This window comes from Triticum aestivum, chromosome 5B (genome assembly GCF_018294505.1).
Source record: "Triticum aestivum cultivar Chinese Spring chromosome 5B, IWGSC CS RefSeq v2.1, whole genome shotgun sequence".
Lineage (NCBI taxonomy): Eukaryota > Viridiplantae > Streptophyta > Magnoliopsida > Poales > Poaceae > Triticum > Triticum aestivum.
Window position 1 is genome coordinate 296657134 of NC_057807.1, and position 72089 is coordinate 296729222.

At 45.8% G+C, this 72089-nt stretch overlaps 2 protein-coding genes and 1 non-coding gene across 5 annotated transcripts; 2 read left to right on the forward strand and 1 right to left on the reverse strand.

The window, feature by feature from the left end:
• The first annotated feature begins 26314 nt into the window (after nt 1-26314).
• Nucleotides 26315-36338, forward strand: LOC123111488 (kinesin-like protein KIN-4A). Of its 2 annotated transcripts, none has more exons than XM_044532291.1 (25): nt 26315-27168; nt 28326-28472; nt 28824-28973; nt 29087-29346; nt 29564-29751; nt 29834-29958; nt 30134-30170; nt 30473-30564; nt 30690-30803; nt 30906-31016; nt 31238-31331; nt 31447-31559; nt 31934-32029; nt 32135-32242; nt 32320-32436; nt 32548-32628; nt 32997-33068; nt 33297-33390; nt 33493-33524; nt 33606-33703; nt 33809-33889; nt 34121-34342; nt 34765-34921; nt 35369-35521; nt 35610-36338. In XM_044532291.1, the coding sequence occupies exons 1-25, from the start codon at nt 27046-27048 to the stop codon at nt 35838-35840; spliced, it is 3096 nt and encodes a 1031-aa protein (XP_044388226.1). In that variant the 5' UTR covers nt 26315-27045; the 3' UTR covers nt 35841-36338. The 2 variants fall into 2 exon arrangements, with proteins under 2 accessions (XP_044388226.1, XP_044388225.1); XM_044532290.1 differs by having other exon boundaries at nt 26316-27168; nt 31444-31559.
• A 528-nt stretch (nt 36339-36866) lies between these two features.
• On the forward strand, nt 36867-36939 carry TRNAE-CUC (transfer RNA glutamic acid (anticodon CUC)). The gene has a single exon. It is a non-coding gene; the product is annotated as a tRNA-Glu (tRNA).
• A 2921-nt stretch (nt 36940-39860) lies between these two features.
• Nucleotides 39861-43244, reverse strand: LOC123111489 (uncharacterized). 2 transcript variants are annotated; one of them, XM_044532293.1, is made up of 4 exons: nt 43041-43244; nt 42674-42790; nt 40730-41055; nt 39861-39999 (listed from the first exon to the last, which is right to left on the reverse strand). In XM_044532293.1, exons 1-3 carry the CDS (start codon nt 43185-43187, stop codon nt 40765-40767), a joined length of 555 nt encoding a protein of 184 aa, XP_044388228.1. In that variant the 5' UTR covers nt 43188-43244; the 3' UTR covers nt 39861-39999; nt 40730-40764. The 2 variants fall into 2 exon arrangements, with proteins under 2 accessions (XP_044388228.1, XP_044388227.1); XM_044532292.1 differs by having other exon boundaries at nt 39861-40003.
• Nucleotides 43245-72089: the final 28845 nt, after the last annotated feature.

Consider the following 72089-nt stretch of genomic DNA (forward strand, 5'->3'; position numbering starts at 1 on the left):
GGATCAAGAGCAAAAAACATACAAGACTGAAGTTATGCCCAGGTTGAGGGACTAAAAGGGGAAATTCCCAAATCAATCTCTACTCCTAATGGAGCAGTTGGTGAATAGTCTCCATGGTTTATTTTTGCTAGTTTTTTTCGTCTCTCCTCCCATCACCCCCTCCTATCCTGGTCCATCGGTTTATTTTTCTCTCCACTCTTTATTACAACCAGGACTTTCCTAACGTATAACAAATCATGGATCTAACTTCCTTAAATTATTCATATCAATCGATTTCTTTTATTGGTTCAATTTGTCTTAGGAAACAAATAACGCATTTTTAAGAAACAAATAATAGATTTGAATCTAACTTTTCCTAACTTACCTAAATCAATCAATTTCTCTCATTAGTGAAATTTGTTTTAGAAAACAAATAACAGACACGTCATAAACTTTCCTCCCAATAAATAGTTTCTTATCATTTGCAAACTTTCCTAATCAGACACGTCACAAATGGGCAGGTACTGATATCATGTTACCAAAGAATAAAACCCCATTTGCATAGATATCAGTTCAAAATCCTAACTTTCCTAAACTTTTACCTTTCCTTGATAACATCCAATATTTCCTATGTTTTCTATCTATTGAAGGAAATCACCCCTCCATCGATATTAGCATTTTTTTGGAATGAGATCTCCGGGTTATGATTTTTTTCGATTCTTTCCAATTGTGACCTCTCCTTCCGCTCCGGCTCCTTCTCGCATAATCACCTCCACCACAGCCATCTGACGCCACCCTAGACCTCTTGCCTCTTCACATCTTCTCCGCCACCTCCTCCTCGTACTCCATTGACAATCCCTCTGCCATGTTTGTCCACGATGGTGTCGATGGCATGGCGCAACAGCGTACCAATGGTAGAGCAGCGCATAGCAGCAGGAAGAAGCACGCAGCAGGCGAGACGAGCGGCCGACGGTGGAGGGCAGAGATACGGCCGGCGTGGCTAAGGGGGCGGCCGGCAGAAGATGGTCGCGACAATAGGCGGCGCGAGGCAGGGCGCGACAGCAGGGCGAGCGCAGGGATAGGCGGCAGCAGACGGGGCGAGCGCAGCCAACGAGAGTGTGACGCGCGGCCAGGGTGTGTGTCGCGCGGGGCACAGTGGTGCGGTGGCTGTGGCGAGCGTGATGGCAACGGCGGGTGCGACGGACGCGGTGTGGCACGTGCGTGGGCATGGAGAGCCAGAGAGGAAGTGGCCCCGCGGGCGCAGAAGAAGAGCTGAAGGCTCGGGCATGGACGCGCATAGGAGCGGGCATGTGCCACGGGATCAATCCGAGGAGCTCAGTGGCTACCCCTGCAATGGCCATGGCAGACGGTGGTTCTCGGCCATGGCGAAATACCTAACGAGAGCAAACGAGAGGGGAAACTGGGGAAAGGCAAGAGGAGATCACGGCGGTGTCAATGGCACCCTAGGGGAAGACAGGGGAGCTCGGGGCGGCGCGGATCGAACGGCAATGTCGCGGTGGCCGAAGGTTGAGGAAGACGGCAACGACGTCGATCTGGGGGTGCTGGACTTGATCTCGTTGGCGCGGACGAAGTAGCAGAGGCATTCAGAGCTCCTCGACAAGCTCCTAGCCAGCAGGGAGGGCGGTGGCCGTGTGGACGGGGTCGGTCATGGTGACCGTGGCATCTGACCTCGTCCAGATCACCAGGATCGAGCGAGCGAGGAGGAGAAGTGGATCTGGGAGGGGGCATCGAGGAGGAGTGAGGCCATGGGGGCAGGGGAGGCAGGGCGTCACCCTTATCCATTCCCCTTCGATGCCGGCGAGGTGGTCGGGCGGGAGCTTGGCTCTGTAGCGACGGGCTCGTGGAACTGGAGAAGACGACCGTGCGGGGACTGGACCACTGGGTTGGTTCGGTGGTAAGGCCCGGGGTAGGGGGAATCCCCTTTTTCATCGTCCTTTTGGTTTTTAATGTATTCTAATCCGTTTCTCCTTTTTAACACCGTTTTCTATTTATTCTTATATCAACTAAATGGATTTTGTTAATTGTGAAACTATGCACACAATTCGAGCACAATTTTTTTAGGTGGCACAAAAAGTTTGGGGCCAAAAGGAAATACATAAAATTAGGTTTATATTTAATTGGTTATTTTAACTACTGTTGGACCTCTTATTAATTTGACAAGATTTAATTTTTGGGTCAAGTAATGTTGGGCTCAACATGTCAAAGATCATGAAATTTATAGAATATGGTGAACATTTTAGTTTTACTGTTTGACGAAATAATTTATTTGATTTTATTTTAAATTTGAATTGGGCTTTGATTTTTATCAAGTGGCAGTTTGGCTTAGCAAGCCTGATGACATGGCATCATTAGGGGAGGTCACTGTAGCTAACGACTTGAGGTGTTACATAATCTTCCCATTTCTAAAATTTCATTGTTAAATGATTGGGCAATATATCACACTATCCATTAGTTCAGTCAAGCTCACCACAAGTCCACACATTATTGCCAATTGAGTAAGTCTTATTGGCGGGGAGAATAGGCTATGTGTGTGTGTGTTAGAGAGAGAGAGAGAGAGTGAGGAAGAGGGAGGGGGAGAGAGAGTGTGTGTGTGAGGATTTGATAGTAAAAAATGTCGCCAATGTCGTAATATTGAACTCTTAAAATTAATGTGGCCCGTTGCAACGCACGGACATTCTTTTAGTGAAAGTAGTGATTGACGAAATACGACGGTGACCATCGGCACCAACCATCTTTTGATAGTACAAGGAATACGAGAAAGGTTCATCAAAAGATATGGATTTAAAAAGAAAACAATGCGCAAGCGCCGCCGTCATCAGACCGACCACCGAAGGGTAGCATAATACTACGGTAGTAGTTGGGGCGGTAATCCGAAAGTATCTTTCTACACCCGGGCTCAAACGCTCCTGGTGTGAAGAGTAGAATTTAAAAATTAAAAAAAATGAATTATTTGTGTGGCATACTCTATGAAATTTTTGTTGTGCATGCAAAATTTCATCGCGAAATCACATTGGTGGAAGTCGTGGCAAAAGAAAGCAAAATCAGAGCTTCAAAATGCGTTTGAAAGTAACATTTTCACAACATCGGTTTTTTTCTTTTTTGCCGCGTCTTCCACCAATGTGATTTTCTGATGATTTTTTTGCATACACTCCAAACATTTCTTAAAGTTTGCCAAAAAAAAATCGAGTTTACTGTTCACCCATGAACATTTGAGCTCTGGTGTAGAAACTCCACGTCCGGGGGGTAATCCTCCTAATTAAGCAATGCATGTGACAGTTAACATGCAGAGATTTCCTAACTGGCATACACCACGAAGCGCATTGAACCTACGTTGTTGTTTCGGCGATAGGTCGTCTTTCTGCTGTCATTGTCGGTGTTATAAATCGTTGCATATTATCTGTCTCGGCAACGCGCGACCCGAGTCAGTTTCAATAGGGCCACGCTGCTGCATGCTAGGCACGCAGGGCAGTTCAAGTCCACATCGATCGCTCAGGCTGCTCCAGTGTCCTAGTCGGGCTTCGTGTTTGTTTCTGTTGCCCCTCGTTAGCATTCTGCACTTAATCTTACTACCAGAGTGACATATTCGCTTAATCAGTGAAATGAGACAAGCCTTTTGTCTCTGTTTCAGAAAACTTGTTTTAGAAAGGAAATGAAATTAGAGAAATGGACAATGTGGACATGATGTAACGAGGTTGGATTCTGGCAAAGCGTGCGAGTGCATGAGAAAGGAGAGGAAGCTTCGGGGCCAACAAGGGAGAGGGAGGGAGAGGAGCGTGAGGAAAAAGAGAAAGCGAGAGCACCTTGGTTCGCGTCCAGGCTACAACTGTAGCATCGGGCATCCAGGTCGATCTCATATCTTTCTCTCGGATCCAACGCCCACGGAAAAGAGAAAAGGTGAAGGCCCCGATGCGTCCGTCGATGATACAAGAACGCCTTTACTAAGATCGAATCCGATGGATGGGGAGGTGACTTGCGTTCGGAAGTTTACCGCCAGCCAGCCAGCCAGCCAGACGAGGCCGAAGCTTTTAGTTGGCGTGGGGCCTTGCCGGAGGAGCAGGAACGAACGAACCAAGGAACAATCCACCCTCGCATCGCATGTGCGCGTGGGCAGGGCAGGGCATATCTAGCGGTCATGTGCGCGTCGGGCATCTACAAGTCCACCGCCCTTTAAACAAAGGGACGTTGCGTCGCGCGCACTATCCATCTATTCCCTAACTATACGACCGCTTTGCCACACTTGTCAGTGGTCGCTAGCCTGTGTTTTACTCGGTGCGCTGCGTACGTACCCTACCCTCCACATGCGCCCGTTGATTCCTTGCTTGCTTGCCCTCCTTAACTCCTCTCGTTTTTCCGTCTACCGCGTGCATGCATGCATGCGCGCCACCTTGCGATCCACGAATCTTCTTCATCCATCCAGCCAGCCAGCCAACCTAGCTACAAAACGTTGGTCCAGGCCAGGCCAGGCCAGGGGAGCCCAGGATGATGGATCAACGCGCTGGCAGCAAGATGGTCGGTCATTCCCAGCTCGCGCGCAGCTCCCTCGGTTCGCATAGGAACACATCATCATGTTTCTCGCTTTCTTCCAACGATCAGGAAAGGTCTGAATTGCATTTTTACGTTCTTTGCAACTCGTGGCCCTCGACAGCTCGACTTGTTTTGTTTTTCCAGAGAGAGACCTATGGTTTTCTCGGTTCAAAACTTGCTGCATTCCCCTTTCTTTGGGGCTAGTTTTCTTCAAACTGAAACAAGTCGTTCGAAAATAATATTTTTCTTTGAAATTGCTAGAAGGAAGAAAAAGGATTGGTGGAATAGTTCATTGTATTGCTTGAGTCTCGTGAGCATATATATAGGAGTACATACTCATCTTAGAGTACAAGGCAAGACAGGAACAAATCCTAGTCTATCCTATACTTCCTAATATATATTATACTCAACATCCCGCCACACTGTAGCCGAAAGTGGAGAGTGGTGTAGCCGTGGCCGAGGTGGCCGTGTGAAGAACGTGGCGGCGGCGGCTAGGTTAGGAGCACGACAGCGATGCTTGAAGTAGACGAGGAACCCGACAGCGTGACGAAGACCGGTGCGAACGATGGAGTTCCCGCATCGAGAAAGATGGTGAGGCGCATACCACGGAAGGTCGACGTACGGTGATGGCGAAGTGAAACGCGGACCGCGGCGCTACGACCCGAAGGGACGACGCAACAGCGGCGGGCAGGTCGGGGCGATGACGGAAAGACCTCGGGGCGGCGGCGCTATAGCCCGAAGAGGCGGCGCTGCGGTGAAGCGCATGTCGGGGCAACTGTGTGGACGGACTCAAGGGTAAATGAGGTAAAGCAAGGTTGATACGCCTCGAGAGTGCAGAGCTACCGCAGGCCCTTGTGATCGGAGATAAATTTACTAGTGCTGTGAGATCCGGCACGTGTATGGACCATATCACCGATATGAACTTTAGTACATCTATAACATTTTCATGGGGTCTACGTCTTGATCTCATGACCTAATCAAAAAATATTTCTTTTATTTGCGAGAACGTAATTAAAGATGTTGGCATGATTGTACCGCCATGACCAAGATTAAGATATGTGAGCGCTACCAAACTGGTGTTCAAGGTGTGTTGTCACAATTTTGTGCGTTAACGCCGCTAGCTACTAGTACTATGTTTTAAATTCCTTGGACTTGTGAACAACTGAAAATAGATTTACCAACAAGCAATGCCACCCGTAGATACGTTACAATTAATTTGGTCTGCATCATATCATCTTCAAATACTATGACAAACATTCATAGTATCATCTATTGATCATATATAAATATTTTAAGCATACATAATACTTTTGTTGCAGGACTAAAAAGGAATGCCTTATCCGGCTATTATACTAATTATTATTAAATAGTCAACCTTGGTACTCCTAAAACTAGGTAGTACAAGAAAGCAATTACTTTGTTAAAAAGGAAATTAGTTTTTTTATAATCAGATTATAAGAATTAACACATATAAGTGCGACGAGAATCAATCATTGGTTGGATAGTTATGCGGATAGTTGTACTCCTAAACAAGCACTAGTACTTAATGGGTCATTGGAGGCGGTTTTGATATGTAGCCTCTTGTGGTTCTTCATTATGCCTCAAATTATTGTCGCTAATACTCAAAACATTGAAGGTGGTGCCAAATCGCCTGCAATGATTTCCCACTAAGCAGTTTTGAACCGCTTGCAATTTTAGGATGACCAGAAGCAGTTGTTCCTTTGAAACCGCGACCTATACACTAACATCACATATGGTTTCCTGAACATAACCGCATGTATCTCAATTTATATTTTGATGGATTTATTTTAAAAAAATTATTCCAATACAACAACATTCAAAATACACATTCACAAAGACTGCAGAAAGTCATACTACAGCTGGTTCACACAAATCAATGTGGACTTATCAAGAGCAGAACCATACCTGGTTGTGTGGGATGGGCCTTTGAATACTTGCACCAATGCCATCAATCCAAAAACCCAATTGTGGTGCTCAAATTGGATTTTGAAAAAGCTTTTGATCTGATTAACCACAAAACAATTTTGGCAATTCTGAAGGCAAGAGGTTTTGGGGATAGATGGATACATTGGATCAGCATGATTCTATCATTTGGATATTCCTCTGTCTTGCTAAATGGGGTCCCTGGAAAGATTTTTCAATGCAAAAAAGGATTCAGACAAGGAGGTCCCCTATCTTCTCTTTTATTTGTCCTAGCAGCAGACCTACTACAGTCTCTAAATGAGGCTATGAAGCAGGAACTGATCCAGGCACCCATTGGAAGCCAAGCTTGCCCTGATTTCCTAGTTATACAATATGCCGATGATACCATTCTAGTGCTGCCTACATATGCAAAGCAACTATCACAAATCAAGAACCTTATCTTGCACTATAGTGAGTTCACTCGACTAAAAGTCAACTATGAAAAATCCTTCATGGTACCTATTAATGTACCAGCTCACCCACATGCCTAGCCTACTCAGTATTCTGGGATGCAAACAAGGTAATTTCCATTTTACATACCTAGGCCTGCTGAAAGGATCGATACGGTTGACTAGAGGGGGGGTGGGTGAATAGGCAATTAACAATTTTTAAGTTTTTCTTTAACAATTTAAACCTGCGACAAAGTAGGTTGTCTAGATATGCAACTAAGTGGACAACCTATATGATGCAATGACAACTAGCACACAAGCAAGCAATAGATACAACACAAGTAAGCTTGCAAAAGTAAAGGCACAAAATAACCAAGAGTGGAGCCGGTGAAGACGAGGATGTGTTATCGAAGTTCCTTCCTTTTAAAGGGAAGTACGTCTCCGTTAGAGCGGTGTGGAGGCACAATGCTCCCCAAAAAGCCACTAGGGCCACCGTAATCTCCTCACGCCCTCACACAATGCGAGATGCCGTGACTCCACTATTGGTGCCCTTGAAGGCGGCGACCGAACCTTTACAAACAAGGTTGGGGCTATCTCCACAACACTTGGAGGCTCCCAACAACACCACGAAGCTTCACCACAATGGAGTATGGCTTCGAGGTGAGCTCAACCGTCTAGGGTGCTCAAACACCCAAGAGTAACAAGATACGCTAGGGATTAGTGGGGGGAATCAAATTTCTCTTGGTGGAAGTGTAGATCGGGGCCTTCTCAACCAATCCCGAGCAAATCAACAAGTTTGATTGGCTAGGAAGAGAGATCGGGCGAAAATGGAGCTTGGAGCAACAATGGACTTTTGGGGGAAAAGGCAACTCAACTTTGGGGAAGAAGACACATTTATATAGTGGGGGAAACAATCCAACCATTACCCCCCCCCCCCAAACAGCCACGCATAGAGCGGTACTACCGTGCTGACGAGGAATGCAGGGTCCTGGCCCAAGAGCGGTACTACCGCGGAAGTATTGGCGGTACTACCGCTTGGAGCGGTACTACCGCCCCTACTGCCGCTACTAGTACCATAAAACCCGACACAAAAAACAGCGGTCAAGAATCGAGGCGGTAGTAGCCCAGAACCACTGCGGTACTACGGCCGAAGTTCGCAAGCGGTACTACCGCTCGGGGAGCGGTACTACCGCTTGACGTGCTTCGGCGGAAATACTGTTGAGGACCGCGGTACTACCGCTGGGACAGGACAGGCAGGCACAGATAGGAAAGATAGCTCCAATGAAGTGGAAAGAAGCATCGGGTGTGATAAGGATGTGTACGTGTTGATTCCACCCTAGCCTTACCAAAGCGGATCCCCTCTTGATAGTACGGTGACTCCTACGAAACTAGACCACCAGCAGAGAAACGAAGGAGCTACACCGTCTTGAATAAAACACCAAGGGGAAGTAATCGTCTCGTGCCAAAGGATGAATCTCTGAAAGAACTCAACGCACACGATTAGTCCGCAAAAGCATTGTCATCAATCACCAAAACATCTTGGGGATAAATATGCCCTTACAATCTCCCGCTTTTTGGTGGATTGATGACAATACGAGATTTGCACAAACAGGAAAGATATAGGATAGGCGCAAAGCCCCACCGTCCTAAAATGTAGAAGGGCTCCCCCTGGACGTGTGCTGTCTAGATAAGTGCTTTGGACTGCACGGCACAGATACCAGGATCAACGCTCCCCCTACATTTTAGAGACCAACTACCTAAGCAGGATATATGAGAGCAACATAGATAACAGGATAAGCATGCAACTCATAAGCTAGATAGACATAGATAATGATACTCGAAAGATAAGGTAGCATATGTCTCACACCATATGACTGGAACTTAGGTCTCACTGACACAAACCAGACACAAACCAAACAAAGCAAACTGCGAGAAAACACAGAAGACGGAAGACACAACACAAATCCCTAAACTCTCTCCCCCTTTGGCATCGAGACACCAAAAAGGAGAGGGAGTGTTGCTACAGCTCCAGGTGATAGCAAGAGAGGGACTCAAATATCATGTCTCAGCGGGATCGTCTGCGCCACCATCGTCGGTCGGGAAGTGCTCGGCATCAGAATCGGTCCACGGGCAGTGCTGCTGAATCCACTCCTCCTCCTCAGTAAGTTGGTCCTCAGATCCACTGTTAATGGTGGCACCCAACTGATGCATGAGCTCCTTGTGACGACTACGGGCCTTCTTCTCACCCACATGAGTCATGTACTGACCGTGAGCCTCCATGCAGAACAACTTCTTCATCTTAAGCTTGAGCTTCTTTGCCCAAGAGGGCTCTGCCGCAGAAGGCACATAGTCATCATCATCCTCAGCCTCAGCATCAGCCTCCTCCTCGGTCTCCATGGTAGTAGCAGACGAAGGACCTCCAGATTTAGGGACCTGAGAGCCCCAGTTGTCCTTCTTCCTCGGACGCTTGATGTCGTGAGAAACCAACTCTCCGGTCTCTAGCATCACCTTGGGATAGACACGATCCCAGGCCTTCTCAATAAGCAGCATGATGAACGGACCACAAATCAGGCACTTGCACTCGGAGATAGCAGATAAAAGCTCAGACCACATAACATGGGATATATCCAGGGACTCTCCGGTGTTTTGTTCCTTCTCACGCTGGCAGAAAAGAAGCATGTCCACGAGATAAGAATGAACCATATCCAGATTCCCGATGCGAGGGAAAAGAGTCTCACGAAAGACACGGTGAAGAATGTCCAGAAAGGCAGGCAACTCATACGTTTCCTTCTTCGTCTCAGGGTTGATCTTCAAAGTGCAGTAGGGCCATAGAGCTTGCTTGTGAGTGGAGGTAGTGTTGCGGTGTGGGCGAAAGCTGACAGGAGACGCAAGCCCTTGATCTTCCACCCCAATCAATTCCATGAATGCCTTCCACTTGACTGAAAGTAACTTGCCATTGGTCATCCAAGTCAGTGTCCTGTCCTCATCAATCCCAAGATGAACCGTGGCATAGAATTGGGCCACAATATCAGCATCATAATCTTTGTTGAATTGCATGACACCAAGAATGTTCAGTTGAGTGCACATCTGAAGAGCTTCACCAAAGTATTCAGGATCCTTCTCCATATGGTCGGTGTCGATGGAGTGCACGTTAACAAAGAGGTTCTTCTTGGCCTTGAGAACATCAAAGAAGATGGCAAACTGAAACCTGTTCCAGAATGGACGGTTGACCAAAGTGGGATCTTGGTCTGCCTCATAGGGGTTGCGGCGACGTCTTGCCCAGAACTCCTTGGCTTGCATTTCTGGCACAGTTTTGCCAGATTGCTTCGGCTTGACACTAGGCTTCTTCTGGAGTTGGGGTGGAGGAGGAGCACTTGAGGAACCTCCTGCTCAGGAAGCTCATCACCTGGAACCACACACAAGAACACGCAAACAACCAAAAAGAACGAGCATAAGCCACCAAACACAACCAAAAAGGATCACTGATTAGTAAAAGTATGGTGGAACCTAGTAGAGAGCGATAGTACCGCGACCTGTGAGCGGCAGTACCGCTCCAGAGGGAGCGGTAGTATCGCTCGAGACGGGAAACAACAGTTTCCTACTGCCGTGGTCAGATCCGGCACTACCGTCCTACCAAATTCAAAAATACTCCTAGCAAACACCAATCCAAACTGCCTAGATGCCTTCTCCATCCTACTCAAGCCTAGATTTGGCCAAAAATCTAGAGATGCAACTACTATTGCCCCTAAGATGCTAGATTGGAAATCTAGACAAGAAGAGAGAGGGAACGGGGGCAATACCGGCATCCATGGCAAGAGGACAAGGTGGGGATCGTCTCCACCGAAGGAAATGGAGAGGAGCGCCCCGGAGAGGAAGATCTGCCAGAGCCCTCCCGCGGCGCCGGTTGCTGGAGAGACGAATAGAGCATGGGGGCGAGCGAATGGGTATGGGGGAGAAGAAAACTCCCCCTGCCCCCGATATAACCCCCTGCCCCCGCCTTGCAGCGGTGGTACCGCGCTGGTGGGCAGTAGTATCGCTTAGAGCGGTAGTACCGCACACCACTAGTGGTAGTACCGCTCAGCAACCAACAGGCCTCTAGACACACGGCTTAAGCTCAAAAAGGAACGGAAAAACACGGCCAATAAGGAGGAAAGACCAACATGGCCACAAACACACTAACAATGGACCAGAACACACCTCTTCAAGAGAGGGCAGTGGCCGAGGCCACCTATGTTTGAGTCAAGAGGTATGGCGCCGCGAAGATTTTAACCTTGGACCCATGACCAAAACTCGTCCTTGAAGCACTAGTACCATAAAAATATGGTTAAAGTGAAAGACTAGATCAATTTATGCATAATGGGGGGAGGAAGGGTTCATTGAGAGAACAACACCCCCCCTATGTCCATGCCTACATCTAGACTAGACAACAAGTAGAGTGAGGAGGGGTGTGCACGGGCTCAAGTCACATTGCTCGAATCAATGATATTTAGCTCATGCCTTAACTCGCGAAATCTTGCTTCATCCAAGGGCTTTGTGAAAATATCTGCAAGGTTATCATGAGTGTTGACATACTTGAGCTCGATCTCCCCTCGCCTAATGTGATCCCGTATGAAGTGATACCGAATCTCAATATGCTTCGTCTTGAAATGTTGCACCGGGTTGAGCGAAATCTTGATGGCACTTTCATTGTCATACCAAAGAGGCACTTTGTCACAAATGACACCGTATTCCTTTAAAGTTTGCCTCATCCATAAGAGTTGTGCACAACAACTACCGGCCGTCACATATTCCGCTTCGGTGGACGAGAGAGACACACAACTTTGCTTCTTGGAAGACCAACTCACCAAAGAGCAACCAAGAAATTGGCACCCTCCGGAAGTGGACTTCCTACCACCTTGTCTCCCGCCCAATCAGAATCCGTAAATCCTTCAAGCTTGAAGTTTGCTCCTCTTGGGTACCAAAGGCCAAAGTTTGGGGTATGAGCCAAATATCGAAAGATTCGCTTGACCGCCACAAAATGGCTTTCCTTTGGTGCGGCTTGAAACCGTGTACACATACCCACACTCAACATGATATCCGGTCTAGATGCACAAAGGTAAAGCAAGGATCCAATCATAGAGCGATATACCTTTTGATCCACCGCTTTACCATTGGGATCAATGTCAAGTTGGCACTTGGTAGGCATTAGAGTAGAAGCCGGCTTGACATCACTTAGCTTGAATCTCTTAAGCATGTCTTGAGTGTATTTGGCTTGGTTGATGAAGGTACCTTCTCTTCTTTGTTTGATATCAAAACCAAGGAAGAACTTCAACTCTCCCATCGAAGACATCTTGAACTTAGAGGTCATGAGAGCGGCAAATTCTTCATTGAAAGCTTTGTTAGGGGAACCAAAGATAATGTCATCAACATATAGTTGGCACACAAACAACTCCCCTTTGACCTTACTAGTAAAAAGAGTGGGATCGATTTTCCCAACTTCAAATCCACGATCTTGTAGCAACTCGGTAAGGTGGTCATACCACGCACGTGGGGATTGTTTAAGGCCATAGAGTGCCTTATTGAGTTGATACACATGATCCAGGAAGTAAGGATCCTCGAACCGGGGGGGTTGCTTGACATAAACCAACTCATTAATAGGACCATTAAGAAAAGCACTTTTCACATCCGTTTGTTGCAACTTAAAGTTGTGATGGGAAGCATAAGCAACCAACAAACATATGGATTCAAGACGAGCAACGGGAGCAAAGGTTTCACCATAGTCGATACCCTCGACTTGGGAGTAGCCTTGTGCTACCAATCTTGCCTTGTTGCGAATGATGTTCCCATGAGCATCTTGCTTGTTCTTGAAGATCCACTTGGTTCCAATGACGTTGTGGTTTCCCGATGGCCTTGGCACCAATCTCCACACCTTGTTGTACTCGAAGTTGTTGAGTTCTTCATGCATGGCATTGAGCCAATCCGAGTCTTCGAGCACCTCATAGACCTTTTGGGGTTCAACACAAGAGACAAACGCGTGATGTTCACAATAGTTTGCTAATTGTCTACGAGTGCTTACCCCCTTTCTTAGACTTCCAACCACATTTTCCATGAGATGGCCTTTGGTGGTGAGCTTGGAAGCAATCTTCGCGGCACGACGCTCTAATTCCTCCTCGGATGTGGAAGGAGGAGGGTTAACTTGATTATCTTGAACACCGTCTTGAGCTTGTTCTTGATCTTGAGTTTGCTCATGATCTTGAACTTGCTCGAGGGGGAGAACTTGACCTTGGGCATCAATTGGAGGTTCACCAGCATCTTGAGATTGATCTTGCCCTTGGTCTTGTTCACGAGGTTGAGGGCCTACACTTTGTTCTTCAGAAGTGTGGGGGTCTTGAGTAGGTGAAGGCTCCACTTGAGTGGAGCATTGTCCTTCTCCTTCGGCCACAAGGGGTTCCTCAATGGGTAGAATATGACCAATACCCATTCTTCTTATGGTTTGGGGAGGAATTTCATCACCTACATCACAAGTACCACTTTGCTCCACTTGGGAGCCGTTATTTTCGTCAAACTCCACGTTACATGTCTCCTCAATGAGTCCGGTGGACTTGTTGAGAACACGGTAAGCATGAGAGTTTGTAGCATAACCAACAAATATGACCTCATAAGCTCTAGCCTCAAATTTAGACAACCGGACAACTTTCTTGAGAATGAAACACTTACACCCGAATACCCGGAAGTACTTGAGATTGGGCTTGTTTCCGGTGAGTATCTCATAAGGAGTCTTGTTCAAGCCTTTGCGGAGATAGAGCCGATTGGATGCATGACATGCGGTGTTGATGGCTTCGGCCCAAAAGTTGTATGGAGACTTGAACTCGGACATCATGGTCCTTGCCGCATCCATCAACGTCCGGTTCTTCCTCTCTGCAACACCATTTTGTTGAGGGGTATAAGGTGCAGCATATTGATGCTTGATCCCCTCATCACTAAGAAATTCATCCAAGGTGTAGTTCTTGAACTCGGTGCCGTTGTCACTTCTTATTGTCAAGACCTTTGCATTATGTTGACGTTGAGCTTCATTTGAAAAGTCGATGACGGTTTGTTGAGTCTCACTCTTCCTCTTGAAGAAGTATACCCAAGTGTATCTTGAATAATCATCCACAATCACCAAGCAATACTTTCTACCCCAAGACTATCAAAGGATGGAGGTCCAAAGAGGTCCATGTGAAGGAGCTCCAAGGGTCTCTTCGAGTAGATGATAGTCATGGGAGGGTGAGCCGTCTCATGTAGCTTTCCTTCGATACAAGCACTGCAAGCACGATCTTTGGCAAAACTAACATTTGTTAGTCCACGGACATGGTCCCCCTTGAGAAGACTTTGCTAAGATCTCATATTGACGTGGGCTAAACGGCGATGCCAAAGCCATCCCACATCAACTTTAGCCATTAGGCATGTCGCGGTCTTAGTGGGTTGCTTCGAAAAGTTAATCACATAGAGACCGTTCTCGACATGCCCAACAAAGGCTACTTTAAGAGTCTTGCTCCACAAGAGGGCCACTGTATCAATATCAAAGAAGGTGGCAAAGCCCATGAGTGCAAGTTGACAAACGGAAAGTAAATTGAACGCAAGGGACTCAACAAGCATGACTTTCTCGATCATTAGATCATGAGAAATGACAACCTTGCCAAGACCCAATACCTTGGAATGTGAGGCATCACCCCACTCGACATTGGTGGACATAGATGGGATCTTTTGCACGTCCACCACCAAGTCCTTGCTCCCGGTCATATGATTTGTTGCTCCACTATCGAGCAACCATGATCCCCCACTGGAAGCAAACACCTACAAGAGATCAATGCTTGGTTTTAGGTTCCCATTGAGTAATGGGTCCTTTGATGTTAGTAACAAGGGTCTTAGGAACCCAAATAGACCATTCAATGTACTCATAAGAAGAACCAACAAATTTAGCATAAACATGCCCATCACTAGCACGGCACAACACATAAGAGGGGTTAAAGTCGCCGACATTGTTGGGAGAGATGGCCTTGCCCTTTTTGGCTTCACCACTCTTCACATTGTTCTTCTTCTCCTTAGGAGCACCCTCTCCCTCCTTCACAAAAGTTTGCTTAAGCAGGGGATGTCGTTTGGTCTTGTTATTCTTCTTCTTGTTCTTGGACTTGGGTGAGAACCCAACTCCCTGCTTGCCCACAACTTCCTTTTGATTGCTCAAAAGGTCATTTAGGTTCTTCTCACCTTGTATGCATGACACAAGACCTTTCTCGAGTTGATCCTTCAACTTGGCATTCTCCTCCACAATATGCACATGCTCACAACACGGGTTAGTAGCATTTGCATTATCAATTAAGACCAAGTGAGGAAATGTGGCCTTTTCCTTGGTTAGCTTAACTTGGAGTTGAGCATGAGACTCCTTGAGGTTTGCATGAGCACCTTTCAAGACCTTATCGGCCTTGTCAAGTACATCAAACTCCTCCTTGAGTCTAGCATGATCAACCCCAAGTTTAGCCTTCTTAGAAGTTAGTACACGAGACACAACAAGAGCATGATCAAGATCTTTCTTTAATTTGGCATGGTCATCATTGTGTGACTCCTCAAGAGCTAAACGCTGCCCACGCTCTTCCTCAAGAGCGTTAGAGAGATCTGATATCTCATCGACATAGTCACGACTATGACCTTCCATCTTAGAGATGGTTTCTTCATGAGCCTCAATCATGTCATTGGCTTCACCAAGTTGTTCCAAGAGAGCAACGAAGTGCTTCTTGGATTTGCCCTTGAGCTTACTCATGAAGGACTCAAATTCATTTACCTCCTCATTAGACCCCTTACCATCATCAAAGCCAACCGTCTAAGAAGGATTAGGAATAATGGTGGTTTTGATGTTGGGGGTTACCTTGTTGGTGGCTTTAGCCATGAGGCACTTGGCGGTGATGTTCTCGTTGGGTGAATCAAAGAGAGACACCCGGGGAGTTGTGGCAATGGCAACAGATGCCATAGCCATTGCTTCACTATCTTCATCATCATCGTCATCCTCACGGTATTCTTCTTGAACTACCAACCCGCGAGTAGGAGTCTTCTTGGTGAAGTTGTTCTTGTTGGGGAAAGACTTGGCTTTGTCTTTTCGGATGAACTTGCCACCATTGTCTTCCCGCTTCTCGTAAGGACAATCCGCAACGAAATGGCTCACATTGCCACAGTTGAAACAAGTTCTAACTCGTTGCTTGCCCTTGAGGCCACTTGAGTTGTTCTTGTTGAAGTTGGGTCTTGTATTCTTCTTGCTCCAAAATTGTCTTGAGGCAAGAGCCATGTGCTCATGATAATCATATTTCGTGTCTTCGGAGTTGCTCTCCTCATCTTCCTCTTCTTCCTCTTCTTCCACACTAACCTTGGCCTTCAAGGCAAGGTTGCGCTTCTTTGCCCTTTGAGAATGGAGCACCGCATTGTCGGCGTTCTTGTCCAAGATGCTCATTGCAACGAACTCATCCAACACTTCACTTGAGGTCATGGAGTGGAAGTCCGGTCTTTGACGAATGATGGAGGACATGGCCTTGTTGTAGGGCATCATGGCCTTGAGAAACTTGCGCTTGATCCAATTGTCATCCGTGTCCTTGCTCCCATGATCTCGGAGTGCGACCGCGAGTTTGGTCACTCTTCGAAAGAGCTCACGAGGTTCTTCATCTTCTTTCATTGCAAACTCATCGGCTTCATCTTGCACCACTTCATAGTTGGAGCGTTGAATGCTAGCACTTCCTCGGTAGAGAGACACAACACATTGCCATGCGTCTTTAGCCATGGCATGAGGTCGAAGGTGAGGGAGATCTTCGGGAAGGATTGCATCTTGGATGATGAAGAGAGCACTCTCATTGAATTGATTATCCACGGCTTCTCGAGGGGTGAAGTTGCTTGGGTCATGTGGATAGAAACCTTCTTCTATAATTCTCCAAAGATTAGTATTCACATGTTTTAAATGACGCTTGAAACGATAAACCCAAGCATCAAAATCCTCATTTTTCACAATCTTAGGAGGAGGACCGGCATGATTTAAATGAGTAGAGGGAATCGGTCCACCATAAGTAGGAGGTTCCACATGGGCAAAGATGCCGGTGCCATTTCTACCACTAGTAGAAGGACCCTTTTCACTATTAGCTTCCCCCTTGTCGGAGTTGGCATCCGTCACCTTGTTAGTGGGATCACCCACTTTCATCGGCGAGGTGGATAGTTTAAGTCCTTCTAGGAAATCAGTAAACATGCTTTTAACCTCGGTCATCATGGAGGTTTTCAATGTGTCTAAAGCCACATTGAATTCCTCACGTGAGACCGAGGTTCCCCCATCGGCCGTAGACGAGATAGGATTCACACCGGAGTGCTCCTCCGCACCGTCGTTGGTGTCAACCATACTCTTCAAACGGCAAAGTCCTTAATAAAGAGACGAGGCTCTGATACCAATTGAAAGGATCGATACGGTTGACTAGAGGGGGGTGAATAGGCAACTAATAATTTTTAAGTTTTTCTTTAACAATTTAAACCTGCGACAAAGTAGGTTGTCTAGATATGCAACTAAGTGGACAACCTATATGATGCAATGACAACTAGCACACAAGCAAGCAATAGATACAACACAAGTAAGCTTGCAAAAGTAAAGGCACGAAATAACCAAGAGTGGAGCCGGTGAAGACGAGGATGTGTTACCGAAGTTCCTTCCTTTTAAGGGAAGTACGTCTCCGTTAGAGCGGTGTGGAGGCACAATGCTCCCCAAGAAGCCACTAGGGCCACCGTAATCTCCTCACGCCCACACACAATGCGATATGTCGTGATTCCACTATTGGTGCCCTTGAAGGCGGCGACTGAACCTTTACAAACAAGGTTGGGGCTATCTCCACAACACTTGGAGGCTCCCAACAACACCACGAAGCTCCACCACAATGGAGTATGGCTTCGAGGTGACCTCAACCGTCTAGGGTGCTCAAACACCCAAGAGTAAGAAGATCCGCTAGGGATTAGTGGGGGGAATCAAATTTCTCTTGGTGGAAGTGTAGATCGGGGCCTTCTCAACCAATCCCGAGCAAATCAACAAGTTTGATTGGCTAGGGAGAGAGATCGGGCGAAAATGGAGCTTGGAGCAACAATGGAGCTTTTGGGGGAAGAGGTAAGTCAACTTTGGGGAAGAAAACACCTTTATATAGTGGGGGAAACAATCCAACTGTTACCCCCCCCCAAAGAGCCACGCACAGAGCGGTACTACCGCTTGGGCAGGGCGGTACTACCGCTGATAAGCGGTACTACCGCTCCCTTCCAGCGGTACTACCGTGCTGACGAGGAATGCAGGGTCCTGGCCCCAGAGCGGTACTACCGCGGAAGTATTGGTGGTACTACCGCTTGGAGCGGTACTACCGCCCCTACTACCGCTACTAGTACCGTAAAACCGACAAGAAAAACAGTGGTCGAGAATCGAGGCGGTAGTAGCCCGGAACCACTGCGGTACTACGGCTGAAGTTCGCAAGCGGTACTACCGCTCGGGGAGCAGTACTACCGCTTGACGTGCTTCGGCGGTACTACCGCTGAGGACCGCGGTACTACCGCTGGGACAGGATAGGCAGGCACAGATAGGAAAGATAGCTCCAATGAAGCGAAAAGAAGCATCGGGTGTGATAAGGATGTGTACGTGTTGATTCCACCCTAGCCTTACCAAAGCGGATCCCCTCTTGATAGTACGGTGACTCCTACGAAACTAGACCACTACCAGAGAAACGAAGGAGCTACACCGTCTTGAATAAAACATCGAGGGGAAGTAATCGTCTCGTGCCAAAGGATGAATCTCTGAAAGAACTCAACGCACACGATTAGTCCGCAAAAGCATAGTCATCAATCACCAAAACATCTTGGGGATAAATATGCCCTTACACCTGCCCCTAGGCACCTCCAAACCAAAGATTGAAGATTTCAACCCAATGATGCAAATAATAGAAAGGAGGTTATCTGGTGTTCTACTATGCTTTCATATGATGGAAGATTGCTTTTGATCAAATCTGTTTTTGCTGCATTACCAATCTTCTTTATGTGCACCCCGACACTTCCTATGGGGGTCATTGATCAAATAAACAAATACTTGAGAAACTTTCTCTGGAGAAAATTTGGAATGGAAGATAAAGGGACAACATTAATAGCATGGACCAAGGTTTGTCAGCCAAAGAAACATGGAGGACTTGGAATCTTAGATATTGCTCTCCACAACAAAGCCCTTCTCATGAAAAACATCTACAAATTCCTCAACAAAGAGGACATACCATGGGCCAGCTTAACATGGGAGAAGTATTATCACACAGAAGCACCCATGGGGAGATCAGAAGGATCTTTTTGGTGGAAGGCTCATATTCCATTGCTGGAAAGATTTAAATCCATAAGCAAATGCACAATTAGATCAGGGGAGACAGTTATCTTCTTGAAGGACAATTGGCATGAACAAATTAACTTTACAACAAGCACTCCCTAACTGCACCCATATGCCATTAATGAAACTCAAACACTGCAAAACTTTTTGGATGTGCAAGATTGGTCGAAAAACTTCCACCTTCCCATGTCAGTTGAAGCATATGGTCAATTCCAACATTTAGGAACTTTCAACCTCCAAGTGCATCTAGACGTTAATGATAAATGGGCAATCCAAGGCCAAAAAGGAAAATGCTCAGCTATTCACACTTATCATCTAATGCTTGAACACAAAGATGAGCATCCCATATTCAAAATAATATGGATAGCTCTAGCAGGCTGAAGCACAATTATTTTTTCTAGCTTGTGTCACATTGTAGAATCAATACCAGGGCACTTCTTCAGAGGAAAGGGATGCTCTTTGAAGATCCACACTGCCCAAACTGCAATCAGAAGGCTGAGGAAACCACTATGCATTTACTTTGGGACTGTAACTTTGCACATGAATGTTGGAACTCCTTAATACCAAATAGACAAAGAAGCGCATCTATCTACAAGGACACCATTCTTGCTATGAGACATATACCCAAAATATTTGCTTTGGCCATGACGGCCGCCGCCAGCTAGTTGAGTACATCCGCGATGAACACATACACATCATTGCCATCCAAGAAACCATGTGCATGGAGTTCTGTCTCCCTGAGCTTGACAACCTTAGCTCCCACCTGTTTGCCTGGCATTGACTCCCTTCTAGTGGGAACAATGGCCACTTGGGTGGCATCCTATTAGGTGTGAAGGATGCCACCTTTGAGGTGGGCGGTATGGACCAAGGCGAGTTCTTCGTTAGTATGGAGATCTTCGAGTGGGCGCTCAATTTTAAGTGGGAGGTCATCATTGTCTATGGACCGATGGACCACCGCTGCTCCCCGACCTTCCTCGTTGAGCTGCAACAGAAGATCTCCGCTTCCTCCCTCCCGGTGATCGTGGGAGGTGACTTTAACCTCATCCGCTCCTCGGATGAGAAGAATAACGACAGGGTTAACCGTCCCCGCATGCAGATGTTTAATGACTGCATCGCGGAGCTTGGCCTCCCTGAGCTTGAGCGAACGGGGGCCCGGTTCACCTGGACCAACCGCCAGGCAAACCCGACGCCGTCCGTTCTGGACCGCGTCCTAGTCTCTCCGGAATGGGAACTCAGATGCCCCCTGGCCTCGTTGCAGGCTATCACCCGGATCGGGTCCGACCACGTCACCCTCCTCCTATCCTCCGCAGATGATCGCCCCCCATCCCTCCTCGGTTCCGGTTTGAGATCTTCTGGCTCAACCAGGCTGGATTCCGCGAGGCCGTTGCGGCCAAGTGGATCGCCGCGCGCGACGCTCCTCACCGTGCCATGTCCGCCGTTGATTCTTGGCAGTTATGCGCCAAGCTTGCCCGCCAATTTATGAAGGGTTGGGGCGCGAATCTTGGTCGTGATCTTCGCGAGCGCAAGAAGGCCCTCCTGAGTGCCATCCAGGTCCTGGATGCTCGTGCTGACTCGTCCGGGGTCTCTCCGGATGAGTGGATGCTGAGATATGATCTCGAGGACCATCTCTCGGTCATCTACTATGACGAAGAGGCCTACTGGCGGCTGTGCGGCACCCAATGGTGGGTGCTCCGTGGTGACGCTAACACGGGTTACTTCTAGGTGACCGCCAATGGCCGGCGTCGATGGAATTCCATCCAATCTTTGTGGGACGGTGATACTCAGCTCACTCGCCCCTCGGACATCCGAGCCCACGTAGACGGCTTCTATAAAGCCCTTTTCCCCCCACCCCTCAGGGTGGGGCTGCGTTGGCTCCCGACACCTGGTCGGGCGCCTAGTTAGTTTATGACGAGGCCAACGCCGCCTTGGTGGCACCCTTCTCATAGGATGAGGTCCTAGCGGCGATCAAGGGCATGAACCCCTCCTCGGCTCCGGGCCCGGATGGATTGCCAGTCTCGTTTTTCAAAATGTTCTGGCAAACCATCAAACTGGAGTTCATGTCCCTATTCGACGAGTTCTTCTCTGGGACCATGGACCTTGGGCGCCTAAACTATGGGATCATTACCCTCATCCCCAATGTCCCGGGGGCCTCCGACATTCGCCAATTCCGCCCGACACGGTGATCAACGTGATCTTCGGGATCTTGGCTAAAGGGTACGCCAATAGGGTAACCCTTCTTGCGGACTTTGTCACCCACCCCAACCAATCTGCCTTCATCCAAGGTCAGTTTATTTTGTATGGGGTGCTGGTCTTTCATGAGGTCCTCCACGAAGTCCGCTCCAAACACCATCACGCGGTCTTCCTAAAGTTCGACTTCCACAAAGCCTACGACACTGTCCACTGGCCCTTCCTTCGGGAAGTTCTGCTTCGTAAGGGTTTCGACGACCGCTGGGTGACCTGCATTATGCAACTGGTCACCTGCGGTCAGACAACGGTCAACATCAACGGCGAGATCAGGCCTTACTTCCCTACCTTATGTGGGGTTCGCCAGGGCGATCCGTTCTCCCCGTTTCTATTCAACATGGTTGTCGATGCCCTCGCGGTCATTCTTGATAAGGCCAAAGCTTGTGGCCATCTCCGTGGCGTAGTCCCCCACCTTGTGGGTGGGGAGGGGTCTCCCTCCTCCAATATGTGGATTACACCATAGTTATGGTGGAGGGCTCCGCGTCCGACATCGCCAACCTAAAGTTCCTCCTCCTGTGTTTCCAACAGATGTCTGGGCTCACCATCAACTTCGATAAGAGCGAAGTGATGGTCCTTGGCTATCCTCCGGAGGAGGCGCTATCCATTGCGGACCGGCTGAACTGCCGCCTGGGTTTCTTCCCCATGACTTACTTGGGGATACCCATTAGTGACTCCAGGCTCACCGTGGCTGATCTCCGCCCGACGGTGACTAGGATGCAGCACCGGGTTAAACCCTGGCGGGGGTGATGGCTGTCGAGAGCTGTCAGGGTGATTCTAATCAACTCCTCGCTTGCTAGCCTTCTCTGGTTTCTCATGAGCTTCTACAGCCTCCATGAGACCCTCCATCATGAGGTCGCTAAAATACCAGTCGAGGTTCTATTGGGCGGGCGAGGGAGACAAGCAGAAGTATCATATGGTGAGCTGGCCCAACATTTGCAAACCCAAAGACCAGGGTGGCCGTGGGATCTTGTCATCTCGTCGCATGAACATTGCTCTCCTGACCCACTGGCTGTGGCGTATCGCCAATGGGGAGGGAGGCCTCTGGCTTACCATCATCCGTAATAAATACCTTCAGGGCCAACCTCTGGCCTTTTGCCAGCGTACGGATGGATCCCAGTTCTGGCAGTCCGTGATTTAGCTTCTGCCCATCCTCCGTATCGGCACGTCCATCTCTGTTGACTCCGGGTCCTCGACCCTGTTCTGGTTCGACCGATGGCTAGGGGACTCCCCCCTGACGATGCGATTCCAAGGACTCTCTGCCATTTGCGGCCGGCCCTCGGGTCTCTGTCAAGGTGGCCCTTATTGACTTAGGGCATCTTGCTTTCCGTCGTCCCTTCGCCCCCCTCGAGGTGGCTGCTTGGGACTTCCTCCTCCAAGACGTCGCCCTTATGCCGATGAACGTCGAGGAGGACCACGATGCCATTTCCTGGCACCTTGAGCCATCTGGCCGCTTCTCCACGAAGTCCTTGTACGCCGCCATCGCGCCCTTGACGACCCTGGAACCCTTTAGCCTGATCTGGGACATCCGCCTTCCTCTGAAGATCAGGGTCTTGCTGTGGCAATGGATCCGTGGACGCCTCCCCTCTGGGGTTGAAGTCCTCAAGTGTAACGGCCCGAGCAATGGGAGGTGTCCCATCTGTGGCACGATCGAGGATGCTAACCACATCTTCTTCTCGTGCTCTACTGCGAGTTCCTGTGGGCTTGCTTCCGCGAAATGATCGCTGGACAGTGGTGCAATACCAACTTCCCCGACTTACTTGCGGAACTCAACGCCTCCCCTACTCGCTGCCGCCATATTATATGGATGTGCGTTGGGGTCCTCGCCTGGACGCTTTGGAACATTCGCAACAAGCTTGTCATTCAGAAGGTGCCTCTTCGACGTGCGACTGACGCTATCTTCAAAATGTGTGGTTACTTGCAGCTTTGGCGGCCGCTTAGCCGCCCCCAGGACCGGGACGTCACCACCACCCTCCTCGCTGACCTTCGCTCGATGGCGCTCCGCGTGGCTCCCCCGCTGCCGCCCCCTCTGCCAGAGCCGGACTAGGTCGTCTAGTAGCTTTGTGGTGTGTGTGTTGTTGTATTTAGGGCTTGTTATGTTGTGCCCTTAGCATTGACCCTTGTGACTTATCTGTGTGCCTGTGGACCTCCATGTGCGTTTGTGTGGGTCCTTGTTTAACCTTGTTGGATGCTTGGTTTGGGCGGTTTGCTTTATAATATAAAGCGGGGCGAAAGCCTTTTTCGGTAAAATCACCATTCTTGGAAGCTAGAACATCTGGATTCAGAGAAATGGGAAAGTATTCCATGCACAGCAACCATCATTACAAGCATGGAGATATTATCTTAAACAAGACATGATTCTTCTCAAGCACAGGATAGACACCATTCTTGTTATGAGACACACACCCAAAAAATTTGATGTAGAAATCGTCATTCTTGGAAGCTGGAACATATGGATTTAGAGAAATGGGAAAGTATTCCATGCACAACAACCATCATTACAAGCATGGAGATATTATCTTAAACAAGACACGATTCTTCTCAAGCACATGATAAAGAATAACTTATAAAGTGATGATCTTTATACCAAAAACATGCATCAGATAGTTTTTTCTTGCTTCTTCTGACCCTCCTGCGGGTCTTTTTGTAAATTTGTATTATTATTAATAGAAATTACCATAGAACTATTGTTCTATGCTCGGGACTTCAAAAAAAAAAATACACATTCACAACATTTTGTAATGCACATCCACATTCATCTTATAATTGCATGTCTAAGGGGAAAATTAGCACTGTGAATACAAATATCCTTCCCTCTCTCCAATACTTTTTGTTTTACGAAAGTTTTCACATGTCAAACAGTGCAGGCTTTTGCAAAATTTTGTGATGCATTATGTCCATCAGATATAAGAATTAACGCACAATGGTACTTTCCCACTTATTTGAACAAATTTGAATCCAAACATTACCCCCTCCAGTTTTAATACATGGCCACTATAAAAAAGAGAAAATTTGCATCTATATAAGGCCACTATCTCTTCTCCAGAAGAATTGATTAAATTTTTGTCTCGCATGATGATGTTTATTGATGCAAATGTTGCATGCAGCCATGGAGCAAGAGGTGACACATGCAACATATTTAATTAGGCCGGAACACAAGAGGTTTTCCACATAATCAATTGTGCGATTTATTTTAGTTGGCTTTGTTTACTTGGTATAGTGCTCTTGTATCAAAAATGGAGGGAGTAACTTTTATGCTGAAGATCACTTAGTGTTGGTGGGGTGCGATTAATTATTAAATATTTTGACATTTAGTATCAACAAAAGGAATACATACGAGAGCTATAAGGAAATTAAATCGGGTGAGCTCCAAGTCTAACATGTAAAAACTACTACCTCTGTCCGGGTTTATTTTACGCTAGACAACAGTGCCATGTCGTTTTTGTCTATGCATGTCTTTTATTTGCTTCCTTTGTAGCTTGAAAACCTTTGGAAAACTCAATTTGTACAAATGAATAATATAACAGTTTTGTTAAAGCACATCTAGATGTGCCATAAGTATTGCACATCTAAGTCCTATGTTATTAACCTTGCGTGGAGATTCGTGTGGGTATTTTTTTTTCTTTTTCTTTTTCTTTTCCTTTTTATGCTTGATTGAGTCACTTACATGTGCAATAACTATGAGACATCTAGATGTACCCTAGACAAATCCTATATATAAAACACCCAGTAAAACGGACATATTTCAATGGAGAATATGGTAAAATTTCAGCTAAAAACATACAATTTTGAGAGTCTTTATGTTTTAGTTTCAAATTCAAATTTAGGGTACAGAATTGAAAAAATTGTAGTAAATCTGGAATAATTCGGTTACCATTTGTCGTACAATTTGAGAGAAACACGGTATTTTTTAGCTTAAAGAGAGAAAAGAGATGGCATGGTTGACACAACTGATTAGGATGAAACCGGAGTGAAGTGGGTAAAAATCGGTCAATCGAAAAGGAAACTCGCATCCTGTCAAAACGGAAAAAGAGAAGAAAACACATGGAATTCCAGATATGTAAACTGAATCAAAACAAAGAATGTAAAGCTAACAAAAGAGCAATCCAGAGAAGACACATGGAATACTTAAACATGTACCCTCTCCGTTCACTATTATAAGATGTTCTAACTTTGTTTCTAAATTAAATGTATGTAGACATGTTTTAGTGTGTTTGTTCACTCATTTCAGTCCGTATGTATTCCCTCCATTTCATAAATCTTCTCGTGATTTTAGCTCGAATTTTGAACTAAAACCACGGCAAGAATTATGAATAAGTAGTGCAAATTTAAATGTCCAAAACATCTTGTTATAATAGTGAACGGAGGGATGTAATAGTAAAGGGCTTGCATGGAGAAATATGGTAAATGGCTTGCATGAAAGGGGGGAGGGAGGAATTTTAGGAGCAATTAAATTCAGATTTCAAAGCTCCTGAAATTGCTAGCATGATTTTTTGCACGTAAAAATGACTAGTACTACCCCTCAAGAGGCAGGCAGGGAGACATGGCGCCTGCGAATCATACGCATCGGGCAGGGCAGGGAGTACCCGGAGCATATTTTGTTGAGCCAGTGTAGTGCGGTGGCTGGCTAACAACCATAGAGATGGGGCGTCCTTGTTGCAGGGACAGGCAGATGGACATAGACAGTGGTAACAATCACAGAATTCACAGTTCGTTCGCAGGCAGCACTCTCCTCTGCCAAAAGCAGAAAAAGAAAGGAAAGATTAATAATTGGTTAAAGCAGAGGCACACACCCCCACCTACACACCCAGCACAGCACAGCACCGCATCGATCGTCCTCCTCCTCCATTTGCATTTCCACCCACCACCAAACGCCCCCCGTTCCATCCCTCCCTCCATCCATCCATCCCAAGAACACCACCACCAAGCAAGATCCAAGCCCCAAGATTGGCCTGGCTTTCTCGGAGCAAGAGCAGCATTTGTAGAGATCGGTCGAGCCGCGGCGGTTGGATCGGCGAGGGAGGGAGCGGCGTGCCGGTGGTGGAAGTGGAAGTGGTTGCGCAGGAGTGAGGGTCAAGTTCCCCCGGAGCTTTTCTTTCTCCTTTTTCCTTTTCACCACACACCATCCGCCTGAAACCCATCTCCATCTGAATCCCCCAACTCCATCCATCCATCCTCCGTCCACGGGTAGAGAGACACGGAGAGGGATTGCAGTACAACCCAAGAAACCATGATGGTGGTGTGGCAGGGGCAGGAGCAGGAGGAGGATTGATCGGCGGTGCTGAGACGTAGTAGTGGCCGCTGCTGTTACTCACCGGTCGCCATCCCCTCTTCCCTTTAATCCTTGCTTCACTCCTCCCCTCCCTCCCTCCCTCCCTCCTGCCTTGTCTTATTGCCTTGTTGCAAGACAAGAAAAGAAACCCGGCCGCATTCCCAACAACAGCACATCTTCTTCTCGGCAGCCGCGGTTGGTGCGTCGTCGCGGTTGTGGTGGTGGTGGTTGTTGTTGTATGATCGGTGGCAGCAGCCGAGATGACAATGGAGCACGGCGAGGATTGCTGCGTCAAGGTGGCGGTCCATGCCCGCCCGCTCATCGGCGACGAGAAGCTGCAGGGCTGTAAGGACTGCGTCACCGTCGTCCCCGGCAAGCCGCAGGTACCAGCTTGGGTTGCTTCTCTTTCTTCACTCAATTTACTACTACTAGGTTTTTCCTTCTGTTTTGCTCAGTATGCATGATGGAATGTTTGTGCTTGCGTTTGTGTTGTTTTTAACCTCTCTTTTCTTATTTTTTGGTTTCTTCACTAGCGGCAGTGCGTTTGTGTTGTTTTTTGGCTGCGTTTTTTATTCATTTTGTTCCATAAAATTCAGAGACCGGATTGACATTTTCTGCCGATGTTTGAGGATTTCAGCACCAGATTTCGCCAAGAAATAAATAAAAGAAAATGACTTTCCATCTCCTCTGTTTCTTCTCTCTGTCCGGCTCAAGAACAGCCGAGCTCACGAGAAACCAACCGATCCACCTCAATTTCGGCCATCAAGAACATCTCGAATTCAGCGACGAGAATCTAGGTTGCTTGCTTGCTTCCCCGATTTAGCCCCCCGTGACAGAGATGGGCGGCCTCCCTTTTTCTCTCCTCCTTTTTTCGCCATCCCCTGGAGAAAAGAAATTTCCCCTGTCGGCAGTGCCAGAGTTGTTCATATTACATTTCTGGTGCGGAGTTGCGTCCGAACCTGATGGCGTTCGTGCTCTTCTTTATCTGGGCAGGAATCCTGTCAGCGTCACGCACTTGCACTCCCGGCTGTTTGTTGATCCGGTCCCTTTCAGCTCTCCCAATCCAATTGAAGCTTGTTTGCATTTCTTCTTTGAGAAAGATTTTTATCATTTGTTAATCTCCCAAATTCTGATGGATTGGGTTCTCAGTTCCACCCTGAGCCTGGGTGAGTGAGATCTGGCTTATCTTACTTTTACCCATGTAGTGGTAATATTTTTTATTTCCCCTGTGATTCATCTGCATGCATCTCCAGCTGTCCGTGGCACATTCTTCCTCATCTTTCTTGGCTTTCCCACCAATCCCACCTTGATCTCTCTCTCTCTCTCTCTCTCTCTCTCTCTCTCTCTTTGTGTGTGTGTGTGTGTGTGATATTTCTTTTTCGGTGAGGCGTTTTTCGGGTCAAGAATCAAGGATAGTTGGATGGAAAGTAACTTTCTTTCCGCCCAAGTCTTTATTACTAGCGTTAGCAAGGCAATGATGAGATGCTGTTGTGGTAGTAGTAACTTGAACCTTTTTCTGTTGCTGAATGAATGAATGCAGGTCCAGATCGGCACCCACTCCTTCACCTTCGACCATGTATACGGCAGCTCCGGGACGCCGTCGACGGCCATGTTCGACGAGTGCGTGGCGCCGCTGGTGGAGGGCCTCTTCCAGGGCTACAACGCCACCGTGCTCGCCTACGGCCAGGTCAGTCAATCATTCATTTTTTTCCATCCCAGTCCCATGTGCCATTCATTCAGAGCAAAGACCCATATGATATGATACCTGGACCACCACGTTGGGGGGTGGCAAAAAGCCAGCAGCACATCATGTGGCGCTGCCGGAGCTGCAAACCCTTTTCTTCCAGTCCAGCTCACCTGCTTCTGCCATTATGGGGCTTCCTTGCTTGCCCCCACAAGCAAAACCCCAAGCAAATGTCGATTGTTCCTTTGGCAATTTATTTACGGTGGAGTTGAAATGATAAAATCCCGCGAAATGCTGGTCATTTCATTTCAGGTCTGAACTGTTTTCTATTTTTTTTCTTTTTCTTTTCGCTAGACGGGCTCGGGGAAGACGTACACCATGGGGACGGCGTGCAAGGAGGGGACGCACGTCGGGATCATTCCGCGAGCCATGGCGGCATTGTTCGACAAGATCGAGAAGCTGAAAAATCAAGTGGACTTCCAGCTACGTGTTTCCTTCATCGAGGTAAACACATGGGAAGCAATGCTCGAACCTGATCAAATGCAGTTGCCTGTCTGAACTGACAGACAGTCCCCTGGAGAATTTATTTGAGTATGCTAAACACTTGTCTTGGACAGATCCTGAAAGAAGAGGTGCGGGATTTGCTTGACCCTGCTACTGTTGCTGCTGGCAAAGTTGAGAATGGCAATGGGCACGCCGGGAAGTTGTCGGTGCCGGGGAAACCTCCGGTGCAGATTCGGGAGGGGTCAAACGGGGTCATTACCCTGTCGGGGTCGACCGAAGTGCATGTCACAACTCAGAAGGAAATGACCACATGCCTTGAACAAGGTTCGCTGAGTCGCGCCACTGGGAGCACCAACATGAACAACCAATCAAGGTTAGCAACATTGGCACAATCATCACCATCTTTTAAAAGATGAAGCCTTTTAATCACCCTCACTCATAACTGATTTGATTTGATGTGATGAAGAAAAACAAGTAAACATCATTCAGATTAGACACACGCAATCAGTGCTGGATACAGTTTCAGATTAGAGAATTATTCATGTTGTTTTAATCAACTTTATGCTTTTCTTTGTTTCGGCATGTAATAGTCGTTCCCATGCCATCTTCACAATCACATTGGAGCAGATGCGCAAAGCAGACCCCATTATGGCATCAGATGGAATGCCTATTGAAGAGATGAATGACGATTATCTATGTGCCAAGCTCCACTTGGTAGATCTTGCGGGGTCGGAACGGGCCAAGAGAACTGGTTCAGATGGCCTTCGGTTCAAGGAAGGTGTGTATTTCGCATGTTTTTTCGTTTCAGAATGCATGATCTCGTCCCCAGACTAAAGGTAATGTGTGCCTCATGTCACCAGGTGTTCACATCAACAGAGGACTTCTGGCCCTTGGCAACGTCATAAGTGCTCTTGGAGATGAGAAAAAGAGGAAAGAAGGTGCGCATGTACCTTACCGGGACAGCAAACTCACTCGCCTTCTGCAGGTTATATTCTTCTCATGCAACTGAACAGATGTGGCCTTTAAGTGCCATTGATTTCATAGCTATGTTCTGTTAAATAGGATCAGGTCAACTGCTGCTTCAGCATCAGATGTGGTTTACTATATTATCTTTTGTCCTAATACTAACTACTTCTTATCCATTTCTGTTTTGTGAACAGGACTCACTCGGTGGAAACAGCAAGACTGTCATGATAGGTAACTCATTTTACTGGATACCACTTAATTTCTTATTCTTAATGTTTACAACAATAAGTGCCGATCTCCCACAATATCTAAAATTCTGTAAAAGTTCCAGAAATGGCATATCAAGGTTCAAAAAATGTATCATCTTCAGTTCCTTTACTCGGATGTATGAATCCCATGATATGATTTAGTCATTTCATTTAATTTATTTGAAAGAAAAGACATGTTCTTATATATGGTCGTTAAGCTTATATTTTACTAACTGGCCCTACTGAACTTACATTGAACTGACATATCTATATTCTCTCCTGCAGCCTGTATTAGTCCAGCAGATATTAATGCTGAAGAAACACTGAACACATTGAAATACGCCAACCGGGCACGTAATATTCAGAACAAGCCAATTGTGAGTTTGTCATCTTTAACCTCCCTAGAAACATATCAAACTACCTACACTTTCTTTATTAAATTGATAAGCTTTTCTCCGTGATGGTTACTTGACTTTTTGCTATTTGCTTCCCTGATTTCCAGGTCAACAGGAATCCTATTGCTGATGAGATGAAAAGGATGCGCCAGCAACTCGAGTACTTGCAAGCAGAGCTAGTTTTAGCTCGCGGAGGAGGAGTAGGATCAGATGATGTTCAGGTAAATGTTTTACAATCTGTTTGCAATGTCATCGGCAAAATTTAGACTGTAGAATGCAATCACTCACACTAAGAATTGGAATAACAAGATATCAATTTTCAGGGTCTCAGGGAAAGGATCTCATGGCTTGAACACACAAATGAAGACCTTTGCCGGGAGCTTTATGGCCTTCGCAACCATGTTCACAGTGATCCATGCGAACCTGAACTACATGTATGTCAATTACTTCTTAAGTGTGTTTTTGGAAATTTTACATTTGTGAACAATGATATACTTGCACTTCCACTGCTCCTTTCACACTATATGTATGTTCTCACAAAGGGAAAACAAGAAACAACATAACATATTGTCTACTACTTTGTTTTCCATGTAGTTGCACTTGAAATGTTATAGCTAGACCATATGTATCTCACTTGTTTTGCTTTTTGTTTCAGAAAACTGTAAGTGGCTACACCAAAGGTGAAGGGCTCAAACGAAGCTTGCAAAGTACGGAGCCATTTGATGTCCTTATGACTGATTCTGTACGAGGTAATCTTAGAATCTTGTAGTTCTTTGGTTGCTTCTCAAACCATGACTAAATCTGAAATTTATCTTTGTTTTCTTGCTATGCTTGTATGGCACTAATTGTCCCTACCTGCAGAAGGCAACCCTAAAGATATCGACGATGAAGTAGCCAAAGAATGGGAACACACAATGCTGCAGGATAGCTTAGGCAAAGAGTTGAATGAATTAAACAAACAACTGGAGAAAAAGGAGGTATGCAACGTGGACACTGAAAACTATTTCACCATGTAAATAAAATAACCATTTAAAAATCAATAAAATGTATACGAGTTAATGTGCACGCACATATGTGCATTCACTCCCCAACCCTTTGTTTTGTGGCCTTCTGTTCTATACTAGGATCAGCGGCAAAGCCAACCCTGTCCTTGGTAAAGTTGATTTCGAAATGCATGATTCATGAGGTTGTGAAGGTCATTAATTGTGTGCCAATGATTACTATATTAACTTGAATGAGCAACACATCATACATACATTATTCTGATCTGTTTCCTGAGTTAACTTTACTCTTGCATTCTGATTATGCTTGCCAATAACCTTACCACAAATTTGTCCCGAACACTTTGCAGTCTGAGATGAAAGGGTATGGACATGATACTGTTGCACTTAAGCAACACTTTGGAAAGAAACTTATGGAACTTGAAGAAGAGAAAAGAGCTGTACAGGTTTGTCATAAAATCTTCAAACTACTATACTCAGTCAAAAACAGTTGCATATCCAGTTATCCACGAAAAATGCTAATCTTACAAGGAAATTTGAACACGTTTCAGAAAGAGAGGGACAGGTTGTTGGCTGAAGTTGAAAGCCTAAATGCAGATGGGCAGACACATAAGGTGCGAGATGCCCAACTGCAAAAACTTAAAACCTTTGAAGCACAGGTAAATGGTTCTTCTTAATGTGTTCTAGTAAATTTCACAATCTAGTACATGTTAGTCATAAAATACCGGACCTGCAGATTCTAGAACTCAAGAAAAAGCAGGAGAGCCAAGTTCAACTTCTGAAAGAAAAGCAGAAGAGTGATGAAGCTGCTAAGAAACTGCAAGAAGAAATCCATTTTATAAAGTCACAGAAGGTTGCCTTTCCCTTGTCAGCTTGTCTGTGATAACTGCATCATTTTCTACATCATTTCTATGTATTGTTAATAATACTTCATTCATATTAATGCAATCTTTTATGGTTTCAGGTTCAACTACAACACAAGATCAAACAAGAAGCAGAACAGTTCCGGCAATGGAAGGCTTCCCGTGAAAAAGAACTTTTGCAGGTATGGATAGTTCGTTGCATAGTTAGTGCAAATACTGCAGAATTACTGTGTGGCAGATTGTAGTTCAATCCAAATGTGGGCCATGTAACAATGATGGGCATTTTTATCATAGCTTACTTAGATATCCATGCTTCTCTTTGTTTGCAGGGGCACCCTAGCACATGAACAAAACGTATTTTCAGAAATGATTTACTTCTAATTCTATAATATGGCCTTTAAAAATGTTGAATAAGATTAAGTTAGATATTTAGACTTGGTATGCATGCAGTGTTTATGATGCTTCTGTTGTAATATTTTTTATAGATGGAATCGGATATTCCAGAGGTCATTTTGAGAAGCATGGTTTTCATTCTGTTTCCTATGTGCAGTTGCGGAAGGAGGGACGAAGAAATGAGTATGAACGCCACAAACTTCAAGCACTTACTCAGAGGCAAAAATTGGTAAGTTTGGCAAGTGATGTCCCTTCAAGACTGATAAATGCCAAAACCAACAAATACGATTAAGGACATAACTAGCAAAAGGCTCTTTATATACTCCCTCTAATCCATAATAAGTGTTGGAGTTTTGAACTGAGGTTGAACCTTAGTTCAAAGCTGCGACACTTATTTTGGATTGGAGAGAGTATTATATATCAGTTGAATAACAATACAGCACTTTTTGTATTATAGGTTCTTCAAAGGAAGACTGAAGAAGCTGCCATGGCTACCAAAAGGCTGAAAGAGATACTTGAAGCTCGGAAATCTTCAGGGCGTGATAATTCAGGTACCTCTCTCAGTCTCTCTGCATCATGACATTATTATTTGCAGCATAATTAATACTTCCTATCTAACAACACTCCAATGTTCTTCTTTCCTCCAAAAATAGCTGGCATGAATGGCACTTCTCCTGGCTCTCATGTAAGATTTTATTCATACTTTCCCTACAAATTCCGATGTTTATTTCGCACATACCCCTCAACATATTCTTTTGTAAAACAGATGAGTGAGAAATCGTTGCAAAAGTGGCTAGATCAAGAGTTAGAAGTCATGGTTCATGTCCACGAAGTCCGAAACGAATACGAGAAACAGTCTCAATTGTATGTGTTGTGTGGTTCATTTTTTCTACGCAATTGTTTATTGCAGATACAGTTTACATTTTTTTGCATAAATTATGACTATTTCAAAATAACATGGTTTTAAAGGCGTGCTTTACTTGGCGAGGAGCTTGCCATTTTGAAGAAAGAAGATGCTAGTCCACCAAGAGGGAAGAATGGAAACTCAAGGTAATTGTTCTCTCCTTGTTTTCTTATGTACTCAAGGTATCTTTCCATCACATAATCTATTTATTATCACAGTAGTTAAGCCCATGTAAAATAAGTTTCCTGTTACTGTGTCCAGATCTACAATCCAATTTCTTGTAAATACGATTGAACATATTTAGTTCGCAATTTCCCATACTGTATTCAGGACTTCTAAATGGCCATGCATGTCTTGACTGCTACTCTTTTTCGCAGGACAAATACCTTGTCACCAAATGCCCGACAAGCTAGGATAGCATCACTTGAGAGCATGGTCACAATCTCTTCAAATACTCTTGTCGCGATGGCTTCTCAACTCTCAGAGGCTGAGGAAAGAGAGCGTGCTTTCTCGGGGCGTGGTCGTTGGAATCAGTTGCGGTCAATGGGAGAAGCAAAGAGTTTGCTGCAGTACATCTTTAGTGTGGCTGCGGATGCAAGGTTATTATGGCATCTTCATGGTTTCATACTATGGCATCAACTTCTGTGAAGGAAACAAAATATCATCCATCATCCATACTGCTTAGACTTCATCATTTGTACACCCTGAAACTAAAGATACCCTTCTTTTCTATTCCCTCTGTAAACTAATATAAGAGCGTTTAGATCACTAAAATAGTGATCTAAACGCTCTTATATTAGTTTACGGAGGGAGTAAGAGATAGCTGATAGTAAATCCAAACTTAAAATTTTGGTTTATCATTTTCTTTCAAGAGTTGCAATACGTCATGGATGAATGAAACAGAGACACTTAGCCTATTTGTGATTCTTTTTCCTTCTGAAAGTTCGATTCTTTCGGAGCCAACTCCATTAATATATTATCTTGAAACAAAGAGTGATATTCTCTTTGTTGCTGAAAACAGATGTGAAGTAAGGGAAAAAGAAATTGAGATCAAGGAAATGAAGGAGCAAATGACAGAGCTTGTGGGCATCTTTCGACACAGTGAATCACGCAGGAAGGAACTTGAAAAGCAGAGCAAGCAGAAAGAGCAGACAGCTCCCATGGCTACTACACCTCCGGTGCGATTTCTCACAGCTTGCAACCATATGAATCCTTGAAACCATACATTTGATTAATGAACAGCATGGATAAACATCTACTCCCTTTTGTCCCAAATATAAATAATTTTTAGATTCTATTTCTATAGCAGTCCAACATTTTCAGATTTTACCACCAATACAGAGAGAATTGTCGACATTAACAACAACAACAAATTGATACTAGTAGGACCATAATGAAATATAATTTAATAATATACAATCATCTATTTTAAAAGAAGCATCTTTTCAAATAATTCGTTGGTAATGTGTCCAAGACGATCTACATTTAGGGTCAGACTGACTCTAACACAGCTTAGAGTTTTCAGGAAAAAAAACACAATTGCTACAAGACATGGGACCTGATTTTGATCATGGACATTCGACATATAGCATGCAATTTTTAATGAATTTCCATAAACCTTGTAGGGAAGCGTAAATGGCTCCGCCAAGCACACTGCAGATGACTCCAACACGCCACTATCGCCGGTTGCAGTTCCCGCACAGAAGCAGCTGAAGTACTCTGCTGGAATTGTAAATAGCCCCAGCAAAGGCGTAGCTGCATTGAACAAACAACTCAAGGTTTTACATCTCACAGTCTGATAGCTCCTTTTGCCTTGCCATGTCTCTCTGTCTCATATACATTCCTGGTTGATGATCTTCAATGCAGATGGTTCCTATTGCGCAGTTGCCTGTCGGCAAGAAGGCTTCGATATCAGGGCAATCAGGGAAACTCTGGAGATGGAAAAGGAGCCACCACCAGTGGCTACTGCAGTTCAAGTGGAAGTGGCAAAAGCCCTGGAAACTGTCGGAAATGATCCGCCACAGCGACGAAACGATCACGAGGGCCAGGCCCAGACCCCAGCTACTTATCACTCATAAACCTCGGAAAGTGATGTGAAACAGGCTTCTCTTTTTTTCTCCGGCTTCACATTGACTGACACGGTTGGTTCGCAGACCTACACAGCTAACAATGCAGCTAAAGGCTTGATGGGATCTCCTTCGTGCTTCGTTTTTACCTAGCCACGGGATCGACAAGTATATGTTCTTCATAGGGTGACCTGTCTTTGGGTGTAAATTTCCTGTGCCTATAAAGTGAGATGTGAATGTAGAGGTGGTGGAGTTAGTGAGTGAGTGAGTGGCCACCATTCTTCCTGGAAGAAGTGAGCGCGAGGTTTCATGTTTCAGCCATCCTTGGTCTCACTGGAGCGATGCCAACAGTTGGTGTGCTCTTCTACATAAAGATTTGCAAGAAGGATGGTGGAAGTTGGATGCCTTGTGCTTGTTTCCTTTATAGTATTATTTTCTGTATGTTGGTACTGAAAGTGGCAAGTCGAATGACTCTGGTTTGGTTTGTTAGGAATTATATTGATCTGACACAGCAACTTGTGCCCCTGTATTTGTCACCTCTTGCGTTGTGCTGTGCATCGGCGATGTTACGAGTTATTACAGGTTACATTCGACCAAACCTTCCTAAAAATGATAGGAATAAGCGACAATGTACTGCAACTTCGCTTATTGTTCAGTCAACGTACACTGATGTTCAGAGAACACACACACAGAAGAAAAAATAGTTGCAGAAAGGGACCAAGAAAAGACATAGATTGCTCTATAAACTTCTAAAGTAAAATGGCTGCGTGCGTCAAATCCTTGTATGTGCCACTGCAAAAGGGAAACTGAAACCGTCTATTGCAACTCGTTATGTCAACGCATGCGTCTGAGTCCAGCATGTCAGTGACACAAGGCGAGCTTACATAACTTTACAGTGGAATACTGGGATTTATATGATCCCATCGAGGAATTAAGGCAGTGGTTAAATATCAAAGTAGGATGGGAAAGGAGTAGGATGGGAAAGGAGGAATTCTCGACGGAGAGCAATTTGCAATAGCATTCTACTTGATGCTCTGCAGCGACTGGAAGACATCATTCCGTCGTAGTCTAGGTGGTTAGGATACTCGGCTCTCACCTGAGAGACCCGGGTTCATTTCCCGGCGACGGAAATCTATTTTTTGAAGCTTTTTTTGAAGTAAACAACAAGCTTACTAGTAGGTACTATGAAGAAACTCACTCCAAGTAAGAGATCAATCAATAATGTTCAAACATCTTTTCCCTATCAAAATATTCATAGTAATTCACACGGTTGAGTAATAGCCAAGACAATCGAAGCTAGGAGCCTAGGACATTTTAGTACTTATTACTGGCAGCATCGATGTTGTTCTTAGAGCATCTCCAACAACCGCGTTAAGCGCCGCGCGCAAAAAACCTGTTTACCGCGCACGCTTCGATATGTTTAGCGCGGCCACCAGCGTTGGCTCCAGCAGCCGCGCTATCCAGCAGCGCGCGCGCCGCTCCAGCAGCGCGCAAAAATATAACGCGCGCGACTCGTCGGGCATTTAACATATATGATATTTTGGACACAAAATGAGTTTGAAACATTCATCAAAATGCAATGAACATGTAAAATTTGACACAAACAAGTTGATGAATAAAAGTTCATGCCCACAAGTTCATCCAACCAAATTCAAATGCAAACTAAAGTTCAAGACATAAATGAAAGACACATCAATCATCTTTCTCGTCTTCGTCCTCATCTTCCGAAGACGATTCTTCCGCCTCCGAAGATGAATCTTCCTCCCTCTCCTCATCACGCACCGCATCACGTGAAGCTCCAACGGTGTTGCCAAGATCTTCAACGACATTTTCATGGGAATGTGTGTGAGAAGGCACATCGAAAGACATTCCACCCATGGCGGCCGGAGGTGCACCCATGCCTCCCATGAGAGAAGCAAAACTCATGCCTCCCATGGCAGCCATAGCGTCGGAGGGTGCTCCAAAGCCACCCATGCCTCCCATGACGGCCGGAGATGCACCCATGCCTCCAATGACAGCTGGAGGTGCACCCATGCCTCCCATGGCTCCGAAGCCACCCATGCCTCCCATGGCGCCAAGGCCACCGCCACCCATGCCGCCAAGGCCACCGCCACTCATGCAGATCATGGCTCTTTTTTGGATCAACACTTCTTCACGGGCAAGATTGACATATTCCTTTTGCGCTTCATTGAGGTTGGATGTGTCAAAGAAGAACAAGTGTTTCTCCCATTCCAACAATCTAGTTCGCTCCTCATTGCTCACCTTCCTCTCCTCCAAAGCCACCTTCCTCTCCTCGGCCACCACCCTTCTCTCCTCGGCCGCCAACCTCCTTTCCTCGGCCGCGGCATCTTGGTTCCTTGCCATTTTCCTCACCTCGTTGGCTTCTCTTCTTGCGTTGACAATTGCTTCCATAGCATTTTTGAGCTCATCATCTCCTTTCCTCTTCTTCTTTTCAGTTTTGTCTTTCTTGCACCCATCCGGTCGTTTTGGCTTCGAGTATGAAACCGAGTTGGGTGTGGGGCTTCTCTTGCCGTCATCACTTGATACATCATCCTCCTCCTCATCATCATTCAACTCAATTGCTCGCTTGCGTTTGTTGCTCAAATGCAAATCATCCAAACCATCACGCTTCTTCCATTTCTCATCATCCTTCAACACTTCATAGCAATGAGGCAAGGTAAAGATCCTGCCTTTCTTGATCTTCCCCTTCTTGGTTGTCCTCGTCTCTTCTTTGAACAAGTTTTGTGCAATGTTGTACTACAAGAAAAACAAAACAAGTTAGCACTTCGGTCACCAAAAACAAGTATGATGAACATATATGAGATGCCACTTACTTGATCATCCTCATTTGTGCCACTTGGGTTAATCTTGTCAACTTCCTTTTGTGCGGCCGCCCACTTTTGACAATCCGAGTTGATTGTCGACCATCGGGACCGAAGTGATCTCTCGGAGCGGTCAATTCCACTCACGTTGTGAGCATCAAAGTGTTCTTTCATTCGCCCCCAATACGCGTCTCTAATTTGATCACCTCCAATGGATGGATCCCTCGACACTTGCAAATAAGTATAGCATAGTAACTTGTCATCGTTGGTGGTGTAATTGCCCGCTCTTCCTTTCGGCGCCTCGACAATGCCCTCACCCTCCTCGTCCACCTCAAACTCATGGTCTTCGAAATGGATGTCATTGGTTTGAGACCAATGCGAATTATTGGACCCAACACCCATAGTTGACATGTATGCATCATCGTTGAGACTACAAAGTTTTTTGAACAATGCAAATAAGCTGTCTATATGTGATGATGCATTGAAAAAATAACAAGAAAAGAAAAGTTGGAAATTTTTTCACCTTGGGGGCATTTTGTAGAACACGTGGTGCGCGTCGGCAGCCGGCTCAACGAGTGAGCTCGCCGGCGCTTCGGTAGCCGCCGCGGCCGTCGAACGCCCTGCAAGCTTCTTTCCCCTCGCCTTCGTGCTGCCGGAGCCGTCCGCCGCCTTGTTCTTCTTCGCGGATGTTTTGCCCTTCTTTGGCTGCGCCGCATTGGGGACCTTCGACGGTGCGGCGACGGCACGGGAGGGCGCCGGCGCGACGCCACCCGGCGCCGTGGTCATCCGCGGCGGCAAGAAGAGGCTGCGCGCGAGGCCGACGCTCGGGGGAGCTCCGGCAGTGGCGACGCCAACGCTCCCTGTGCTAGGGTTTCCGGCGACTACGGCGGCGGGGGGGGGGGGGGGAGGGGTCGCGGCTGTACAACGGGGTGAGCGGGGTGCCGGTGTGCGCGTCCATGGGTGGGTGGCAGGGCGCCGGCGCCAGCGCGCGCGGGGCGTAGGAGGAGGAGAGAAGAGAGTGCGGCGCAAGCGCTCGAGTGTGCCGCACGCTGTAGCGGGCGCCCGAAATACACCGCGCGGGACAGTGTTTCCGACCGCACGCCCAACTCGTTATAGCGCGCGCGCCGTTTTTGCACGCCCGCTCGAGCGACCCGCCGCGTTGCGCGCGCGCGCTAAAACAGACTAATTTGCGGCGCGGCGTTAGTTTAGCGCGGCTGTTGGAGATGCTCTTAAATGCAAATAGCGCTTGCCAAACTATCTGTGCTGTGTTAACTTAGTGCTTACTATATATAGTACTTCAATTACTAATACATCATTGCCAATACTTCAGACGACCTCAACACCCACCCAGCAAAGCGAGCTATGTGCCTGCCTGTCATAACAAGAGCAGCATATGGTAAGCATTTATTTAGATAAAAAGAACAGCTATAGCACCAAAAACAAAATTTCATAAACTGGATAAAAGGCTTGTATGGATAAAAAGCTTGTATAGACTAATGGAAAGTCTGTCAACTCTTAAAAAAATCATATCATCCAGTTATAAGGTTTATGTTCATAGATGAGTTTTGTAGGCTTGGTGCAAACAAAACTGACGACCTCCATTCTTTTACGGTAGTGTTGTACACGTATAGATGTATCTGGTTTACAGTGTGTGCAGTCTTGCGGTCACCGTTCAAACTGGACCACACTTTTGCGTACACAACCAAGGAAACCGTAAGTTCTACAGTAAGCATCTCGCAAGCTGCTTACAGCAATAAGCAGACAGTAGGTCCATCCTGCAAAACTGATATCCTTCAGCCATGAGGTTTATATTCATAGATGAGTTCTTGGTACAAACAAAACTGACGACCTCCATTCTTTTAGGGTACTGTCGTACACGTGTAGATGTATCTGGCTTACAATGTGTTTAGTCTTGCGTTCACCGTTCAAACTATATCGTACTTTTGCATTCACGACTAAGGAAATCGTAAAGTCTACAGCAAGCATTTATCACTGAATCCAAAATGCAAGTATGGCAAGAGATATGAAGTTACTCACTCGTAGCAATTAGGCTATGAGCATCGAATTAAAGTTAACAAAAGGAGATTAGAAACATCACCAGTTAAGTGGGGCTTCATTTCACATTCTATCCACTCAGCCGCTTCCTGGGATTGGAGCATGTGTCGCCTGTCGTCGACTGGCGAGGTATTCTTCATAGTCCGAATCACTCTCAGATTCGCTAATCCATCCATAGCAGGGACGCCCTGCTCTACTAGTTCCTGTAGCTGCAGGAGGTGCCATTGTAGCCTCAGGAGCAGGCGGGTCGATGAGCATAGGGTCTACTCCCTCAACTGATAACTCAGCCCCAGGTGGCATCTCATTGTGCATGTCCACAATTGGCATGTCACTTGCTGTTCGTGCCTCAGAGGTTGCTGCTTCGTTTTGCTGCATTACACACCAACCAAGACCAGTTAAGAATTGCACACAAAGCCTCAGTTTAGAGCTAAGCATGAAATTATATCACAACAGCTGAACTAAAGTTGGGTACAACAGGGAACACACTTTTGTCAACCCAGAATGCATATACAAATATACTCCATGGTGAAACATATTTGGCTACCCAACAATTCATCTGACACTGAAGCACGACTCCAGTTCTAACTCAAAGACATCCAAACAACTTATATTCAAGAGATTCAATTCCAATTGCCTAATTATGGGCTCAATTCAAAGAACCAGACAGGGTTAAAAAGGGAATTCTACTGCTTCATGATAGAACGCAACTTAAAATGCACGACCCAGTTCACCAGCCAACTGTAACAGCATAAATGTAGAAATCAAACAAATGATTCGTTTTCCTCTGGCTTTTTATGTATAACTAAGTTTGTATGTCAAGAACGCATCGAAATGTAAAAGGTAATTACCAGAAAATAAGGAAATTATGAGAGAACGTATGGACAATTAAGGGTGAAGAAATCAACAGCAAGAAAAAATGCATCAATCATGGAAATAAGTGAACCCTACTAAACTCCATTTTCGCCTACTCAACTTCCGTATACCATGTTATTTTAACACTAGATAGCTTTTTCGTGAATAATACATAACTACAGCTAACCTAACTAAAACAGCAAGCAATGAGAACGTGTTAGTTTGTAAACACTTGGACCAAAGCCTGAAGCCTAAGGGCATCTCTAGCAGATCCCTCAAAAGTTATATGTGAGAGAGAAATTTCTGTTTTGAGGGTGCTATCTAGCAGATCCCTCAAACCTTTACTTCCTCAAAAAATTGACTTTGTATCCCTTAAAAGTTTCCCCAATTGCCTATTTTTAGTCCAGAGAAGCCACTTCTCAGGATAAGAGCATCTCTGACTGATCCCCTATAGGGGAAACGCCCGAGTATATTATAAGGAGTTAGAGGGTGGCCGTTTCTAACCGATCCTGTATATTGAAGTCCCTACAAAAATTCTGCTCAATTCTTTTAGCCTTGTAACACACATTTCAAACAATTGCATACTATTTCATCAATCATATAGGGGATCTGCTAGATTTAGAAAAGTTTAATCCCTTAAAAATTATAAGGAAATGAGATAAGAGATACATTTTGGACTTTTAGAATAGGGGATCTGCTAGAGATGCCCTAACATACAATAGAGTAGCCTTCATAACTTAGTGTGCTGCTACTTACGGAAAGAAATTAATGAACGAATTGTATGGATAAAAAAGAAGTTGCATCAACGAGCTATAATGATTAACTAGTAGAGAACAAACTTGTAGCTTAGTTATGAAATGAAATGCATCCCTCCTATTTTCTTTAAACCATTAAAAGGAACTCCGAATTTCCAGTGCATTGGGAAAGTCAAACTGTGTACATGTTGTCACTTGGAATACATTAAAAGTACAGATCAATTGACCCAAAAAAGTAAGATTGGGAACATAAAGGTTAATTGTGTTTCTTTTAGAGAAAGAGGCAAACCAAATTGATGGATGAAACCTGAAAACTAATCAGAAACAAGAACCACACGTGTGAGATAAGCACACAAAATGACATCGAGAAGGGAGCTCACTTTAGGCTTCTCCTGCTGCTGCTGCTGCTCTTCCTGCTCCTGCTTCTCAAATAGCGCGTCCTGCACGACCCGGTAGTCGTCTTCCTTCAGGAACGACGAAGCATCCTCCCCATAGACCTGATCAGAGCAAACAGCCAAATCATGTCCTTGGAACCACAAGGAAGAATCTCACGAGCTAGTGTCGATCGACCAACTCCTCAATCGGTTGAGGAAACCGCGGTAATAGAGAAAGGGGACATTAGAAGAAGCAACACCCCGGTAATAGAAAAATGCCGATCTCTGAGACAGTATTCGAGGTTACTGAACCAAACAGATACACTGGGATTCGGGTGCCACAGAGAGGCGGAAAAGGGCGAGGGAAGGGAACCTCGATGAGTTGCCCGACGGTGCTGCGGATGTCGGACTCGGCGTAGCCCATCCGTCCGAAGTGGTCGATGGCCCCATGCATCAGCTGGTCCGCCTTCGTCGGCCTCCCGCCCCCGCCTCCGCGCCCGCGCCCGCTCCGCCCCGACATTGCTGGGGTTTTCCTCTCGTTGGCTGTAGAGTAAAGAATGGGGAATGGGTAATGGGGAATCAGCAAAGCTTCGCCCACGCACCGTTTCAGGGCCGTTGGATCTGTGAAGGAAGGTTAGGATCCATTCCCGGTGTCTAATTTCTTGTGTGATGAAATGAAATCACCCTGAAATCAGAAGATTTAAGCCAGATTTGAAATGCAGTAACTGGAAAAGTGTAGAAATACAACAAAAATATGCTATGACTTGCTGAATTCAATGGAAACAAAACCAGGGAATTATTGAGAATAAACCCCATTTTTGCAAGGGAGGATCTTGGGCTGGGGCTCCAGCCCACTTACTATCTTAATAATGTTTTTGTTTGTCATGAAAGGATTTATGATTTTTAAGGGATATTAAAATTATGCATCATTTTCATCGTTGATGTATCATCAAAACTATGTCTCTTATTGGAATATATTTAAGAGATGTTTTTTAGACTATATGTGGTATTGCTCTTTCGCTAGATGTGGAGCAGCAGTTATTAACGGGAAGAGATACGATAGAATTGCCACACCATCGCAGGGGCGTGGTAACGGGTGCCCTGAAAGTTGGCGATGAAGCGCTCGCGAAGCTCATCCCAAGAGGAGATTAATCCCTCCGGGAGGTGCGGGATCCAGGAGCGCACGCCGTCCTTGAGGGCCATGGGGAACCAGTTTGCCATGACCTTGCCGTCACCATTCGCCGCCTCGATGCTCAGCGAGTAGAGCTCGAGGAACTCCGCAGGGTCGGGGGTGCCGTCATAGCGTGGCAATAGGTCTGGCTTGAACTTGCCGGGCTAGGCAACGCGACGCAGTTCCGGGGTGAAGGTGCGGCAACCCGCCACACTCACGGGCGCGACACGCACGAGGGGGGCTTGGTCTTGACGTCCGCTCGCCGCTGCCTCTGGCAGTGCGTGGTCTTGATGCTGCACGGTGGCGCTGGGAGCGCACGTGCGTCACCTTGTGACCGCTGCACCACCTGGCAGCTTGCCTCATCGTGCGCCGGGCCCCACATGGCGGGTCACGCGGTTGCGCATCGCGCCTGGGCTCATGGTCGGCGCCGCGCAGAGGAGGAGGAGGAGGTGTGCCATGGGCTACGTAGCCCGCCTGGGATGGCGGGGGACGGAGCAAGCGAGATGGCGCAGGGACCTCGCCGTCGGCGTTGACAAGCTCGGCGATGCGGCCAAGCCAGTAGTCGTAGCGGTCATTGGCGGGGCGGTAGCGCAGTAGCTCGCGCGCCATGAGCGGCGCAGCCTGCGCGTTCGCTGTCCCGTGGCGGACATGGGAGGACGACGCTGTGGCAGGAGTGGGCGACGGAGTGGCGGTGCGGCCATCACGCCGCACAGAGGGTGGCAGCAATGAATTCTGTTGCTCGTGAGCAACAGGGTCAGTGGCAGCGTTAGATGCGGGAGAAGCAGAGCGGCAAGGGACACCATGGCCCACGGGCGCCATCTGGGCGACGCGAGCAGCCCGACGCTTGGCGCATACTCGGCGCGTGTCGGCCATGGGAGCGACGAAGCAAAGACGAAGCAGGATCGGAAGGAGGATTTTGACACGCCCCTACCTTGCGTGCCAAATGTTGGATTCAGAGCTCTGCAGACCCAAGAAGGTTCAAACTCTTGGGCGTGTGTGAAGATCTCAACCAGCTCAAGCCTCAAGCTCACCACCCCACAGCGTAGCCTCGTCGAGTTCGCGCGAGCAGGGAAGAAGATGAACACAGCAGTTTACCCAGGTTCGGGCCACCTTGCGATGTAAAATGGTGGATTGCCCTCACGAGGGGGGGGGGTTGAGGATGAAATAGTACAGTGGATGAGCAGCCTCGCGAGGGCTCGAGTGGTGTGGGTAGAATGGATCTATCTGGGGTTCGATCCGGGGATTTTTCTCTAGGTGATGGCTAGCCTATCTTTATAGTGGCCTTGGTCCTCTTCCCTCTAAACTTAGGCGGGAAGGAATTCCACAACGACCAATTTGAAAGGGGACAAGAAGTACATCTAATCCTGATGAAAGGCAGTCTTCGCCTACAAAGCTTCTGGTCGTGACACAGAGGTGGGCCCGATGATGACATCTGTCCTACTGAGCTCATGGTCTTGTTCTCGTTGCACTAGAGAGGAAAGCTTTGGGGACTTCCTCGGGAACTTGTGCCTGCCCTTGCTCCCTTAGCACCGAAGTGGAAATTGTCCCTTCTGCGCCCGCTGGTGCCCGCCCGGCCTTGGTCGTCATGGCTCACGTCATCACAGCCTCGTGAGGCTGGGTATCTGCATAGAAGTCTCCGTCCCTCGGGAGGCAGCCTAGGGAGGTCGTTCTTGTGGAGGTCTTGGTGTCGTTCGCCTCACGAGGCTTGGGTCCTCGCAAGGGTCTTGCCTTGTAGTTGTTGTAGCTGGTCCGTACAAGGCCGTCGATGGGCCCACTGATACATCTCCGTCATATCTACTTTTCCAAACACTTTTGCCCTTGTTTTGGACTCTAACTTGTATGATTTGAATGAAACTAACCCGGACTGACGCTGTTTTCAGCAGAACTGCCATGGTGTTGTTTTTTGTGCAGAAAATAAAAATTCTCGGAATGTCCTGAAACTCCACGGAACACCTTAGAAAAAATAAAGAAAAATCCTCGCAAAAGATGAAGACCAGGGGGCCCACACCCTGCTCACGAGGGTGGGGGCCGCCCCCCTGGGCGCGCCCCCCTACCTCGTGGGCCCCCTGGTGGCCCTCCGACGCCAACTCCAACTCCATATATTGGCTTTCGGGGAGAAAAAAATCAGAGAGAAGAAATCATCGCGTTTTACGATACGGAGCCGCCGCCAAGCCCTAATCCCTCTTAGGAGGGCTGATCTGGAGTCCGTTCAGGGCTCCGGAGAGGGGGATTCGTCGCCGTCGTCATCATCAACCATCCTCCATCACCAATTTCATGATGCTCACCGCCGTGCGTGAGTAATTGCATCGTAGGCTTGCTGGACGGTGATGGGTTGGATGAGATTTATCATGTAATGGAGTTAGTTTTGTTAGGGTTTGATCCCTAGTATCCATTATGTTCTGAGATTGATGTTGCTATGACTTTGCTATGCTTAATGCTTGTCACTAGGGCCCGAGTGCCATGATTTCAGATCTGAACCTATTATGTTTTCATGAATATATGTGTGTTCTAGATCCTATCTTGCAAGTCTATAGTCACCTATTATGTGTTATGATCCGGCAACCCCGAAGTGACAATAATAGGGACCACTCCCGGTGATGACCATAGTTTGAGGAGTTCATGTATTCACTATGTGCTAATGCTTTGTTCCGGTTCTCTATTAAAAGGAGGCCTTAATATCCCTTAGTTTCCAATAGGACCCTGCTGCCACGGGAGGGTAGGACAAAAGATGTCATGCAAATTATTTTCCATAAGCACGTATGACTATATACGGAATACATGCCTACATTACATTGATGAACTGGAGCTAGTTCTGTGTCACCCTATGTTATGATTGCTACATGATGAACCACATCCGGCATAATTATCCATCGCTAATCCGGTGCCTACGAGTTTTCCATATACTGGTTCTCGCTTATTTACTTTTCTGTTGCTACTGTTACAATCACTACAAAATACCAAAAACATTACTTTTGTTGTCTTTACTTTTGTTACCGTTACTACCACTATCATATTACTTTGCTACTAAACACTTTGCTGCAGATACTAAGTTTCCAGGTGTGGTTGAATTGACAACTCAGCTGCTAATACTTGAGAATATTCTTTGGCTCCCCTTGTGTCGAATCAATAAATTTGGGTTGAATACTCTACCCTCGAAAACTGTTGCGATCCCCTATACTTGTGGGTTATCAAGACTATTTTCTGGCGCCGTTGCCGGGGAGCATAGCTCTATTCTTTGAGTCACTTGGGATTTATATCTGATGGACACTATGAAGAACTTGAAAGATGATCGAACTGCTATTTTGCCCTCAACTACGAGGGGAGGTAAGGAAGTGCCATCTAGCCTTGCACTAGATTCTCCTTCTATTATGAGTAAGTTTGCGACACCTAAACCTACTACTGCTATTGATTCTGATATGTCGCATGTTATTGATGATGCCACTTCTGCTATGCATGATACTTATGATGAAACTACTTCTATGCTTGATACTACTGTGCCACTTGGTGAATTTCTTGATGAGCAAATTGCTAGGTCTATAGAAAGAGAAATTATTGAACCTGAACACGATGATGTTAGTGATGATGAACCTATGCCTGCTATTCCTAAGGGTTATCTTTTTGATGCTGAATCTTCTGCAGCTATTTTTGCCTGCCAGGATAGACGTGAACTTAAGAGGTTGCTAGTTAAATGGGGTAAAGAATCTTTTAGAGGTAGAATGAGACCCGACCCTGCTTTTGCTACTTCACCTATCTGTGTGCCTGATCAGGATTATTATGATTTTTCTGTTGATCCAGATATAATTACTTTGGTTGAATCTGATCCTTTTTATGGCTATGAATCTGGAACTGTTGTGGCACATCTTACTAAGTTAAATGATATAGCTGTCCTGTTTACTAATAATGAGAGATCGCACTACCTTTATTTACTTAAGATATTTCCGTTCTCATTAAAGGGTGATGCTAAGATATGGTATAATTCTCTTGATCCTGGTTGTGTGCAAAGTCCCCAGGATATGATTTATTATTTCTCTGCTAAATATTTCCCCGCTCATAAGAAACAAGCTGCTTTGAGGGAAATATACAATTTTGTGCAAATTGAAGAAGATAGTCTCCCACAAGCTTGGGGGAGGCTTCTCAAGTTACTTAATGCTTTGCCTGATCATCCTCTTAAGAAACCTGAAACATTTGATATCTTTTATAATGGACTAACTGATGCTTCCAGAGATTACCTGGATAGTTGTGCTGGTTCTCTTTTCAGGGAAAGAACACCGGATGACGCTGAAATTCTATTGAATAATATGTTGGCTAATGAAAATAATTGGGCACCTCCTGAGCCAGCTCCAGAGCCAATTATTGAGCCTATTCCTAAACCAACTCCGAAGAAGAGAGGTGTTTTATTTCTCAGCCCCGAAGATATGCAAGAGGCAAATAAATCTATGAAATAAAAAGGTATTAAAGCTGAAGATGTTAAGAATTTACCTCCTATTGAAAAAATACATGGTCTTAATTTACCGCTTGTTGAAGAAGTAGATGATCTCAACTACTTATTTAATGAAGAACCTCCCGATATCCCGACACAGGTAGTAAAGGTAAATTCTCTCTATAGATATGATAAAGCTGAAGTCCCTCCTACTAAGTTTGCTAGTCAGTGCTTGGATGAGTTTGATGACTTTATGTTTAAGCAAGATGACTTTAATGCTTATTTTGGTAGACAATTAAAACAGAATACTTTTATGATTAAACGATTGGGTAATTATATGGCTGATATTAGAGGTGAACTTAAACTTGTTAGCAAGCATGCTTCTATGGTTACCACTCAAGTAGAACAAGTACTTAAAGCTTAGAAAGAAGTGCTTGATGAAATAAATAGTAAGAAAAATGATTATGCTGTTAGAGTGGCTACTAGAACTGGTAGAATGACTCAGGAACCTTTGTATCCTGAAGGCCACCCTAAGAGAATCGAGCAAGATTCTCAGAGAAACAATATCGATGTACCTAGTTCTTCTAAAAGGAAGAAAAAGAAAAATGATAGGACTTTGCAAACTTCTAGTGAACCTATTACTGAACCACGTGAGAGTCCGAATGATATCTCTATTTCTGATGCTGAAACACAATCAGGTGATGAACATGAACCTAGTGATAATGTTAATGATAATGTTCATGTTGATGCTCAACCTAGTATGATAATGATGTAGAAGTTGAACCTGTTGTTGATCTTGATAACCCACAATCAAGGAATCAATGTTATGATAAAAGAGACTTTGTTGCTAGGAAACATGGTAAAGAAAGGGAACCATGGGTTCAGAAACCCATTCCTTTCCCTCTCAAACCATCCAAGAAAAAGGATGATGAGGATTTTGAGCGCTTTGCTAAAATGATTAGATCCATCTTTTTGCGTATGCGATTAATTGATGTGCTCAAAACAAATCCTTATGCTAAGTATATGAATGATATTCTTACTAATAAAAGAAAGATATCTGAAGCTGGATTTTCCACTATGCTTGCTAATTACACTTTTAAGGGTGGAATACCAAAGAAACTTGGAGATCTCGGAGTGCCTACTATACCATGCTCCATTAAAAGAAGTTATGTTAAAACTGCTTTATGTGATCTTGGAGCCGGTGTTAGTGTTGGGGAATGTTGCAGAAAATAAAAAAATTCCTACGGTTTCACCAAGATCAATCTATGAGTTCATCTAGCAATGAGAGAGAGGAGTGCATCTACATACCCTTGTAGATCGAGCGGAAGCGTTTAAGAGAATGGGGTTGAGGGAGTTGTACTCGTCGTGATCCAAATCACCGGAGATCCTAGCGCCGAACGGATGGCACCTCCGCGTTCAACACACGTACGGTCAGCGTGACGTCTCCTCCTTCTTGATCTAGCAAGGGGGAAGGAGAGGTTGATGAAGATCCAGCAGCACGACGCTGTGGTGGTGGATGCAGCAGGGATCCCGGCAGGGCTTCGCCAAGCGTCTACGGGAGGGAGAGGTGTAGCAAGGGGGAAGGGAGGCGCCAAGTGCAAGGGTGCGGCTGCCCTCCCTCCCCCCCTCTATATATAGGGTCCCCAAGGGGGGGCGCCAACCCTAGGAGATGGGATCTCCTAGGGGGGGCGGCGGCCAAGGGGGGTGCCTTGCCCCCAAGGCAAGTGGAGGCGCCCCCTCCCCTAGGGTTCCCAACCCTAGGCGCAGGAGGCCCCAAGGGGGGCGCACCAGCCCACCAGAGGCTGGTTCCCCTCCCACTTCAGCCCATGGGTCCCTCCGGGATAGGTGGCCCCACCCGGTGGAACCCCGGGACCCTTCCGGTGGTCCCGGTACAATACCGGTGACCCCCGAAACTTTCTCGATGGCCGAAACTTGACTTCCCATATATAATTCTTTACCTCCGGACCATTCTAGAACTCCTCGTGACGTCCGGGATCTCATCCGGGACTCCTAACAACTTTCGGTTTGCTGCATACAAATATCTCTACAACCCTAGCATCACCGAACCTTAAGTGTGTAGACCCTACGGGTTCGGGAGACACGTAGATATGACCGAGACGGCTCTCCGGTCAATAACCAACAGCGGGATCTGGATACCCATGTTGGCTCCCACATGCTCCTCAATGATCTCATCGGATGAACCACGATGTCGAGGATTCAAGCAACCCCGTATACAATTCCCTTTGTCAATCGGTATGTTACTTGCCCGAGATTCGATCGTCGGTATCCCAATACCTCGTTCAATCTCGTTACCGGCAAGTCACTTTACTCGTACCGTAATGCATGATCCCGTGACCAGACACTTGGTCACTTTGAGCTCATTATGATGATGCATTACCGAGTGGGCCCAGAGATACCTCTCCGTCATACGGAGTGACAAATCCCAGTCTCGATCCGTGTCAACCCAAAAGACACTTTCGGAGATACCCGTAGTATACCTTTATAGTCACCCAGTTACGTTGTGACGTTTGGTACACCCAAAGCACTCCTACGGTATCCGGGAGTTACACGATCTCATGGTCTAAGGAAAAGATACTTGACATTGGAAAAGCTCTAGCAAACGAACTACACGATCTTGTGCTATGCTTAGGATTGGGTCTTGTCCATCACATCATTCTCCTAATGATGTGATCCCGTTATCAATGACATCCAATGTCCATAGTCAGGAAACCATGACTATCTGTTGATCAACGGGCTAGTCAACTAGAGGCTCACTAGGGACATATTGTGGTCTATGTATTCACACATGTATTACGATTTTCGGATAACACAATTATAGCATGAATAAAAGACAATTATCATGAACAAGGAAATATAATAATAATCCTTTTATTATTGCCTCTAGGGCATATTTCCAACAGTCTCCCACTTGCACTAGAGTCAATAATCTAGTTACATTGTGATGAATCGAACACCCATAGAGTTCTGGTGTTGATCATGTTTTGCTCGCGGAAGAGGTTTAGTCAATGGATCTGCGACATTCAGATCCGTATGTACTTTGCAAATATCTATGTCTCCATCTTGAACATTTTCACGGATGGAGTTGAAATGACGCTTGATGTGCCTGGTCTTCTTGTGAAACCTGGGCTCCTTGGCAAGGGCAATAGCTCCAGTGTTGTCACAGAAGAGAGTGATCGGCCCCGACGCATTGGGTATGACTCCTAGGTCGGTGATGAACTCCTTCATCCATATTGCTTCATGTGCTGCCTCCGAGGCTGCCATGTACTCCGCTTCACATGTAGATCCCGCCACGACGCTCTGCTTGCAACTGCACCAGCTTACTGCTCCACGATTCAACATATACACGTATCCGGTTTGTGACTTAGAGTCATCCAGATCTGTGTCGAAGCTAGCATCGACGTAACCCTTTACGACGAGCTCTTCGTCACCTCCATAAACGAGAAACATGTCCTTTGTCCTTTTCAGGTACTTCAGGATATTCTTGACCGCTGTCCAGTGTTCCTTGCCGGGATTACTTTGGTACCTTCCTACCAAACTTACGGCAAGGTTTACATCAGGTCTGGTACACAGCATGGCATACATAATAGATCCTATGGCTGAGGCATAGGGGATGACACTCATCTCTTCTTTATCTTCTGCCGTGGTCGGGCATTGAGCCGAGCTCAATCTCACACCTTGCAATACAGGCAAGAACCCTTTCTTGGACTGATCCATATTGAACTTCTTCAATATCTTATCAAGGTATGTGCTTTGTGAAAGACCTATGAGGCGTCTCGATCTATCCCTATAGATCTTGATGCCTAATATGTAAGCAGCTTCTCCAAGATCCTTCATTGAAAAACACTTATTCAAGTAGGCCTTTATGCTGTCCAAAAGTTCTATATCATTTCCCATCAGAAGTATGTCATCTACATATAATATGAGAAATGCTACAGAGCTCCCACTCACTTTCTTGTAAACGCAGGCTTCTCCATAAGTCTGCATAAACCCAAACGCTTTGATCATCTCATCAAAGCGAATGTTCCAACTCCGAGATGCTTGCACCAGTCCATAAATGGATCGCTGGAGCTTGCATACCTTGTTAGCATTCTTAGGGTCGACAAAACCTTCCGGCTGCATCATATACAGTTCTTCCTTAAGATAGCCGTTAAGGAATGCTGTTTTGACGTCCATCTGCCATATCTCATAATCATAGTATGCGGCAATTGCTAACATGATTCGGACGGACTTCAGCTTCGCTACGGGAGAGAAAGTCTCATCGTAGTCAACCCCTTGAACTTGCCGATAACCCTTAGCGACAAGTCGAGCTTTATAGATGGTAACATTACCATCCGCGTCCGTCTTCTTCTTAAAGATCCATTTGTTTTCTATCGCTCGCCGATCATCGGGCAAGTCTGTCAAAGTCCATACTTTGTTTTCATACATGGATTCTATCTCGGATTGCATGGCTTCAAGCCATTTGTTGGAATCTGGGCCCGCCATCGCTTCTTCATAGTTCGAAGGTTCACCGTTGTCTAACAACATGATTTCCAGGACAGGGTTGCCATACCACTCTGGTGTGGAACGTGTCCTTGTGGACCTACGAAGTTCAGTAGCAACTTGATCCGAAGTACCTTGATCATCATCATTAATTTCCTCTCCAGTCGGTGTAGGCACCACAGGAACATTTTCCTGAGCTGCACTACTTTCCGGTTCAAGAGGTAGTACTTCATCGAGTTCTACTTTCCTCCCACTTACTCCTTTCGAGAGAAACTCTTTTTCCAGAAAGGATCCGTTCTTGGCAACAAAGATCTTGCCTTCGGATCTAAGGTAGAAGGTATACCCAATGGTTTCCTTAGGGTATCCTATGAAGACGCATTTTTCCGACTTGGGTTCGAGCTTTTCAGGTTGAAGTTTCTTGACATAAGCATCGCATCCCCAAACTTTTAGAAACGACAGCTTAGGTTTCTTCCCAAACCATAATTCATACGGTGTCATCTCAACGGATTTAGACGGAGCCCTATTTAAAGTGAATGTAGCTGTCTCTAGAGCGTATCCCCAAAATGATAGCGGTAAATCGGTAAGAGACATCATAGATCGCACCATATCCAATAGAGTGCGATTACGACGTTCGGACACACCGTTACGCTGAGGTGTTCCAGGCGGCGTGAGTTGTGAAACGATTCCACATTTCCTTAAGTGCGTACCAAATTCGTGACTTAAATATTCTCCTCCACGATCTGATCGTAAGAACTTTATTTTTCGGTCACGTTGATTCTCTACTTCATTCTGAAATTCCTTGAACTTTTCAAAGGTCTCAGACTTGTGTTTCATCAAGTAGACATACCCATATCTACTCAAGTCATCAGTGAGAGTGAGAACATAACGATATCCTCCGCGAGCCTCAACGCTCATTGGACCGCACACATCAGTATGTATGATTTCCAATAAGTTGGTTGCTCGCTCCATTGTTCCGGAGAACGGAGTCTTGGTCATTTTGCCCATGAGGCATGGTTCGCATGTGTCAAATGATTCATAATCGAGAGACTCTAAAAGTCCATCAGCATGGAGCTTCTTCATGCGCTTGACACCAATGTGACCAAGACGGCAGTGCCACAAGTATGTGGGACTATCGTTATCAACTTTACATCTTTTGGTATTCACACTATGAATATGTGTAACATCACGTTCGAGATTCATTAAGAATAAACCATTGACCATCGGGGCATGACCATAAAACATATCTCTCATATAAATAGAACAACCATTATTCTCGGATTTAAATGAGTAGCCATCTCGTATTAAACGAGATCCAGATACAATGTTCATGCTCAAACTTGGCACTAAATAACAATTATTGAGGTTTAAAACTAATCCCGTAGGTAAATGTAGAGGTAGCGTGCCGACGGCGATCACATCGACCTTGGAACCATTCCCGACGCGCATCGTCACCTCGTCCTTCGCCAGTCTCCGCTTATTCCGCAGCTCCTGCTTTGAGTTACAAATATGAGCAACGACACCGGTATCAAATACCCAGGAGCTACTACGAGCACTGGTAAGGTACACATCAATTACATGTATATCACATATACCTTTAGTGTTGCCGGCCTTCTTGTCCGCTAAGTATTTGGGGCAGTTCCGCTTCCAGTGACCCTTCCCTTTGCAATAAAAGCACTCAGTCTCAGGCTTGGGTCCATTCTTTGACTTCTTCCCGGCAACTGGCTTACCGGGCGCGGCAACATCCTTGCCGTCCTTCTTGAAGTTCTTCTTACCCTTGCCTTTCTTGAACTTGGTGGTTTTATTGACCATCAACACTTGATGTTCCTTTTTGATTTCTACCTCTGCTGACTTCAGCATTGAAAATACTTCAGGAATAGTTTTCACCATCCCCTGCATATTGTAGTTCATCACAAAGCTCTTGTAGCTCGGTGGGAGCGACTGAAGGATTCTGTCAATGACCGCCTCGTCCGGGAGGTTAATGTCCAGCTGGGACAGGCGGTTGTGCAACCCAGACATTTTGAGTATGTGCTCACTGACAGAACTATTTTCCTCCATCTTACAACTATAGAACTTGTCGGAGACTTCATATCTCTCGACCCGGGCATGAGCTTGGAAAACCATTTTCAGCTCCTCGAACATCTCATATGCTCCGTGTTGCTCAAAACGCTTTTGGAGCCCCGGTTCTAAGCTGTAAAGCATGCCACACTGAACGAGGGAGTAATCATCAGCACGTGACTGCCAAGCGTTCATAACGTCTTGGTTCTCTGGGATGGGTGCTTCACCTAGCGGTCCTTCTAGGACATATGCTTTCTTGGCAGCTATGAGGATGATCCTCAGGTTCCGGACCCAGTCCGTATAGTTGCTGCCATCATCTTTCAGCTTGGTTTTCTCTAGGAACGCGTTGAAGTTCATGTTGACATGAGCGTTGGCCATTTGATCTACAAGACATTTTTGCAAAGATTTTAGACTAAGTTCATGATAATTAAGTTCATCTAATCAAATTATTTAATGAACTCCCACTCAGATTAGACATCCCTCTAGTCATCTAAGTGTTACATGATCCGAGTCGACTAGGCCGTGTCCGATCATCACGTGAGACGGACTAGTCATCATCGGTGAACATCTCCATGTTGATCGTATCTTCCATACGACTCATGTTCGACCTTTCGGTCTCTGTGTTCCGAGGCCATGTCTGTACATGCTAGGCTCGTCAAGTTAACCTAAGTGTTTTGCATGTGTAAATCTGTCTTACACCCGTTGTATGTGAATGTTAGAATCTATCACACCCGATCATCACGTGGTGCTTCGAAACAACGAACTGTCGCAACGGCGCACAGTTAGGGGGAACACTTTCTTGAAATTATTATGAGGGATCATCTTATTTACTACCGTCGTTCTAAGTAAACAAGATGCAAAAACATGATAAACATCACATGCAATCAAATAGTAGTGACATGATATGGCCAATATCATATAGCTCCTTTGATCTCCATCTTCGGGGCTCCATGATCATCTTCGTCACCGGCATGACACCATGATCTCCATCATCATGATCTCCATCATCGTGTCTCCATGAAGTTGCTCGCCAACTATTACTTCTACTACTATAGCTAACGGTTTAGCAATAAAGTAAAGTAATTACATGGCGTTAAATCATTGACACGCAGGTCATACAATAATTAAGACAACTCCTATGGCTCCTGCCGGTTGTCATACTCATCGACATGCAAGTCGTGATTCCTATTACAAGAACATGATCTCATACATCACAATATATCATTCATTCACAACTTTTGGCCATATCACATCACAAAGCAATTGCTGCAAAAACAAGTTAGACGTCCTCTAATTGTTGTTGCATCTTTTACGTGGCTGCAATAGGGTTCTAGCAAGAACGTTTTCTTACCTACGAAAAAGCCACAACGTGATTTGTCAACTTCTATTTACCCTTCATAAGGACCCTTTTCATCGAATCCGCTCCAACTAAAGTGGGAGAGACAGACACCCGCTAGCCACCTTATGCAACTAGTGCATGTCAGTCGGTGGAACCTGTCTCACGTAAGCGTACGTGTAAGGTCGGTCCGGGCCGCTTCATCCCACAATACCGCTGAAGCAAAATAAGACTAGTAGTGGCAAGAAAGTTGACAACATCTACGCCCACAACAAATTTGTGTTCTACTCGTGCAAAGAGAACTACGCATAGACCTAGCTCATGATGCCACTGTTGGGGAACGTTGCAGAAAATAAAAAATTTCCTACGGTTTCACCAAGATCAATCTATGAGTTCATCTAGCAACGAGAGAGAGGAGTGCATCTACATACCCCTGTAGATCGAGCGGAAGCGTTCAAGAGAACGGGGTTGAGGGAGTTGTACTCGTCGTGATCCAAATCACCGAAGATCCTAGCGCGGAACGGACGGCACCTCCGCGTTCAACACATGTACGGTCAGCGTGATGTCTCCTCCTTCTTGATCCAGCAAGGGGGAAGGAGAGGTTGATGAAGATCCAGCAGCATGACGCCGTGGTGGTGGATGCAGCAGGGATCCCGGCAGGGCTTCGCCAAGCGTCTGCCGGAGGGAGAGGTGTAGCAAGGGGGAAGGGAGGCGCCAAGTGCAAGGGTGTGGCTGCCCTCCCTCCCCCCCTCTATATATAGGGTCCCCAAGGGGGGCGCTGGCCCTAGGAGATGGGATCTCCTAGGGGGCGGCGGCCAAGGGGGTGCCTTACCCCCCAAGGCAAGTGGAGGCGCCCCCTCCCCTAGGGTTCCCAACCCTAGGCATAGGGGGGGCCAAGGGGCGGTGCACCAGCCCACCAGGGGCTGGTTCCCCTCCCACTTTAGCCCATGGGGCCCTCCTGGATAGGTGGCCCCACCCGATGGACCCCCGGGACCCTTCCGGTGGTCCCGGTACAATACCGGTGACCCCCGAAACTTTCCCGATGGCCGAAACTCGACTTCCCATATATAATTCTTTACCTCCGGACCATTCCGGAACTCCTCGTGACGTTCGCGATCTCATCCGGGACTCCGAACAACTTTCGGTTTGCTGCATACAAATATCTCTACAACCCTAGCGTCACTGAACCTTAAGTGTGTAGACCATACGAGTTCGGAAGACACGTAGATATGACCGAGACGGCTCTCCGGTCAATAACCAACAGCGGGATCTGGATACCCATGTTGGCTCCCACATGCTCCTCGATGATCTCATTGGATGAACCAGGATGTCGAGGATTCAAGCAACCCCATATACAATTCCCTTTGTCAATCGGTATGTTACTTGCCCGAGATTCAATCGTCGGTATCCCAATACCTCGTTCAATCTCGTTACCGGCAAGTCACTTTACTCGTACCGTAATGCATGATCCCGTGACCAGACACTTGGTCACTTTGAGCTCATTATGATGATGCATTACCGAGTGGGCCCAGAGATACCTCTCCGTCATACGGAGTGACAAATCCCAGTCTCGATCCGTGTCAACCCAACAGACACTTTCGGAGATACCCGTAGTATACCTTTATAGTCACCCAGTTACGTTGTGACGTTTGGTACACCCAAAGCACTCCTACGGTATCCGGGAGTTACACGATCTCATGGTCTAAGGAAAAGATACTTGACATTGGAAAAGCTCTAGCAAACGAACTACACGATCTTGCGCTATGCTTAGGATTGGGTCTTGTCCATCACATCATTCTCCTAATGATGTGATCCCTTTATCAATGACATCCAATGTCCATAGTCAGGAAACCATGACTATCTGTTGATCAACGGGCTAGTCAACTAGAGGCTCACTAGGGACATATTATGGTCTATGTATTCACACATGTATTACGATTTCCGGATAACACAATTATAGCATGAATAAAAGACAATTATCATGAACAAGGAAATATAATAATAATCCTTTTATTATTGCCTCTTGGGCATATTTCCAACAGTCTCCCACTTGCACTAGAGTTAATAATCTAGTTACATTGTGATGAATCGAACACCCATAGAGTTCTGGTGTTGATCATGTTTTGCTCGCGGAAGAGGTTTAGTCAACGGATCTGCGACATTCAGATCCATATGTACTTTGCAAATATCTATGTCTCCATCTTGAACATTTTCATGGATGGAGTTGAAACGACGCTTGATGTGCCTGGTCTTCTTGTGAAACCTGGGCTCCTTGGCAAGGGCAACAGCTCCAGTGTTGTCACAGAAGAGAGTGATCGGCCTCGACGCATTGGGTATGACTCCTAGGTCGGTGATGAACCCCTTCATCCATATTGCTTCATGCGCTGCCTTCGAGGCTGCCATGTACTTCGCTTCACATGTAGATCCCGCCACGACGCTCTGCTTGCAACTGCACCAACTTACCGCTCCACGATTCAACATATACACGTATCCGGTTTGTGACTTAGAGTCATCCAGATCTGTGTCGAAGCTAGCATCAACGTAACCCTTTACGATGAGCTCTTCGTCAGCTCCATAAACGAGAAACATGTCCTTTGTCCTTTTTAGGTACTTCAGGATATTGTTGACCGCTGTCCAGTGTTCCTTGCCGGGATTACTTTGGCACCTTCCTACCAAACTTACGGCAAGGTTTACATCAGGTCTGGTACACAGCATGGCATACATAATAGATCCTATGGCTGAGGCATAGGGGATGACACTCATCTCTTCTTTATCTTCTGCCATGGTCGGGCATTGAGCTGAGCTCAATCTCACACCTTGCAATACAGGAAAGAACCCTTTCTTGGACTGATCCATATTGAACTTCTTCAATATCTTATCAAGGTATGTTCTCTGTGAAAGACCTATGAGGCGTCTCGATCTATCCCTATAGATCTTGATGCCTAATATGTAAGCAACTTCTCCAAGATCCTTCATTGAAAAACACTTATTCAAGTAGGCCTTTATGCTGTCCGAAGGTTCTATATCATTTCCCATCAGAAGTTTGTCATCTACATATAATATGAGAAATGCTACAGAGCTCCCACTCACTTTCTTGTAAACGCAGGCTTCTCCATAAGTCTGCATGAACCCAAACGCTTTGATCATCTCGTCAAAGCGAATGTTCCAACTCCGAGATGCTTGCACCAGTCCATAAATGGATCGCTGGAGCTTGCATACCTTGTTAGCATTCTTAGGGTCGACAAAACCTTCCGGCTGCATCATATACAATTCTTCCTTAAGATAGCCGTTAAGGAATGCTGTTTTGACGTCCATCTGCCATATCTCATAATCATAGTATGCGGCAATTGCTAACATGATTCGGACGGACTTCAGCTTCGATACAGGAGAGAAAGTCTCATCGTAGTCAACCCCTTGAACTTGTCGATAACCATTAGCGACAAGTCGAGATTTATAGATGGTAACATTACCACCCGCGTCCGTCTTCTTCTTAAATATCCAACTCAAGCATGAGTTCCAGCCCCCGTTGCCGTGATTTTCGATCTCCTTGCTCAAAGCACCTCTCGCAAAACTGCTTGGGGGAGATTGTTCCTTGGTATGTGACTCCTCCATTGGTCCAATTAGTTTTTGTTCTAGTGCTTTACTCATTGCAAATTTGTGCTGCATAGGTGACCATGTTCTTGAGCTTGCATGTCAAATTTATATGGTTCCAAGTAGTTCCAATGCTTTATATAGGCTCTAGGCACTTGTGGGAGTTGTTACTGTCAATTTTTTTAAAGTTGGTTTACTTTTATTTGAAGTTACTAAAAATTTCAGATTGTTTCAGAAATAATGAAGAGACTTTCGAGGGGCTCGTCGAGCCGAAGCTCTAAGGAAAAACAAAAGGAAGAAGAGGAGAAGCCCAAATTTAATTTGCCTCGCACCGCGGAGGTCCGGCCGTGTGAATGGCCCTCCGATGACTTCTTGAGGAGAGCCGGGATTTATGAAGATTTCTATTTATTGATTGAGAACGCCGGCCTCACCAACTTCCTCCACGACCAACGTCATCAGTATCTCTTACTCACAAATACTTTTGTGCAAAACTTCTACTTTTTCCCTAAGAAATCACCTCCAACAGTAGAGTTTCATTTATATGACGTTGTTAAAGAGATAACATTAGCTGAATTCTGCGAGGTTTGTAGAATACCCTTTGAGGGCACCTTAGATGAACCCCACCGTAACGAAGTAGAGGCTTTTATTAGCACTATCACGGTGGGAGAAACCATGAAGGTTTCTGACGCGAGGATCACTAGCATACATTATCCTGTTTTACATTACTTTGCCTTATTTGCTAGTCATTGCTTGATTGGACGCGGGAACTGTGGGAACCTTAGTATTCCTGATATTATTATTTTGCTCCATGGTTTATACTGCAATAACTCTGTTAGTATGGGTGGAATTGTTGCTAGACGGTTGAGTTTGAACCACACTAAGGGCCCCATCTTTGGAGGCATTTATGCTTCACGCCTAGCTGAACATTTTGAAATACCTATTAGGCATGCGGAGAAAGAAGAAACAACGCTGCCCCGTGCTTATTTAGATTACAAGAGTATGATAGCGCATGATTTTCTTGTTAAGAGTCGCGATGGGGAGCTCAAATATAAATTATACTTTGATAAACATCACCCTGAGACTATTACCTTGCCTGCTCCTTCTTTGTTTAACTTGTTTGCAGAACCTCACATCGTTCCGTGGTCGGCTGTTCAAGCCTATCGGAACCCTGCACCAGCCCCGGAGCCGGAGCCACAAGATGAGCCTCCACGACTATCTGTTTATTCTTGGGATCCAGAGGAGGCTGCTAGCCAGTGGCAGTCAGAGTCTTCTTCGTCACAGTACGACCCCAGCTACACCTACGGATATCCGCCAGGCCATCCCTAGCAATAGACCCACTTAGGCCAAAAGCCTAAGCTTGGGGGAGTATGTATTTCCCACCGACATTATATTTATGTTCACACTCACTCATTGCTAGATGTCGGTGCTCATACTCTTCCATTGTATTATCCATGCTAGTTTAAATTTCTTTTTCCTGCTTTCTTCTTGTGTGTTTGATAAACTTTAAGAAAAACCAAATAAAATAGTTAGTTTACTTTTCATGCTTGTAGTAGAATTAAAAAGAAAACCCAAAAATATTTCCCGTTCTTCTTTTACTTGTTGGGAGCTTTCCCGTGTAAATAGTTTTTATTTTCTTTTCCTTCTTTTGGGGGTCGAGAAGACTATATTGAAAATGCTTAGTGGCTCTTATATGCATGATTGTTTATTTAACCTAGAGCCCATATTACTTGTCTTCTCTCTTGAGTTGAATGCTTGCAGATTCCAGCTTAGTCCAATGCACGTACACTCTTATTATTATACACACCGTTCGGTCGTGCAAGTGAAAGGCAATGATGATGATATATGATGGACTTATTAGGAAGAGAAAAGCCGGTATGAACTCGACCTCTCTTGTTTTTGTAAATATGATGATTCATCGTTCTTGATTCAGCTATTATGAAGTAAACATATTTGCAATGACATTTAGAGATTATAGTTGCTTGTGCCATGCTTGATTAGCTATGAGTTATAATGGTTTACCTTGCGTGCCAACATGCTATTAGAATGATTATGATGTGGTATGATGGGGTGGTATCCTCCTTTAAATGCATTGAGTGACTCGACTTGGCACATGTTCACGCATGTAGTTGAATCCAATCAACATAGCCTTCATGATATTTATGTTCATGGTGGATTATATCCTACTCATGCTTGTACTCGGTGTGAATTAATTTTAATGCATGTTTACGACTATTGTCGCTCTCTTAGTCGGTCGCTTCCCACTCTTTTGCTAGCCTTCACCTGTACTAAGCAGGAATACTGCTTGTGCATCCAAACTCCTTAAACCCCAAAGTTATTCCATATCACTCCACTATACCTACCTATATGTGGTATTTACCTGCCGTTCCAAGTAAATTTGTATGTGCCAAACTCTAAACCTTCAAATAAACATTCTGTTTTGCATGCTCGAATAGCTCATATGTCAACTAGAGTTGCCCTTGTCTTCCATGTTAGGCGGGTTATTCTCAAGAGGAGTGGACTCCGCTCCTCATTCACGAGAAAATGGCTGGTATCCGGGATGCCCAGTCCCATGCTTTATGCAAACTAAATCAAAATAACTGCAAACAAAACTCCCCTTGGGACCCTTTGAATGTTGGAGGCACTCGTTGTTTCGAGCAAGCCATGGATTGATGCTTGTGGAGGAAGGGGAGTATAAACTTTACCATTCTGTTTGGGAACCGCCTATAATCTGTTTAGCATGGAAGATATCGTCGTCTTTTAGTTGTTATGTTGACAATGAAAGTATGCCGCTCAAAATATAATTTATCTCTATTTCAAAACCAAGCTCTGGCACCTCTACAAATCCCTGCTTCCCTCTGCGAAGGGCCTATCTATTTACTTTTATGTTGAGTCATCACCCTTCTTATTAAAAAGCACCCGCTGGAGAGCACACTGTCTATTCATTATTATTGGTTTATATTGGGTATGACTTGACTGGATCTCTTTTACCATGAATTACAATGTTTAGTCAGTCCTTGATCTTTAAAGGTGCTCTGGATTTATGTTTTGCGGTCTCAGAAAGGGCTAGCGAGATACCATTTTGTTATATCATGTTATGATTATTTTGAGAAAGTGTTGTCATCCGATTTTTATTATTATAGCTCGCTAGCTAATTGTGCTATTGATATGAGTAATTGTGAGACCTACATGTTATTGTGAGTATGGTTAGTTCATAATAATTGCTGAAACTTGAATGCTGGCTTTTCATGTTTACAACAACAAGAGCAAACAGAGTTTGTAAAAGTTTTTCTTTTTCTCTTTCAGATTGTCAACTGAATTGCTTGAGGACAAGCAAGGGTTTAACCTTGGGGGAGTTGATACGTCTCCGTCGTATCTACTTTTCCAAACACTTTTGCCCTTGTTTTGCACTCTAACTTGTATGATTTGAATGGAACTAACCCGGACTGACGCTGTTTTCAGTAGAACTGCCAGGGTGTTATTTTTTGTGCAGAAAATAAAAATTCTCGGAATGTCCTGAAACTCCACGGAACACCTTAGAAAAAATAAAGAAAGATCCTCGCAAAAGATGAAGACTAGGGGGCCCACACCTTGCTCACGAGGGTGGGGGGCGCGCCCCCCTACCTCGTGGGCCCCCTGGTGGCCCTCCGACGCCAACTCCAACTCCATATATTGGCTTTCAGGGAGAAAAAAATTGGAGAGAAGAAATCATCGCGTTTTACGATACAAAGCCGCTGCCAAGCCCTAATCCCTCTCGGGAGGGCTGATCTGGAGTCCGTTCGGGGCTCCGGAGAGGGGGATTCATCGTCGCCATCATCAACCATCCTCCATCACCAATTTCATGATGCTCACCGCCGTGCGTGAGTAATTGCATCGTAGGCTTGCTGGACGGTGATGGGTTGGATGAGATTTATCATGTAATGGAGTTAGTTTTGTTAGGGTTTGATCCCTAGTATCCATTATGTTCTGAGATTGATGTTGCTATGACTTTGCTATGCTTAATGCTTGTCACTAGGGCCCGAGTGCCATGATTTCAGATCTGAACCTATTATGTTTTCATGAATATATGTGTGTTCTAGATCCTATCTTTCAAGTCTATAGTCACCTACTATGTGTTATGATCCGGCAACCCCGAAGTGACAATAATCGGGACCACTCCCGGTGATGACCATAGTTTGAGGAGTTCATGTATTCACTATGTGCTAATGCTTTGTTCCGGTTCTCTATTAAAAGGAGGACTTAATATCCCTTAGTTTCCAATAGGACCCCGCTGCCACGGGAGGGTAGGACAAAAGATGTCATGCAAGTTCTTTTCCATAAGCACGTATGACTATATACGGAATACATGCCTACATTACATTGATGAACTGGAGCTAGTTCTGTGTCACCCTATGTTATGACTGCTACATGATGAACCACATCCGGCATAATTATCCATCGCTAATCCGGTGCCTACGAGTTTTCCATATACTGGTTCTCGCTTATTTACTTTTCCGTTGCTACTGTTACAATCACTACAAAATACCAAAAACATTACTTTTGCTGTCTTTACTTTTGTTACCGTTACTACCACTATCGTATTACTTTGTGAAAGCACAAGTGCTCCCTAGGTGGTTTTGGTAATTAATGTCAACATATCTCTTGTTGGACTAACACTTTTATCTAGTATATTTCAGACAAGTTCAACAATGGAGTGGCATGTACTAAAGGATGTGGGAACTCCTTCAAGATGCTAAGGACAAAGGATTGGCAAAAGCTTCAAGCTCAAGACTCTTCATTTTACATTTTAGTGATCCAAGATCACATTGAGTCTATAGGAAAAGCCAATACTATCAAGAAGGGATGAGGTGTTGCTTAATGAGTTTCTTGCTCGACAGTGCTTAGTGATATGCTCCAAAACCCTCAACTACTTTCCCACTTCCACACATATGTCCTAAACCTAAATTCAAACTCGGCCCCACCGATTATTTCTATCCGGCGCCACCGAGTTCAGATGTCATAGCCACTGCCACAAACCCTAGGCAAATCGGTCTCACCGATAGGGATCTCGGTCTCACCGAGATGGGATTGTAATCCCTCTGTGTATGTCCATTATCAAAATTGGTCTTACCGAGTTTGAGCAATCGGTCCTACCGAGATTACAATGCAAACTCTCTGGTTAACTTATTACCAAAATCGGTCCCACCGAGTTTGAGTAATTGGTCCCACCGAGTTTGCCTGACCAACTCTCTGGTTAGCTAATTACCAAAATCGGTCTTACCGAGTTTGTGTAATCGGTCTCACCGAGATTATGTTATGCCCTAACCCTAACCATATCGGTCCTACCGAGTTGCATTTCGGTCCCACCGAAAATCCTAACGCTCACTAGGTTTACTAAATCGGTCTAACCGAGTTTGTTGATTCGGTCCCGCCGAGATTGGTAAATTGTGTGTAACGGTTAGATTTTGTGTGGAGGCTATATATACCCCTCCACCTCCTCTTCATTCGTGGAGAGAGCCATCAGAACAAACCTACACTTCCAACTTACCAGTTCTGAGAGAGAACTACCTACTCATGTGTTGAGGCGAAGATATTCCATTCCTACCATATGAATCTTGATCTCTAGCCTTCCCCAAGTTGCTTTCCACTCAAATATTCTTTCCACCAGATCCAAATCCTATGAGAGAGAGTTGAGTGTTGGGGAGACTATCATTTGAAGCACAAGAGCAAGGAGTTCATCATCAACGCACCATTTGTTACTTCTTGGAGAGTGGTGTCTCCTAGATTGGCTAGGTGTCACTTGGGAGCCTCCGACAAAGATTGTGGAGTTGAACCAAGGAGTTTGTAAGGGCAAGGAGATCGCCTACTTCATGAAGATCTACCGCTAGTGAGGCAAGTCCTTCGTGGGCGACGACCATGGTGGGATAGACAAGGTTGCTTCTTCGTGGACCCTTCGTGGGTGGAGCCCTCCGTGGACTCGTGCAACCGTTACCCTTCGTGGGTTGAAGTCTCCATCAACGTGGATGTACGACAGCACCACCTATCGGAACCACGCCAAAAACATCCGTGTCTCCAATTGCGTTTGAATCCTCCAAAACCCTTCCCTTTACATTCTTGCAAGTTGCATCCTTTACATTCTTGCAAGTTGCATGCTCTACTTTCCGCTGCTCATATACTCTTTGCATGCTTGCTTGCTATGTGTTGTGAATGTTAAACTTGTGCCTAAATTCCACTTAAACTTAAAAAGGTTAAAAACTGCAACTTTGGTACTTAGTGCCTAATCACCCCCCCCCTCTAGACACCTCTTCTCAAGGTCCTACACTTTGCTACTAAACACTTTGCTGCAGATACTAAGTTTCTAGGTGTGGTTGAATTGACAACTCAGCTGCTAATACTTGAGGATATTCTTTGGCTCCCCTTGTGTCGAATCAATAAATTTGGGCTGAATACTCTACCCTCGAAAACTGTTGCGATCCCCTACACTTGTGGGTTATCACCCATGCACTGGGCCGCAGGCAGGCAGATCTGGGTACCCCCGATCCCAGAACGCCGACATGATGAGTGGCATTTCTCCAAAATGTCAACCCATGCACCGGTGTCGTCACTCGAGTTTCATGGCATATCCACACTCGGACACTAGTCTATCTCTTTCGAGAGACATACGAGTGCCACCAAGTTTTACCCAGTAGTTAACATAGCCCGATCAGTCAGGAAACTCTAATCAAATCCGTTGCGGTTTCGCTCAGGTCGCGATAGGATAACACTTGGTGACGGGTTTTGAATGCCTCCGTAGCACTCGTTCTGAGTCAACGGTTCAGCTAATTCATCCTACAAAATCTCAATTGATTCGGGGGCTAATGATGGGGTCACCTACTAAGGGTAGGGTCAAGGACATGACATCCTAGGCCCACCTAGGATCCCCACACCATCATTGTAAGGTTCCTGAACCTTAGTGCATTCGGATGCCCACTTCTGGATATCCACTCGGATACGGTTCATCCACTTGGATGGAAACAACTCACTCAAACGTCTAACCGCCAATCTGCCTTGCTCACTGTCATGGAGTTAACAGAGTAGATGCCCTAGCAAAAGGACTTAGATGTGGAGCCATCGCGACATAGTTAGCTTGAAGGGGTTAATCGGGACAAAGGACACAGAGAGTTTGTACTGGTTCGGCCCCTCACCACGAGGTAAAGGCCTACCCAGTTTGGGGTTGTATTGCTTGGGTATTCGATTACCAGGGATCGAGTACGCTTGACCTAGTTTTCGATCTCTTGTTTTCTCGCTCCAACCCGTCGCCGGGTCACCCCTTTATATACACAAGTTGATGCCCAGCGCTTACAGAGTCCCGGCTGACTCATACACAACGTGTTCGGCTCGGTGACTAACTAAGCTTGCCTTACAATACAAGTTACATAATATGGCGGTTCATACCCATGGGCCTCAATTCACCTCCGGGTCTTGGGCTTTCAATAAGATTGCTCTATGGACCGCCATCCTCATCGAACTCTTGGGCCTTCTCTTCTTAAGCCGCCAGTGGCATGACCCGGCCCCTCCTGGGCGGGTCATACCCAATAGTTCTATCCCCAACATTAGGCCCCAAGTTGGTTTGAACTTGTTCACATCAATCTTCAATATTTGTCTTAGCAGAATCTTGCAGCGTCAACTTTTATGAACTTGCTATAACCCGCCATGACGTCAGCTCCCAGAATCATGCTAACCCGCCATGACATCATCTTGCATTTATTTCGCACGAAGCTCAGAACATCTTAACAAATCTTTATCTTTAATGGACTTTCCCAAATTCGAGGCGCTTGTGCAGCCACATAATCACCTTTTGGCCTCCTCGATTCCCGTGCATGCCCGTTATCCATCTTCTTATAAATAGGGACATGGGTCCTTTTCATTTTCCTCCTTTGCCTCCTCGTCTTCGTCTTCTTCTCTGCAACGCCACGCATGCACACGAGCTCCCGCCGCCGTCGACCTCCGTCCGCTGCACCAACTCAGGCTGCCGCATCAACCTGACTGGACCAAAGAATGCCGGCACGCCACCGCTGTCCATCAGCATCCGTAAGTGCTCATCTTCCCATGCCTCAGATCTGCACTAGGGTTTGTTTAGTTCATCAGTGTTCTTCGCCGTTATTCTCCATTCCTTCGTAGTGCACTCATTTTAATCTGAAAACAGTGTTAAAGGTGCGCGGAAGTTGTTTGACACCCCCTCTCAATCATAGGAATCATCTTTCTTATACAGAAAAATCCTCAAGCAAACAAGTTCCTCCACTGTCACAACCTTTGAGTTTAGAATTTCTTTTGTTTTTCGAATTGCGGCAGATCCAAAACCACAGAACCAATCTACAAAATCTGTTTGTCCATCACTTTAGCAAAATTTTCACTGATAGATCTGAAGTACCATAATTTCCATGGCGACTTATACCATAAACCGTGACTCGCCATATAAAATTAGGCCTCATTGAGCCGCCAGCATGTGCTTCATGACTTATATAACCTGGCAATATTTCCTCCCATTAGCCCTTCACGACGGTTCAAATAATAATTTGTAACCCACCAGGCACTTGTCGGTTCAACTCCAAACTGCTTTTTAAATCACTAACTGTTTGATAGGTGGGAACTCGATGAAAGAGTTCATGCTCGAGGATGGACCAATCTTCATGTCGTAGGATCGAATCGGGAGGGATAACTAGCTGCAAGCAGCCTGGATAACTAGCTTTATACCTGCCAAGGTTGGATGCAACCCGTATGTTGGGGATGGCTGACCGAAGCTAAAAGAACTCCAACCCTCTGTCCAAACAATCGCAGAACCAAAAACCGGGACTAATCCACACAAAACGACCGGAACCATAGTGCATGAACTAGGGGGAACTAGAGGCTCCTTCTTGCGAATCCAAATGAACTCACAAGAGCAAAGGTAGCAAGATCTCTCGGATCTCTCTAGCAGTCTTGCTCATAAGCTTGTAGCTAAATGGTTTGACAAAAGGTTCTTCTAAAGGATGAGGGAGATGGGGTAGCAGGGACACCCCCCCTTGGCTAGGTGTGAAAATGGTTTCAAAAGTACGCAAGTTTGCATGGCTTCCTTGGGTGAATAAGCAGTCAACTTTGGGAGTTGTTGCAGAGCTCCTCGAAAATTCACGAAGCCTTGACAGCCTGGACACCTTCCATGAGAAATACTACAGCCTTTGACTCACAACTCCAAATGATGTGAGGTTTTTTGCATTGGAAAGATAATTTGATGGAGCTTCTGGTGATGTATCCCTATGGCCCCGTCTCTCTACCACATGGGTGTGATGCAAGAAAACATCAGAGATAAAAACTGGCAGCATCAGCTCCACTTGAAACTTGTTTTCTCCAAACTTGTTCCTCCAAACCGGTTGCTTCAAGAGCTCATATGTTGTTGGATTTATTCCATGCAATACCTAAGTTCAACCAAAAACAATGGAGATGAAAGTGCAGCCATGTGTTCAAGATTGTGGTATGAACTTAAGTTTGCGTTCACCTGGCCATGTGTTTGCTTGATTCGGCTTAGTAATTATTTCCAACTAAATTGTGCACTTTTCTAAAATGTCGTGTATGATGTATCCATGTGCTCATCATCCTCCCTCCCTTGATGAAGAGTCATTCTCGACTCTCTTTGATCTACAAAGGATAAGTAGAAGGTAAGTAGATAATATCCATGCAAAGAATTAATGCAATCCTCATTTGTAGCTTTCACCTTCGAATTGTGTTGCATGTGATCATGTATTTGTCCAGGGATGGTTGGTGTTGTTTCAGTGACCGAGATGTCCTCATCAGCCCCCTCTCTTGAAAAGGAGTCGTCCTCGACTCTACCTGGTCATCACACAAAAGAAAGTAGGGTAATACCAAATCATAATGCAAAGGTTTCATGATATAGAGATTTTTAGTTTTCAACTTTGCTATCTTATGGACGATGCCAATATGATGCTTTATTCGACTTAGGAGTTCCTTCCAACAAAGGTTTCCATGGAGTACAAATTTGTAATTGATCATCATCATGTTCTTATCAGCCTCCCTCTCTAGGAGAAAAGTTGTCCTCAACTTCATTTGGTCTGCAAAATTATAGCACGCGGACAATACAAAATAACTAGGAAAAGAAAATGATGAATAATCATGTGCAACCTTCAGTTTTATTGGATCTTTTATAGCCTCTTCAAGATTAGCAAAATCATATTGCTGGATGGATGATGTACCAAACATTTTTTTCTCTAATCTTATCACGCCATTGCTTAAAAACTCATAATTGCATACCTCTGGCTTCATCAAAATGGAAGATCCTTTTTGTTTTACCTCATTGATTACTTGAATGCCTTTCTGAAAATCAATCTTCACACATGCACCTTGTGTAGTGGTACTGCATGTCCTCCATATTTGTTCTTGGATCTCAACCTCTCATCGTTGCAAGAGAGCTGATAGATATGCCTTTTGCACCTGCACATATTGCAAAGAAAGAGAATTTTGTGAAATGTTAGTTATTTAATGTTCCTCTCTCTTTTCATTTGGTGGAATCTCACATGGTGGTGAATCACTCATCTCGCTATTTGTCATGGGAACGATTCCGAAAATAATAAGGTATGGGGTAAAGGAGCATGATCTATCGAGATGCATATGGGTGACACGGTGGTTTTAGCGAGTTCGGGCCTCTCACAGTGGAGATAACAACCCTACGTCTCGTGCTCCGGATAGGCTTTGTTTATCTGAGTATGTATCCGGAGATTACAATGTATGTGAGAGAGAGGAGAACGGATCCCCATGCCTGAGATAAGTCCCGAGACTAGTGATGAGAGAGAGAGCTAGGAGGAGAAGAATGAGAGCCCCCTTAGCTATGCGGTGGGGGGTGGCTTATATAGAGTGCGCCACCCCCTCACCTCTTATGTTACAAATTAGAGCATCAATGCCATAATATCAGCCCACTATGAAACCTCCACTATGAAGATGACGTTTCAACTGTCTTGCCGACTGTTGGTCTTCGCTCGCTCGAGTGAGTCATATAGCCGAGTGGTTGCCTGTCGTCTAAGTGGATGATACGTCGATTCGTCCGAGTGGATAGTATGTCTCAATGATATTTATCTAGACCCACCTGTTGTGTGGACCCCATGCTTTACGACATTTTGACCCTTCATGGGCCTACCTGTTATGTGTATCCCCAACATTAGCACCCGAATCGGTTGAGATTTTGCAAAACGAGTTTGTGAAAGACACAATTTGGCCCCGGTGATTACGTAAATACTCGGTACCTGCCATCGTGCTTTCAGACAACCAAGGTTTGAACAAAATCTCAATGGATTTTGGCACTGTGCTTCCGAACTGACCTGGGGTAAGTGCCCGTGAGGAGCAACTTGGTGACATTCGTTCATCTCTCGGAAGAGGTTAACTTGTGATCTGAGTATGGGTGTGTCATTAAATCTGGGTAACAAGATTGACGCATGGACTGCTCTCTCAAAGAGATGCCATTCTTATCCCAGAGGAACGTCAATACGAGTCGGTCCTAGATCCAAACTTGTGAGTTTCATGCTTTGAGTCCTAGAAGAAGGCTCAAAACAGGTCCATGGAGGAGCGTTAAACTCACCTTATAGGAAAAAAATTTGGTAGCCGACGGGAGCCTTAGAACTTGTTTGTTTGTTGTTCGCCACTCGGACCGGTCAGGCCGTACCGAGTGGAGATTACTCCAGTGGGGGCACGCTGAGTGCACCCACTGGGTAACTATCGTGGGAACGATTCCGGCAATAATAAGTTATAGGGTAAAGGAGCATGATCTATCGAGATGCATATGGGTGACACTGTGGTTTTAGCGAGTTCGGGCCTCTCACGGTGGAGATAACAACCCTACGTCTCGAGCTCTGGAGAGGCTTTGTTTATCTGAGTATGTATCCGGAGATTACAATGTATGTGAGAGAGAGGAGGATGAATCCCCATGCCTCCTCTAAGTCCTGAGACTAGTGATGAGAGAGAGAGCTAGGAGGAGAAGAATGAGAGCCCCCTCAGCTATGCGGTGGGGGTGGCTTATATAGAGTGCGCCACCTCCTCACCTCTTATGTTACAAATTAGAGCATCAATGCCATAATATCATCCCACTATGAAACCTCCACTATGAAGATGACATTTCAACTGTCCTGCCGACTGTTTGTCTTCGCTCGCCCGAGTGAGTCATATAGCCGAGTGGTTGCCTGTCGTCCGAGTGGATGATACGTCGATTCGTCCGAGTGGATAGTATGTCTCAATGATATTTATCTAGACCCACCTGTTGTGTGGACCCCATGCTTTACGACATTTTGACCCTTCGTGGGCCTACCTGTTATGTGTATCCCCAACATTAGCCCCCGAATCGGTTGAGATTTTGCAA

Coding starts and splice junctions, on each gene's coding strand:
- LOC123111489 (XM_044532293.1), bottom strand. CDS start 43,187: ATGTCGGGGCGGAGCGGGCGCGGGCGCGGAGGCGGGGGCGGGAGGCCG. Junction 42,791..43,040: donor CCGTCGGGCAACTCATCGAG/GTTCCCTTCCCT, acceptor TGCTCTGATCAG/GTCTATGGGGAGGATGCTTC. Junction 41,056..42,673: donor AGCAGCAGGAGAAGCCTAAA/GTGAGCTCCCTT, acceptor TGTGTAATGCAG/CAAAACGAAGCAGCAACCTC.
- LOC123111488 (XM_044532290.1), top strand. CDS start 27,046: ATGACAATGGAGCACGGCGAGGATTGCTGCGTCAAGGTGGCGGTCCAT. Junction 30,804..30,905: donor TAGGATCAGATGATGTTCAG/GTAAATGTTTTA, acceptor ATCAATTTTCAG/GGTCTCAGGGAAAGGATCTC. Junction 33,890..34,120: donor GGGAAGAATGGAAACTCAAG/GTAATTGTTCTC, acceptor TCTTTTTCGCAG/GACAAATACCTTGTCACCAA.